Source organism: Elephas maximus, chromosome 1 (genome assembly GCF_024166365.1).
Source record: "Elephas maximus indicus isolate mEleMax1 chromosome 1, mEleMax1 primary haplotype, whole genome shotgun sequence".
NCBI lineage: Eukaryota > Metazoa > Chordata > Mammalia > Proboscidea > Elephantidae > Elephas > Elephas maximus.
Genome location: NC_064819.1, coordinates 157,959,619 through 158,031,707, shown reverse-complemented (window position 1 = coordinate 158,031,707; position 72,089 = coordinate 157,959,619).

Below are 72,089 nucleotides of genomic sequence, written 5' to 3'. Positions count from 1 at the left end.
GTCCAGGCATAAACAGTACATGGATTTGAATACCTTTCCCTACTGCATGGACCTGTGTGGGCCTATTTCAGGAGAATAGGCCCTCGTTGGCAGACTACAACTATTTCAGCTGTGCAGTGGAGATGTGGGTGTTTGATATTTGACACCATTTTGCCTATTAAACAGGGTCCTCACCTACCCGCATCAGGGGCCTAAGGACTGGTGGCTCCACTCAGACCACCCAGCCATCTGCAACAGGGGTCCAAGGATAACTGGTACCTCCCAGTCCTTACAACCAAAAACATTGGGTGCCCATGGTCCATCTGCAGAGCCCACCCACCTGTACGCTCCAGGCAATGAGGACACACTTTCCACAGAGACACTTGGGGGACAGTTCCCAATCCCCTGCCTTGTTCAGAGCATGACCCCCTGCTGCAACCAGATACCTGTACCTACACCAGTCACCCCTGCCCCTCTAAGACTGTAGGGCAGAGTATGTACCACATACTTGGCGATCAGCTACCTGGACACCTGAGATGAATTCATACAAGAAAAGTGAATGGACTCCTAGACTGATACACCTGATAACAGCTCTAGCCATCTGGGGACAGGATATCAGAGCTCCAAAGGCAAAAATCATCAAGCTAGCTCACTCAAGCAATGCATATCAAAACAAATGAAAGCAAGAAGCTACAATACAGTAAGCAAACATGAAATAAATTAACACAATAACTTATAGATAGCTCAGAGAAAACAGTCAATATCAGGTCACATAAAGAAACAGACCATGATTGCCTCAACAAGTTCTCAAAACAAAGAATCAAAGAATCTTCTGGATGAAGGTGCCTTCCTAGAATTACCAGATGCAGAATTCAGAAGACTAATATATAGAATTTTCAAGACATCAGGAAGGAAATTAGGAAGGAGATCAGGCAATACGCAGAACAAGCCAAGGAACACACAGATAAAGTAGTTGAAGAAATTAAAAATGTTATTCAAGAACATAAAGAAAAAATTAATAAGCTGGAAGAATTCATACAGAGACAGCAATCAGAAATTCAGAAGATTCACAATAAAATTACAGAAGTAGACAATTCAATAGAAAGTCAGGGGGGCAGAATTGAGAAAGTGGAAGGCAGAATTTCCAAACTTGAAGATAAAGCACTTGAAGAAAAATCAGATAAAAGAATTTCAAAAAATGAAGAAACCTTAAGAATCATGTGGGACTCTACAACAGGAATTAACCTCGAGTGACTGGAGTACCAGAAAAGAGAGGGATGACAGAAAATACAGGGAGAATTGTTGAAGATTTTTGGCAGAAAACTTCCCTGATGTCATGAAAGATGAGAAGATATCTATCCAAGATGCTCATTGAACTCCACATAAGGTAGATGTTAAAAGAAAGTCACAAAGACATATTATAATCAAACTTGCCAAAACCAAAGATAGAGAATTTTAAGAGCAGCTAGGGATAAACAAAAAGTCACCTACAAAGGAGAGTCAATATGAATAAGCTCGGACTACTTGGCAGAAGCCATGCAGGCACGAAGGCAATGGGATGACTTATACAAAGAATTGAAGGAAAATCATTACCAGCCAAGAATCATATATCTGCAAAACCGCCTCTCAAATATGAAGGTGAAATCAGGGCATTTCCAGATAAACAGAAGTTTAGGGAATTTGTCAAAAACAAACCAAAACTACAAGAAATACTAAAGGGAGTTCTCTGGTTAGAAAATCAATAATATCTCATGTCAACCCAAGACTAGAACACTGGACAAAGCAATCAGATGTCAACCCAGACCAGGAAATAACAAAAATAAAGCAAGATTAAAAAAAGGCTCAAAATAGGGAAACAGCAATTTTATTATATAAAACAACATTGAAAAAATAAAGAAGGAATAAGAAATGTAGTCATAGATCTTTCATATGGAGAGGAAGAAAGGTGATAAAAAGAAATAAAAGTTAGGTTTAAATATAGAAAAATATCCTACACATCAAAATAAAATACAAGAAAAAAATAGAGACTCAGCACAAACAAAATCAACAACAATGAATATGAGGAAAGGACAACATATGAACTACTCAGCACAAAAAATTAAGTGGGAAAAAGAAACTATCAACAACACACAAAAAAAGACATTAAAACGACAGCACTAAATTCATACCTATCCATAATTATGCTGAATGTAAATAGACTTAATACACCAGTAAAGAGACAGAGAGTGGTAGAATGGATTAAACAACATGATCCGTCTATATGCTGCCTATAAGAGACACACCTTAGACTTAGAGACACCAACTGAAACTCAAAGAGTGGAAAAAAATATATCAAGCCAGCAACAATCAAAAAAGAACAGGAGTGGCAATATTAATTTCTGACAAAATAGACTTCAAAGTTAAATCCACCACAAACTATAAGGAAGGACACTATATAATGATTAAAGGGACAATATTCCATGAGGATAAAATCATATTAAATATTTATGCACCTAATGAGAAGGCTGCAAGCAAACTCTAACAGCACTGAAAACTGATATAGACAGCTCCACAGTTATAGTAGGAGACTTCAACACACCACTTTCAGTAAAGGGCAGAACATCCAGAAAGAAGCTCAGATAAAGACACAGAAGATCTAAGTGCCGCAATCAACCAATTTGACCTTCTAGACATACACAGAACACCCCACCCAATGGCAGCCCAGTGTACTTTCTTTTCTAGTGCACATGGAACATTCTCTAGAATAGGCCACATATTAGGTCATAAAGCAAGCCTTAGCAGAATCCAAAACACTGCAATATTACAAAGCACCTTCTCTGACCATAAGCCCATAAAAGTAGAAATCAATAACAGAAAAAGCAGGGAAAAGAAATCAAACACTTGGAAACTGAACAACACCCTGCTCAAAACAGACTGGATTTAGAAGACATTAAGGATGGAATAAAGAAATTCATAGAATTCAATGAGAATGAAAACACTTCCTATCAGAACCTTTGGGACACAGCGAAAGCAACGCTCAGAGACCAATTTATATCAATAAATGCACACATCCAAAAAGAAGAAAGGGCCAAAATCAAAGAATTATCCCTACAATTTGGACAAATAAAAAGAGAGTGACGTAAGAAACCTTCTAGCACCAGAAGCAAGCAAATAATAAAAATTAGAGCAGAATTAAATGAAAAAGAAAACAGAAAAACAATTGAAAGAGTTAACAAGAGCAAAACCTTGTTCTCTGAAAAAATTAACAAAATTGATAAACCATTGGCCAAACTGAAAACATAAAAACAGGAGAGGAAGCAAATAACCTGAATAAGAAATGAGATGGGCAATATTACAACAGACCCAACTGAAATTAAAATAATCATAACAGATTACTATGAAAAATTCTACTCTAACAAATTTGAAAACCTAGAAGAAATGAATGAATTCCTAGAAACACACTACCTACCTGAACTAATACAAACAGAGGTAGAGCGACTAAATAGACCCATAACAAAAGAAGAGATTGAAAAGGTAATCAAAAAACTCCCGACAACAAAAGCCCCTGCCAGGACGCTTTCATTGCAGAGTTCTACCAAACTTTCAGAGAAGAGTTAACACCACGAACAGGAAGGATATTTCAGAGCATAGAAAACGACAGAATACTACCAAACTCATTCTATGAATCCAGCGTATTACAGACCTATATCCATTATGAACTTAGATGCAAAAATCCTGAACAAAGTTCTAGCCAATAGAATTCAACAACATATCAAAAAATAATTCACCATGACCAAGTGGGATTCATACCAGGTATGCAGGGATGGTTCAATATTAGAAAAACAATTAATGTAATCCACCACATAAATAAAACAAAAGACAAGAATCACATATTTTATCAATTGATGAAGAAAAGGCATTTGACAAAGTTCAACACTCATTCATGATAAAAACTCTCAGCAAAATAGGAATAGAAGGAAAATTCCTTAACATAACAAAAGGCATTCATACAAAGCTGCCATCCTAAGTGGAGAGAGACTGAAAGCATTCCCCTTGAGATCAGGAACCAGACAAGGATGTCCTTTATCACCACTCTTACTCAACATTGTGCTGGAGGTTCTAGCCAGAGCAATTGGGCTAGATAAAGAAATAAAGGGCATTCAGTTTGGCAAGGAAGAAGTAAAAGTATCTCTATTTGCAGATGGCATTATCTTATACACCAAAAACCCTAAGGAATCCTCAAGAAAACTACTAAATCTAATAGAAGAGTTCAGCAGAGTATCAGGATACAAGACAAACACAAAAATCAGTTGGATTCCTCTACACCAACAAAAAAGAACATCAAAGAGGAAATCCAAATCAATACCATTTATAGTAGCCCCCAAGAAGATAAAATAAAAAAAAAACTTAGGAATAAATCTTACCAGAGATGTGAAAGACTTATACAAATTAAACTACAAAACACTACTGCAAGAGGGCAAAAGAGATCTACATAAGTGGAAAAATATACCCTCCTCATGGATAGGAAGACTTAACATTGTAAAAATGTCTTTTCTACCAAAAGCGATCCATACATACAATGCAATTTCGATCCAAATTCCAGTGACAGTTTTTAATGAGATGGAGAAACAAATCTCCAACTTCATGTGGAAGGAAAAGAGGCCCAGATAAGTAAAGCATTACCGAAAAACAAGAGCAAAGTGGGAGGCCTCACTCATCCTGATTTTAGTACCTATAATATTGCCACGGTAGTCAAAACAGCCTGGTACTGGTACAACAACAGATACATAGATCAATGGATCAGAATTGAGAATTCAGACATAAATCCATCCACATATTAACAGTTGATATTTGACAAAGGCCCCAAAACAGTTAAAAGAGGAAAAGACAGTCTTTTTAACAAATGTTGCTAGCATAACTGGATATCCATCTGCAAAAAAATGAAAGAAGACCCATACCTCACATCATGCACAAAAAACGAACTCAAAATGGATCAAAGACCTAAATATAAAATCTAAAATGATAAAGACCATGGAAGGGAAAATGTTAGGAGCCCTAATACATGGCATAAACAGTATACAAAACATTACTAACAATGGAGAAGAGAAACTAGATAACTGGGAGCGCCTAAAAATCAAACACCTATGCTCATCCAAAGACTTCACCAAAAGAGTAAAAAGATTACCTACAGAGTAGGAAAAAGTTTTAGCTATGGCATTTCCGATCAGCGCCTGTCTCTAAAATCTACATGATACTGCAAAGATTCAACTACAAAAAGACAAATAACCGAATTTAAAAAATGTGCGAAAGATGTGAACAGGCACCTCACTAAAGAAGACATTCAGGTAGCTAACAGATACGTGAGGAAATGTTCACAATCTTTAGCAATTAGAGAAATGCAAATCAAAACTACAATGAGATTTAATCTCACTCCAACAAGGCTGGCATTAATCCAAAAAACACAAAATAATAAATGCTGGAGAGGCTGTGACGAGATTGGAACACTTATACACTGCTGGTGGGAATTTAAAATGGTACGACCACTTTGGGAATCGATTTGGCACTTCCTTAAAAAGCTAGAAATAGAACTATCATATGATCCAGCAATCCCACTCCTTGGAATATATCCTAGAGAAATAAGAGCCTTTGCACGAATAAATATATACACACCCATGTTCATTGCAGCACTGTTTACAATAGCAAAATGATGGAAGCAACCAAAGTGCCCATCAATGGATGAACGGATAAATAAATTATGGTATATTCACACAATGGAATACTACACATTGATAAAGAACAGTGATGAATCTGTGAAACATTTCATAACATGGAGGAACCTGGAAGGCATTATGCTGAGTGAAATTAGTCAGTTGCAAAAGGACAAATATTGTATAAGACCACTGTTATAAGAACTTGAGAAATAGTTTAAACAGAGAAGGAAATATTCTTTGATGGTTACGAGAGGCACAAGGGAGGGAGGGAGAGAGAGGGGTATTCACTAATTAGGTAGTAGATAAGAACTATTTTAGGTGAAGGGGAAGACAACACACAATACAAGAGAGGTCAGCACAACTGGACTAAACCAAAAGCAAAGAAGCTTCCTGAATAAACTGTATACTTTGAAGGCCAGCAAAGTAGGAGCAGGAGTTTGGGGACCATGGTTTCAGGGAACATCTAAGTCAATTGGCATAATAAAATCTATTAAGTAAACGTTCTACATCCCACTTGGAGAGTAGTGTCTGGGGTCTTAAAAGCTAGAAAGTGGCCATCTAAGTTGCATCAACTGGTCTCAACCCACCTGGTTCAAAGGAGAATTAAGAATACCAAGGACACAAAGTGATTATGAGCCCAAGAGACAGAAAGGGCCACATGAACCAGAGACTGCATCATCCTGAGACCAGAAGAACTAGATGGTGCCTGGCTACAACAGATGACTGCCCTGACAGGGATCTGTGCAGAGAACCCCTGAGGGAGCAGGAGAGCAGTGGAATGCAGACACCAAATTCTCATAAAAAAACCAGTCTTAATGGTGTGACTGAGACTAGAAGGACCCTGGAGGTCCTGGTCCCCAGACCTTCTGTTAGCCCAAGAAGGGAACCATTACCAAAGCCAACTCTTCAGACAGGGATTGGACTGGACAATGGGAGAGAAAATGATACTGGTGAAAAATGAGCTTCTTGGATCAAGTAGACACATGAGACGAAGTTGGCATCTCCTACCTGGAGGGGAGATGAGTAGAGCAGAGGGGGTCAGAAGCTGGTAGAACGAACACAAAAAGAGAGAGTGGAGGGAAGAAGTGTGCTGTCTCATTATGGGGAGAGCAATTAGGAGTATACAGCAAGGTATATATAAATTTTTGTATGAGAGACTGAATAGATTTGTAAACTTTCACTTAAAGCACAATAAAAATTTTAAAAATATAATCGGACAATGTTCCACTGCTATTCGTAAGGTTTTCACTGGTCAATTTTTTTCAGAAGTAGACTACCAGGTACTTCTTCCTAATCTGTCTTAGTCTGGAAGCTCCACTGAAACTTGTCCACCAAGCTTGGCCTGGCTGGTATTTGAAATAGTGGTAACAAAGTTTCCAGTATCAGCGTAACATGCAAGTCACCACAGTACAACAAACTGATGGACGCATGGTGGTAAAATATAATGAAAGGTCTGTGAATGAAAAATTCTATAAAAAAACAAGCAAAAAAAAGTTGCCAAATTGGTTCCAACTCATGGCAACCCCAAATGTTTCAAAGTAGAATTGCACTCCATAAGGTTTTAGTAACTGTGAGCTTTTTGAAGCTGATCACCAAGCCATTCTTCTGAGATGCCTCTGGATGGTTTCCAATAAAACTGTTTTGCTTATGTGAAAAAGTAAAGAAACATTGAGAGAGGCAAGATATATCTTCATACCTCCTCCTTTCATCCTCCCAAATAAAGAGAAAGATTAGCTCATCAGAAAACCAAAAACCCTTTGCTATCGAGTCAATTCTGACCCATAACAACCCTATAGGACAGAGAGGAACTGCCCCATAGCGTTTCCAAGGAGCAGCTGGTGAGTTTGAACCACCCACCTTTTGGTTAGCAGGTGAGCTCTTAACAACAGCACCACCAGGGGCAGAATCAAAATGACTTAAGAAAAGGGTATAGTAGTGCTGTTTTGAGCATTAAAAATCATGTTAATCATGTAATTAAATCTAAATAATTACAAATGTATACAAATTATACACTTATTTAAAAAACAAAACTATAATGTAAATAATAACAATTAAATTTTACTAAACTGAGTTTAAAAACTCAGACGTATGGGGTTATGGTTGGGGAGAAAGTTAAAATTTACCAATTAATTCTCTTAATAAAAGATCTCCACAGATGGTATTTCATTTTTCTAGCAAAGCCCTGATGTACACGTACATGTAATGCATGGGCAGAGGAGAAGGAATCAGTAAAGGAAACTGAGAAGAAGCAGACAGGCAGGGGGACAAAGCCAAAACCTGGGTGCCAAGAAGAGGAAGAATTTTTTTTAAAAGGAAAGGTTTGGCCGTGCCTTAACAAGTGCGAAAAAGAGCTCTGTGTAACGGTTAAGCACTCAGTTGCTAATGGAACTCACCGGTCGCTCTATAGCAGAAAGATGTGGCAGTCTGCTTCCAGAAAGATTACAGAAACCCTATGGGGCAGTTCTACTCTGCCCTGTAGGGTCGCCATGAGTCGGAATTGACTCAATGTAGATGGGTTTGGTTTTCTAACAGGTGAGAAATCAAATAAAAATGCTAAATACACTGGTTAAACATCACTAGTGACCTTGCCAGAGTAAAAATAGATGATAGATTGTAGTATCTGGGGAAAAAAAGAAAAATAGATAATACTTTTGAAAACTTAGCTATAAATAAAACCAAAAACACCAAACACATTGCCAATGAGTTAAACCCAACTCATAGCGACCCTCTAAGACAGAGGAGAACTGTTCCATAGGGTTCCCGAGGAGTAGCTGGTAGATTCAAACTGCCAACCTTTTTGATTCACAGCCATAGCACACCATGGCTCCTAACCACTGTGCCACAAGGATGCCTTAACTATGAGTAGGAAGAGGGGGAAAAAAAAAAGAAACCCAAACTCGTTGCCATCGACTCAGTTCTGACTTTTAACAACTCCATAGGACAGAGGAAGAGAAAGAGAATTCTGAAAACAGAATAAACAAAAACTTGGATTTGAGATGTTTTGTTTTCTTGTTTTGAAAATGAAACAAACAAATTTTCTATTCCTGTGTTAAACAATACTTGGACTGGGCTGTACCTACATAAAACAATACTGAGAATAGGCAGATAAGTTGATCATGTGTTCCTGTAAGATATAGCTCTGTACCAACTAAAATAGCTTACTTATTAAGACTGTCAGCTTGCTCAGGACATGCTTTAAGACTCGCCTTTCTGTGCTCACTAATACAAAGTTATAATGTCATGAACTCTGCTCATTTCCAACAGTTCTCTACCTTGAAAAATTCGCCGCAAAATCACTCAGCCTTCGATATGGATTATACCTCAACATAAAATAAAATCTTTACAACTGGACCAATAAGCAACATCTTGATAAACAGAGAAAATATTGAAGTTGTCAAGAATTTCATTTTACTTGGATCCACAATCAATGCCTATGGAAGCAGAAGTCAAGAAATCAAATGATGCAAAGCATCGGGCAAATCTGCTGCAAAAGACCTCTCTAAAGTGTTAAAAAGTAAAGATGTCACTTTGACAACTAAGGTGTACCTGACCCAAGCCATGGTATTTTCAGTCACCTCATATGCATGTGAAAGCTGGGCAATGAATAAGGAAGACTGAAGAAGAATTGATGCATTTGAACTGTAGTATTTGTGAAGAATATTGAATCGTTGGACTGCCAGAAGAGTGAACAAATCTGTCTTGGAAGAAGTACAGCCAGAATGCTCCTTAAAAGGGAGCATAGTGAGACTTCGTCTCACATATTTTGGACATGTTATCAGGAGGGATGAGTCCCTGGAGAAGGACATCATGCTTGGTAAAGTGGAGGGTAAGTGAGAAAGAGGAAGACCCTCAACAAGATGGATTGCCACGGTGGCTGCAAAAATGGGCTCAGTCATAACAAATACATTTATGAGGACCGCTCAGCATCAGGCAGTGTTTGGTTCTGTTGTACATAGGGTCACTATGTTGTTGCTGTTGTTAGGTGTGGTCGAGCTGGTTCCGACTCATAGAGACCCTATGCACAACAGGACAAAACACTGCCCGGTCCTGCACCATCCTCACAATCGTTGTTATGCTTGAGAGCATTGTTGGAGTCACTGTGTAAACCCACCTTGGTGAGGGTCTTCCTCTTTTCTGCTGACCCTCCACTTTACCAAGCATAGTGTCCTCCTGCAGGGACTGATCCCTCCTGACAACATGTCCAAAGTATGTAAGGCACAGTCTCGCCATCCTTGCTTCTAAGGAGCATTCTGGTTGTACTCCTTCCAAGACAGATTTGTTCTTTCTTTTGGCAGTCCATGGTATATTCAATATTCTTCGCCAAGACCACAATTCAAGGGCATCAATTCTTTTTCAGTCTTCCTTATTCATTGTCCAGCTTTCACATGCATCTGATGCGATTGACAATACCATGGCTTGGGTCAGGTGCACCTTAAACTTCAAGGTAACATCTTTGCTTTTCAACATTTTGAAGAGGTCCTTTGCAGAAGATTTGCCCAATACAATGCGTCTTTTGATTTCTTGATTGCAGCTTACACGGGTGTTGATTGTGGATCCAAGTAAAATGAAATCCTTGACAACTTCAATCTTTTCTCCATTTATCATGATGTTGCTTATTTGGTCCAGTTGTGAGGATTTTTGTTTCCTTTATGTTGAGGTGTAACCCATACTGAAGGCTGTGGTCTCCGAACTTCATTAGAAAGTGCTTCAAGTCCTATTTACTTTCAGCAAGCAAGGTTGTGTCATCTGCACAATGCAGGTTGTTAATGAGCCTTCCTCTAATCCTGATGCTCTGTTGTTCTTCATATAGTCCAGCTTCTCTGGTTATTTGCTCAACATATAGATTGAATAGTTATGGTGAAAGGATACAACTCTGACTTTAAACCACTCAGTATCCCCTTGTTCTATCTGAACAACTGCCTCTTGATCTATGTAAATGTTCCTCAAGAGCACAAATAAGTGTTCTGGAGTTCCCATTCTTTGCAATGTTGTCCATCATTTGTTATGATCCACACAGTCGAATGCCTTTGCATAGTCAGTAAAACACAGGTAAACATCCTTCTGGTATTCTCTTTTTCAGCCAGGATCTATCTGACATCAGCCATGATATTCCTGGTTCCACATCCTTTTCTGAATCTGGCCTGAATTCCTGGCAGTTCCCTGTTGCTATACTGCTGCAGCTGCTTTTGAATGATCTTCAGCAAAATTTTGCTTGCATGTGGTATTAATAATATTGTTCTATAATTTCCGCATTCCATTGGATCACCTTTCTTGGTAATAGGCATAAATATGGATCTCCTCTAGTCAATTGGCCTAGAAGCTGTCTTCCATATTTCTTGGCATAGATGAGTGAACACTTCCAGCTCTGCATCCTTTTGTTGAAACATCTCAGTTGATATTCCATCAATTCCTGGAACCTTCTTTTTCTGCCAGGGCCTTCAGTGCAGCTTGGACTGCTTCCTTCAGTTACTGATCATATGCCACCTCTTGAAATGGTTGAACATCTAGTAATTCATTTTGGTATAATGACTCTCTGTATTCCTTCCATCTTCTTTTGATGCTTCCTGCACAGTTTAATATTTTCCCCATAGAATTCTTCACTATTGCAACTCAAGGCTTGAATTTTTTCTTCAGTTCTTTCAGCTTGAGAAAGGCCAAGTGTGTTCTTCCCTTTTGGTTTTCTATCTCCAGCTCTTTGCACATGTCATTATAATATTTTACTTTGTCTTCTTGACCCACCCTTTGAAATCTTCTGTTCAGTTGTTTTATCTCATATGTATAGTCTCGATTTATGTTGGTGAAAAAAGATATTTGCAATGAAGAAGTTGTTGGTTTTGTAAAATTCTACCATTTGATCTCTGGCATTGTTTCTATCACCAAGGCCGTATTTTCCAACAATCAATCCTTCTTCTTTGTTTCCAACTTTCAATTACCACTAATTGTTAAGGCATCCTGTTTGCACATTTGATCAATCTCAAACTGCAGAGGCTCATAAAAATCTTCAATTTCTTCATCTTTGGCCTTAGTGGTTGGTGCATAAATTTGAGTAATAGTCATATTAACTTGTCTTCCTTGTAGCATATGGATATTATCCTATCACTGAAAGCATTGTACTTCAGGATAGGTCTTGAAATGTTCTTTTTGGCAATGAATACAACACCTTTCCTTTTCAAGTTGTCAATTCCGGCATAGTAGACTATATGATTGTCTGATTCAAAATGGCCAGTATCAATCCATCTCAGCTCACTAATGCCAAGGATATCGATGTTTATGTGTTTCATTTCATTTTTGATGATTTCCAGTTTTCCTAGATTTATACTTTGTACTTTCCGGGTTCTGATTATTAATGGATGTTTGCAGCTGTTTCTTCTCATTTTGAGTTGTGCCACATCAGCAAATGAAGGTCCTGAAAACTTTACTCCATCCACGTCATTAAGGTCAACTCTACTTAGAGAAGGCAGCTCTTCCCCAGTCGTCTTCCGACCTGTGGGGCTCATCTTCCAGCACTATATCAGACAGTGTTCTGCTGCTATTCATAAGGTTTTGCTGACTAATTCTTTTCAGAAGTAGACTGCTGGGTCCTTCTTCCTACTCTGTCTTAGTCTAGAAGCTCATCCGAAACCTGTACTTCGAGAGCGGCCCTGCTGGTATCTGAATACCGGTGGCATAGCTTCCAGCATCACAGCAACACACAAGCCCCGACAGTAACACAAACTGACAGACATGTACGGAGGGTTCACTATGGGTTGGAACCAACTCAGTGGCAGCTAACAACCACGTACTTACCTTTTATTATGTTTATTATAAGACCAAAGAAAATGGGTAAGTGAAACAGTTAGTTTGAGATTTGTCAGTAGTCTTCTAAGACTATGGGTTTAGGGCATTTGTTCTGAAAATGCTATAAACCCTCAAGTACTAACCTGTAAAATGTGGACTCAGTTTGACTAGGCATTCTGTGTTATCAATGTATCTACTACCATCTTATTGGCTCTCCACCCTTTTTTGTGTGTGTGTGTGTGAAAACCCTGAGAATCTAATTTGGAACTATATGGTGTTTCCTGAATGAAAATATTTGGCAATTTCATTTGGGAAATACTTTTATAATTTTACACTTTTATAAAAGTTATACTTTTATAAATTTATAATAATTAACCAATTTTCATATACAGTTTAATCTTTGTTTATATGCATGATAAAAATACATATCCAAATCAAGCATATTATGCATACACATTCACCTCTGTTGAACAGCTCAAAAATTCATGTGAAAAACCTCATTTCTTGGATTTTATTATGTTTGTGCATAAGGTGTGGGCACTTTATATATACATATATGTATAAAAACACACATGCACACCCATTGCAGTGAAGTCAATTTCAACTCATGCTGATCTTATAGAGCAGAGTAGAACTGCCCCATAGGGTTTCCAAGGAACGGCTGGTAGATTCAACCTGCTGACATTTTGGTTAGCAGCCATAGCTCTTAACCCCTTTGCCATCAGGGATCTATATGTGTGTGTGTGTGTATGTGTGTGTACATTTATCTATATATCTACGTATTTCTTTTTTTTGTTGATTTCTTACAAGATATTCGTATTTTCCTCTTCCTTCTATAATCAGAATTAAATCAAGTGAGAACTGTTAGCACATTTTTCCTTTTGCTCTTCCACAATGAACTTCTTAAATATAATAGAATTCTAAATTGCACCCAGCTTATTTTTATTTTATTTTTTATAGAAGATCCATTTGTATTAGTCAGTATTCCAGAACTCACATTAGAGGTCCATATATCCAGCAGCCTATCCAATACTTCCACTTAAATATTTCAAAAACAAGTCTTCTGCATAACATAGCTGAAAGGACACAATGCCCAAAACAATTCAAAAGCTGAACTTTGAATTTCTCTTCCATAAGCCTGATTCTTATGTTTACTGAGTAAACAGCACCACTGTCCATCTGGTCATATACTCCAGAAACTCAGAAGTAGTATCCAATCCAGTGTACCCTGGATGATTGATTTTCAGTCATCAATCCTTCACGATTGATTTCCAGTCATCAATCATTTTGTTCTGACTTTTTAACCTCTCTTATTTCACTATATTTATTTGCACTAAAATAACCTCATCTTCCAGGTGGACTGTGGATTTCTATTTGGACATTGCATTGGCCTTCTACCTAGCCTGCCTCTGTTCTTACCTACCTCTTTTCCAATCCATTCTCCACATAGCAACCAGAGAGGATCAAAAAATTAATATAAACCAGATCGTGCCAATCTCTGCTTAAAGACATTTGTTAGCTTTCTATCGCTCTTAGGTTAAAGAGTAAAACATTACCTTTCTTAAAAAACCTCATCTTACATCACCCTTCCTTCTCTGCTTACAACTCATTCCACTTTTCTTCCATGTGCTATAAGTTCTTGAGCTGTCATTGTAGGGCCTATAACGTTTCTTATTTTTAATAATATAATCAGTGTACTGTCTGCCCCCCACCCCACAATAGACTGTAAGCTCCATATGGGAAAAGTGTTCCTTCTCCTCACCATTGTCATTAACATCCAGTATAAGACCTGGGTTGCAGTTCATGCACACTTAATATTTATTGAATAAGAAAGGAATATTAGGATATCTTTTCAAGCAATGAAATAGTGATTGATTTATCCCATCAAAATTTTAATCAGAGTTCATCATAGTTGAAATATTTGAGCATAATTAAATGAGTTAATTGTTCAGCTTTCACCTGCATTTATCATATAGCTCATTTAAACATTTCAGTGAGTAAATCATTTTGTAAGATTTAAAAAATATTGTTTTTGATCAATATATATTGAACCTATAAGTATGACTGCACTGTACTTAGTGACATGCCTAAATATGGACTCTATGTTTAACTTTAAAACTTTTTAATATATTCCTTTGACTTAATTTTTTTTTTTTTATAATAAGCTATTTTTGAGATACACAGCTAGCATATTGGAGTTCCCATTGGGAATAAAATAATGGACACTGTGAGAGATGCTGGAAAAGCTGATGTTCACATTGTACCAATCACTACGACGCCAAGTCCCACTTGGAAGCAGTAGCTTATATTTCTGAGAAGTTACCCATGTTGGGTTTCAACTCTGTGACTCAGGCTTCTAGATGAAGATGGTTTTCCAAAGAGAAAAAACAACTGAGGATTTTTTTCTTTTTCTATAAATATGCTCCAAAAAAATTGAGTTAACTAAATTGCATGGCTCGTCTTTTATTTTCTAATCAATTTTAGATTTATTTATTTTCACAATCCTGAGCTGTGTTATTAGATGCTTCCCAAGGTCATGTATCAATCTTGATGAAGAACTTTGGGCCCAGGGTCAAAGAAAGCTTGGCCTAAGTCCTGAGTATATCCTTTAATAGGTTTATGAGTTCAGAAATGTTCCATAATCTTCAAACCTGAATTTTCTTATCTATGTAATAAAGATTATAGATAATATTACCTGCCTTTTTTTTTTTATAGAACTATGGTGATATTCAAATAAGAAATTTCATAAAAACTGTTTTTCTCATGCCTGATACACAGAAAAGAACTGAATAAAATTGGCTATTATACTATCATTGTCCCTGGGTGGTACAAACGGTTAATACGCACAGCTGCTAACTAAAATATGGAAGTTTAAGAGTTCACCCAGAGGTGATTTTTTAGAAAGCCTTGTCAGTCTATTTCCAGAAAATCAGCCATTGAAAACCCTATAGAGCACAGTTGTACTCTGACACACATGGAGTCAGCATAAGTTGAAAGCAACTGGTTTGGGTTTTTTGTTTTTTTTAATATTAACATTTATTTGATGATGTAACTTCCTCTAAGGGTTTCCACAGAGATATTTCAAATGAAATTAAACTGGACCCACGTTCGTGAAACAGAAAGTGAATTCCATCATATGCTCATGTCTGCACCTATCAACTGATAGAACTAGATTCTAAAGTTGCCATTTCAGTCAGAAGATCTGCTTTGTTATGTACATGCCAATGCAAGGTGTATCTTTTCAAAGTCCACCTTCCAAATGTGCTTAGCTTCTTCAGTACAGATTCAAATAAAATTAGATTGTGTTCTAAGATGGCCTGCAAAGCAGGTCTGAGGCATTTATCGTGGGTGGCTTCTGAGAAAACTAAGTTTAAATGAAAGGTATTTCTGTATGGTTTTATGCTTGAGATTCAAAATGCATCTTAGGAAAGAGTCTTAATGTAGTAACTTCTTCATTTGCCTCTTTTTATTCATAGTTTCAAAGCAGACCCAGATGGTAATATTAAAAATGCCCATCTGATCTGTACACCCTATATGAGACTCTTGACCACACAAAGATGCTTGTTCTTGAGAGTGTAATTAAACTGGCCTTACCCAATATGCCTTGCACATTACTCACATGCATTTTTAAAAAGGGAAAACAAAACTTGACAGCAAAGCATAATTATAAATGATAATACTTATATTTTCATCAAAATTATGCAATAAAAAAGTCTGTCAAAACAGGGTTTGGAATTTGTAGCATGCTTCCCTCTTGTACTGATATAATTTATTTTGCTCCTCTGCTAATGAGACTGGCTTTGGATAGCCAAGAGCATCAGTCTCAGATAAAAATTAAAAGCCAGTATGTTACATTTCCCCTTCTGTTCCTTCTGCATATTACATTGCTCCATAAGCTCATTGGTGCTGGAATTCTATCTCTCCTTTGGCACAATTTTCCTCCCTGGAAGGATGCTATGAATATTTATGGTACAATAAAAATAATATAATAATAGGCATTGCCTAAATTTGTGCTGCATATATCTTCAGATAGGAGCTGGTAGGGCTATATCTGTTACCTGCCACTAGAGCAGATCTTTAAGTCCTCTGAAATAGCTGGCTGTCCCAAAGACCTTCACTTACGCGTGAGTTAAATGGCTTCTGTACTGAAAAATTCTGAGATTTCTTTCTTCCTCCAAATATAGATTTGACTATCATCATCTCTGAAACATTGCCAGATTTTTCTTATATTGAGTAGGTTTCAATTGATATCCTTATTCATCTTTCCTATGTCAACTACTACAATTCATTCTTTTACAGCCACCTTAAATCTTTAGTCTCTAAAATTCCAGGGTCCAGAATACTATGAACAGACTATTATCTTGCTCAGTGAAGGGGGACTACTTTCTCTCACTCCTCCTCCAACACATTAACTGACTGGATTTCTTTTCATTTATAAATTTAACTCAAATTGTTTTCTTTTTTTTCAAATATTCTCCAAACTTTCTCATTCCAGCCCATTTCCTCAGTTTGATATCTGCTTAGCTCTTAACATAATGCTCTTAATTCTGTGACTTTCAATATCGACACATATCAGTCTCCCATTTATTCTCTACAGTCATTCTTCTTATCTATTTTATTAATATGGTTAGAATTCATTCCACTTCCCATTAATAATTACTGAAAGAGTAGGTTCTTTTTCTTTTTTTCTACCAACCATTAAAAAATTCTAAGGCTCACATAAAATGAGTGTTCTGATATTTTTTATCATAATATTTCTGGGAATTGTTTTAGAGGTGTAAAACACTGCAAGGCTCCTTCAATATTTGCTGTGTGTATATGTGTGTGTATGCATGTGTGAGAGAGAGAGGGAGAGACAAAGAGAGAGTACTTTAATATATTTTTACAAGGTATTATTGAATTGTTGTTGGGAGGTAATTCTCCATGAACCTGAAAAAACAAACAGCTTCAAGAGATAGAGATAGTGTCTCCCTCGAAGAAAAGGGGCATTTTTGTTTGTTTGTTTTTGTAATTGATTTTTTTAATAGTCCAGTATAATAAAATGTTCCCCTTTGACATAAAGATCAGGTAGACTCTATGCCAATTATAAAAGATTTGGTTTCCCCAACTCATGGTTCTTCTCCTGTAATATAACCCACTATGTATACAGGTTTTACCTGGATATCTTTGTGTACATGGTATTTATGGGAACAGGGGTTTGGGAAATCAGTGGAAATACTGGTATTCTGGCTATTACTATTCCTGGAAATAATAAAGTCCTTTGTCTCTTACTTAAGGATTTTTGTTTTGTTTTGTTTTGCAAGGGGTGGGGTGGTATTCTTTCAGTATCCATGAAAGGGTGGCAGGATAATCTGTTAGCCTGTAAGTAAGATAAAGTCCTAAACACTTCAGTTTTTTAATAGGGTTGAGATGATGACAGAAACATTATGGTTTTCTAGAAGGGGTTTTAATTGGCCTCATGGACAAATTATCAGGGGTAGCAGGAAATTCATGTATTTGTATCAGGGTAGTAAATGGTCCTCCACTTTATTGCCTGTGAATTCAGACGAATTGAGGATACAGCTTTAGGCTGAACACTGGGAAGAAGGCTCAAAGACAACTGCCCAAATGATGCCCTGGGTGGTGCTAATTTTTTTTTAAGAGGAAGAACGGACAGCCTTTGCTAATCTGGCAATCTTCCTCAGGTCCTTTGCTTTGCAATAACTAGTACTGAGGGTAGGAGTCCCTGGGTGGCACAGTCAAGTGCTCAACACTAACCAAAAAGTTGGCAGTTTGAGGCACATGAGAAGAAACATGTCCTCTTCTGAAACCGGCCTGAATTTCTGGCAGCTCCCTGTCGATATACTGCTGCAGCCATTTTTGAATGATCTTCAGCAAAATTTTGATTGCGTGTGATATTAAGAAGAGGACGTGAAGCCAGGGATATCATTGCTGATATCAGATGGACCCTGGCTGAAAGCAGAGAATACCAGAAGGATGTTTACCTGTGTTTTATTGACTATGCAAAGGCATTCGACTGTGTGGATCATAACAAATTATGGATAACATTGAGAAGAATGGGAATTCTGGAACACTTAATTGTGCTCATGAGGAACCTTTACATAGATCAAGAGGCAGTTGTTCAGACAGAACAAGGGGATACTGATTGGTTTAAAGTCAGGAAAGGTGTGCATCAGGATTGTATTCTTTCACCATACCTATTCAATCTGTATGCTGAGCAAATAATATGAGAAGCTGGATTATACAAAGAGGAACAGGACATTAGGATTAGAGGAAGACTTAACAACCTGCATTATGCAAATGACACAACCTGGCTTGCTGAAAGTGAAGAGGACTTGAAGCACTTACTAATGAAGATCAAAGACCACAGCCTTCAGTATGGATTGCACGTCAATAAAGACAACAAAAATCCTCACAACTGGACGTCAATAAAGACAACAAAAATCCTCACAACTGGACCAATGAGCAACATCATGATAAATGGAGAAAAGATTGAAGTTGTCAAGGATTTCATTTTACTTGGATCCACAATCATCAGCCATGGAAGTAGCAGTCAAGAAATCAAAAGACACGTTGCATTGGGTAAATCTGCTGCAAAGGGCATTTTTAAAGTGTTGAAGAGCAAAGACGTCACCTTGAAGACTAAGATGCGTCTGACCCAAGCCATGATATTTTCAATCACACCATATGCATGTGAAATCTGGACAATGAATAAGGAAGACCAAAGAAGAATTGATGCCTTTGAATTGTGGTGTTGGCAAAGAATGTTGAATATACCGTGAACTGCCAAAAGGAGGAACAAATCTGTCTTAGAAGAAGTATAACCAGAATGCTCCTTAGAAGCAAAGATGCTGAGACTGAGTCTTACATACTTTGGACATGTTGTCAGGAGGGATCAGTCCCTGCAGGAGGACACTATGCTTGGTAAAGTACAAGGTCAGCGGAAAAAAGGAAGACCCTCAATGAGGTGGATTGACACAGTGGCTGCAACAATGAGCTCAAGCATAACAACGATTATAAGGATGGCACAGGACTGGGCAGTGTTTCGTTCTGTTGTGCCTAGGGTCACTATGAGTTGGAACTGACTCGACGGCACATAACAACAACAACAACGAACTGGTGATCTGCTTCCTAAAGGTTAAGACTTGAAAACCCTATAGAGTGCATTTCTACTCTGCACACATGGGTTTGTCATGAGTCAGAATCAACTCTACAATAGCTGATTTATTTTCTGTTTTTGTTGTTGTTGTTTTAGTACTGGGGTTTGGTGGCAGAAAGTCTATCCTCTTTCAGTCAATTGTTGCTCCGAGAGAGAAATTCCTGACCACTCTGGGCAAATATCAGGAAAGCTGTTAGAACTTTGGCTAGTTCTCCCCTGGAGATGAGAGAGTGGGACCTGTATTGCTTGTTAAGGATGAAAACCAACAGATACTATCTTTTTGGCTCAGTCTGTCCTGTAGGCTGTCATGTTAACACTAGATTCTTTCAGAGACAAAGTATAAGGTCTCAGGATTTTTTTTTCTTGGGCCCTGGCTGCTATGAGGGAGCTTTCACCCTGGCAGGGAGATTTCTGTGAGAGAGACAAACCATAGATGAGGCATTGATTAGTATTTGGGCTCTTACTGCCTTGATGAGTTTTACAATGCTGATAAAAGTGACCCACTGATGAATGAGAAACAAACCCAAAGAAACCTAGATAAATTCTGTGGTAAGCCATGCCACTGTGGAAAACTCCCTTAGGCCTTTTGTTGAAAATGGGCAAGAACTTAATATGTATTATTTTGGTAATGGGTTAATAGATGATGTATATTAAAGTAGGCTCCTTAAAAAAGTTACCACTGTGTGTGTCAAGACCAAATCTACCAGAAGGAATAAGTTTCAGAGCCCAAGTCAGTTGTATATAGCCACCACTCTGTTTGAAGCTGGAAGTTAATGTGCTTTATCCTCTGATTTTCCAGGCCCTCTGATTCCTCCCTCCTGATCCCTCCTATCCTGATATAAGTGAGAAAAATGATTCGGGTAGAGTTCTAAGCATCACAGTCTCCAAGGAGAACCAAAGACCATACGTACCCATCCAAGTTTGCTGGGGAAACTGGGAAAAGGAAAAAACCTCAAACTTTTATGGCTTATTGGATAAAGGTGTTCAAGTCACCATCTTGAGTGGTTCTGTGGGGAGAGGGGTGCTCAGATTCATGTAATGAAACTTGTGGTAAGCACAAAGTGGGGAAGGGGAGTAACATGTCTTTGCAGATTGGACTCTTTGGGTCAATTCAATGTATTGTTATGGCTTCCATGATTGAATGTATAATTGTATTAATGTTTTGCAAGTGTGTACTATCAATACTTATAAAATGCAGAGGGTATTCTAATCAGGAAGTGCTGCATGTAGAAAAGATAGTGGGATACATAAATCACTCCTCAATTTGACTGCCTGTTTCCTCTGGGGCGATCTGTGTTGTTGTTGTTGTTAGGTGCCATCGAGTCAGTTCCGACTCATAGCGACCTATGCACAACAGAACAAAACACTGCCCGGTCCTGAGCCATCCTTACAATCGTTGTTATGCTTGAGAGCATTGTTGCAGTCGCTGCGTCAACCCACCTAGGTGATGGTCTTCCTCTTTTCTGCTGACCCTGTACTTTACCAAGCATAATGTCCTCCTGCAGGGACTGATCCCTCCGGAGAACATGTCTAAAGTATGTAAGACACAGTCTCACCATCCTTGCTTCTAAGGAGCATTCTGGTTGTACTCCTTCCAAGACAGATTTGTTCTTTCTTTTGGCAGTCCATGGTATATTCAATATTCTTCACCAAGACCACAATTCAAAGGCATCAATTCTTTTTCAGTCTTCCTTATTCATTGTCCAGCTTTCACATGCATATGATGTGACTGAAAATACCATGGCTTGGGTCAGGCCCACCTTAGTCTTCAGGGTGACGTCTTTACTCTTCAACACTTTGAAGAGGTTCTTTGCAGCAGATTTACCCAATGCAACGTGTCTTTTGATTTCTTGACTGCTGCTTCCGTGGCTGATGATTGTGGATCCAAGTAAAATGAAATCCTTGACAACTTCAATCTTTTCTCCATTTATCATGATGTTGCTCATTGGTCCAGTTGTGAGCATTTTCATTGTCTTTTACGTTTTTTTGAAATCCATACAGAAGGCTGTGGTCTTTGATCTTCATTAGTAAGTGCTTCAAGTCCTCTTCACTTTCAGCAAGCCAGGTTGTGCCATTTGCATAACGCAGGTTGTTATTGAGTCTTCCTCCAATCCTGATGCCCTGTCCTTCTTCATATAGTCCAGCTTCTCAGATTATTTGTTCAGCATACAGATTAAATAGGTATGGTGAAAGAATACAACCCTGACACACACCTTTCCTGACTTTAAACCAATCAGTATCCCCTTGTTCTGTCTGAACAACTGCCTCTTGATCTATGTAAAGGTTCCTCATGAGCACAATTAAGTGTTCTGGAATTCCCATTCTTCGCAGTGTTATCCATGGTTTGTTATGATCCACACAGTCCAATGCCTTTGCATAGTCAGTAAAACACAGGTAAACATCCTTCTGGTATTCTCTGCTTTCAGCCAGGATCCATCTGACATCAGCAATGATATCCCTGGTTCCACATCCTCTTCTGAAACCAGCCTGAATTTCTGGCAGTTCCCTGTCGATATACTGCTGCAGCTGTTTTTGAATCATCTTCAGCAAAATTTTGATTGCATGTGATATTAATGATATTGTTCTATAATTTCCACATTCAGTTGGATCACCTTTTTTGGGAATAGGCATAAATATGGATCTCTTCCAGTCAGTTGTCTGGGAAGTTGTCTTCCATATTTCTTGGCATAGACGAGTGAGCACCTCCAGCGCTGCATCGGTTTGTTGAAACATCTCAATTGATATTCCATCAATTCCTGGAGCCTTGTTTCTCGTCAATGCCTTCAGAGCAGCTTGGACTTCTTCCTTCAGTACCATTGGTTTCTGATCACATGCCACCTCTTGCAATGGTTGGATATCGACTAATTCTTTTTGGTATAATGACTCTGTGTATGCCTTCCATCTTCTTTTGATGCTTCCTGCGTTGTTTAATATTTTCCCCATGGAATCCTTCATTATTGCAACTCGAGGATTGAATTTGTTCTTCACTGCTTTCAGCTGGAGAAACGCTGAATGTGTTCTTCCCTTTTGGTTTTCCATCTCCAGCTCTTTGCACATGTCATTATAATACTTTACTTTGTCTTCTTGCAATGCCCTTTGAAATCTTCTGTTCAGTTCTTTTACTTCATCAATTCTTCCTTTTGCTTTAGCTGCTCAATGCTCAAGAGCAAGTTTCAGAGTCTCCTCTGACATCCATCTTGGTCTTTTCTTTCTTTCCTGTCTTTTCAGTGGCCTCTTGCTTTCTTCATGGATGATGTCCTTGATGTCATTCCATAACTTGTCTGGTCTTCGTTCACTAGTGTTCAGGGCATTCTGTAGAAACTATATATAGTCTAAGGAGAACAAATGAAAACCACACACTTAAGGTCTTAAAGGTATCAAGAGTAGCAAATGATGCAGTATTTCAATACAACAACCCTATATGGCCCATAAAAAAGGACAATGGAAGACGAAGACTTACAGTGGGTTATTGCCCACTGAATCCAGTTGTTGCTTCTATAACTCCATAACTAAAAACATTACACAGACTATGGAAATGTTGTATTAAACATTGCAAAAGCCTTTTTTTTTTTTCTATCCACTGGCAATTGAGGACCAAAACCAATGTGCCTTCATGCAGCAAGGCCACTAATATATGTTTGCAGTACCCCCCAGGGTTACCTAAGTTTCCCTGCCATTTTCTAATATGGGGTGGGCCAATATACAGAAGATAGCTTCTAAATTCTGATGTTTGAAGTTTTCATTAAACAGATGATATACTGTTAGTTGGCAATAACCCTGACTATGGTGTTGTTACACTTCCACTAGCAATGATGATTGGTAAGCACCAAGAAAATTTAGGGGCCGGCAAGATTTAGGGACTGGCTAGCCAAGAAGTTTCTTGGGCTTATGTGGGTATATATAAAAAGGCTTAATTCCTGTGGCAGTCCGGGAAACTACTGTCTCCTTACCACCCAAAAAGAGACCCAACAACTTATTGAACTTTTTGGTGAGCATTCAACTTGCAATTTTTTTTTTTTTTTTTTTGCTAACTCATACATAAGCATCCATTGAATGGGACCCAGACCAAAAGGATGTGTTACAAACTGTCTAATGAGCTTTGGCATGTTCTCTACACTAATGAACTCTTTGAGCTTCAGATCTCTGTGACTGATAACTTTGATGATTACAGTCTGGCAAAGGTAGGTACCCTGAACACAAAGGGCCTCCTTGATGCTTTAGATTTCTTGCCTTTCTGATGCAGATATGCAGTACACCCCTTTTGGAAAGCATCTATTACCTTGCTACAGGACACTAGTAGAAACTGAATGCCTGAGTTAGGAATGCCTTGTGAGTTTCCAGCCATTTGGTGTGGATCAACTCAGACTGAATAGCTAACAAGGATTCAATGACTAGCCATGATTAACAAGGAAAGGTCCAACAAGCCTCACTTGTTAAGTGGAAATGGTACACAGTGTTGGCCTGGCTTCTGTGGCATCTTTGCTTTACATAAAAAGTGGTTAACTACCTTTTTGAGGATATCATCATCCCTGTCTCTGTCAACTGAAGCAAAGCTTTTGGCACAAAAAAAAAAAAAAAAGAGGTCCTTAATTCACGGAGATTTTCCCAAATATCTGGGCCTAGTTCACGTAATGGTTCATTTAAACTAAAACCTGCTCGTTTCCGTTGGATCACCGTACCAGCTACGTACAAATAAAAATGGACACGGTTGCTCAATTCTGTAAATTAATACTCCCTTCATGAAACTTTTTATCCTTTTATTGTGTCTTGAGTTGTTGCCAATGGCCTAAATCATTTAGTCTGCCACTTGACAAGCTACAGACTGACAGATTAAAGACACCTCTTTGTAGGAGCACAAACTGTGGAAATGAGTCATGGTTGCTGATGGAATCATCTGAGTCACTCATGTAGATACAGTGAAAGCCTGTTCTCTGATGAGACCAACTGGAATAAATCCTCTGATCTAACCTGCACTTCAGTTTGCAACCATTGCTGCCTACGTCCATCTTCATACTGGGCATGGCAACATATCTATCATTATAGACTGGGCACAAAGTGAAGAACTCTATGCTTATGACTACCATTGCATAACAGACACGTGAATCCTGCCGAAAGTTGACCCATTTGTCTTATGATGGGGAAGGTCACATAACACTGGGCATAACATTCACATATTTTATGATGGTGGAAAAAAAGCAACAACCATGGCATTTGAGGAGGGAAAACCTTAAACCTCAGGAGACACAGACAAGGGAGGATCATTAATGATCTTTTTGTCTTCTAATCATCTCTAAAGCCTTTCTCAAGAAGAAAAATGTTCTTCTGTGATTCTTCCAAACAGTAGCAAAGACTTAAATTTAACATATTCCTAGATCTGTGATCATCACCAGACAGGTCTGGCCACAATTTAATTTCTTTTCTTCTTAATCTTACTCATAAGTCTATCAAAATGGCAGGCAATGTCCCTAGTTCCTACACGTCCCAGTACCTGACCTTTCAACACTTCTAGGTATCTGCTTCACCTCCATTTCTATAGCTATAGCTTAGTCATTCCATGGAGCAGATGAATGCCACCCAGCTGGTGGTATGGATAAATAGGACAGATTTGGACTTTCTATCCTCAGCATTATTTTCAAAACTAATGACCAGACTCAATTACTGTAACTACATTGGGAAACTGAACCATGGACTGTCAAAAGAATGAACAAATTAGTCTTAAAATAAATAAAACCAGATTGTTCCTTAGAAGCAAAGAGAGTGAGACTTCGACTCATTTACTTTGGACACATCATCAGGGAAACCAGTCTCTGGAAAAGAGACTGTGTTTGGTGGAGGGCCAACAAAAATGAGGGAAATCATCAATGGGATAAATTGACACAATAGCTGTAACAATAAACTCAAACATACCAACGATTGTGGCACAGGACAAGCAACATTTTGTTCTATTATGTATAAAGTCACCATAAGTGAGAGTCCACTCGACAGCAAAAACAACAACAAGGCCTACCAGCTGATCAGGAGGCCATGTTGGTACTGAAAGAGTAGAGTGCTGCTCTAACAGATACCTAAAATGTGGAAGCAGCTTTGAAACTGTAAATGGATAGAGAAGCGGCAGTGGCAGAGAAGTGGCAGCAGCAGAGAACTGGCAGCAGCAGAACCAGGAGACCAGTGTGAGACAGTGCTGGGGCAGACCCATGGATCGAGAGAGCTGAGTGTCTGTGTGCACAAGCTTCCTGGTGGAGTGGGGTGCCTCCAGGCGCTTATCAGTGGACCTAAGCTAGCCAACCCATGGAGCCAGAGAACAGAGTGCCTGTGTGCAGGAGGTTTCCTGGCAGAGTGGGGTACCTCCAGCACTTATGGGTGGAGCTACTGAGAATTAGAACACTTGCCCCAGCAGGGCAGGTGTAGGTGTGAGGACTGAGGAGCCTAGAGGCCAAGAAAAGAAGAAGCAGAAGCTGAAAAGATAAGGAACACAGGAAGCCAAGCAGCCTCAGTCTCAAAAGGTATGGCCAGGACCTCTGGGATTTCAAAGGGTGGAGCCATGGCCTCTGGAGTTTCTAAGGGTGCAGTCACCACTCAGATGGACTAGGAGAATGGTGAGTCTAAAGCCAAGGGAGCAGAGTTGCTGTCCCAGTGGGCCTGGAAGGTGGAGCTGAAACCCAGGGCCAGGGGCCTCCACTGAGAATCTGGAAAGTATGGCCGATACCTAGAGTCTGGAGGGTTAGGACCACTGTGTAAATTATCTCAAAGAGCAGAGGATTAATTTCAAAGCCTTGAGAGCTAATGTGTTCTATTGACTTGCTGGTTGCCTTCTTTTCCTCCAGTTTCTCCCATTTCTGATGGAAATGTCTAGTGGGTGCCTGTTCTGCCATTGAACTTTTGAAAGCAGATGACTTGTATTCTAGATTTCATAAATGAAGAGGAATTTTTGGATTTTGGACTTGGATGTCAGACTTTTGCTATGATACGATGGGGTGATCATGTTTTCCATGTTGCAAGGATGTGATTTTTTTTAATATAATTTTTATTGTGCTTTAAGTGAAAGTTTACAAATCAACTCAGTCTCTCACACAAAAACCCATATACACCTTGAGACCTACTCCCAATTACTCTCCCCCTAATGAGACAGCCCACTCTCTCCCTCCACTCTCTCTTTTCATGTCCATTTCGCCAGCTTCTAACACCCTCCACACTCTCATCTCCCCTCCAGGCAGGAGGTGCCAACATAGTCTCAAGTGTCCTCCTGATCCAAGAAGCTCAGTCCTCACCCGCATCCCTCTTCAACCCATTGTCCAGTCCAGTCCATGTTTGAAGAGTTGGCTTCGGGAATAGTTCCTGTCCTGGGCCAACAGAAGGTCAGGGGGCTATAACCACTGGGGTCCTTCCAGTCTCAGTCAGACCATTAAGTCTGGTCTTATGAGAATTTAGGGTCTGCATACCACCGCTCTCTTGCTCCCTCAGGGGTTCTCTGTTGTGTTCCCTGTCAGGGCAGTCATTGGTTGTAGCCGGGCACCATCGAGTTCTTCTGGTCTCAGGATGATGTAGTCTCTGGTTCATGTGGCCCTTTCTGTCTTTTGGGCTCGTAATCGCCTTGTGTCCTTGGTGTTCTTCATTCTCCTTTGATCCAGGTGGGTTGAGACCAATTGATGCATCTTAGATGGTTGCTTACTAGCGTTTAAGACCCCAGACGGCACTCTTCAAAGTGGGATGCAGAATGTTTTGTTAATAGATTTTATTATCCCAATTGACTTAGATGTCCCCTGAAACCATGGTCCCCAGACCCCTGCCCTTGCTACGCTGGCCTTCAAAACATTCAGTTTATTCAGGAAACTTCTTTGCTTTTGGTTTGGTCCAATTGTGCTGACCTCCCCTGTATTGTGTGTTGTCTTTCCCTTCACCTAAAGTAGTTCTTATCTACCAACTAGTTAGTGAATGTCCCCTCACACCCTCCCTCCCTCCCCCTCTCATAACCACAAAAGAATGTTTTCTTCTCAGTTTAAACTATTTCTCAAGTTCTTATAATACTGGTATTATACAACATTTGTCTTTTTGCAACTGACTAATTTCACTCAGCATAACGCCTTCCAGGTTCCTCCATGTTATAAAATGTTTCACAGATTCCTCATTGTTCGTTATTGATGCATAATATTCCATTCTGTGAATATACCATAATTTATTTATCCATTCATCCGTTGATTGACACCTTGGTTGCTTCCATCTTTTTGCTATTGTGAACAGTGCTGCAATAAATGTGGGTGTGCATATATCTGTTCATGTAAAGACTCTTATTTCTCTAGGATATATTCTGATAAGTGGGATTGCTGGATGTATGGTAGTTCTATTTCTAGCTTTTTAAGGAAGCACCAAGTCGATTTCCACAGTGATTGTACCATTTTACATTTCCACCAGCAGGGTATAAGTGTTCCAATCTCTCCAGAGCCCCTCCAACATTTATTTTTTGGATTAATGCCAGACTTGCTGGAGTGAGATGAAATCTCATTGTGGTTTTGATCTACACTACTCTAATTGCTAAAGATTGTGAACATTTCCTCATGTATCTGTTAGCTACCTGAATGTCTTCTTTAGTGAAGGGTCTGTTCACATCTTTTGCCCATTTTTTAACTGGGTTATTTGTCTTTTTGCAGTTGAATTTTTGCAGTAACATGTAGATTTTAGACAGCAGGTGCTGATCAGAAATGTCATAGCTAAAAACTTTTTCCCAGTCTGTAGGTAGTCTTTTTACTCTTTTGGTGAAGTCTTTGGATGAGCATAGGTGTTTGATTTTTAGGAGCTACCAGTTATGTAGTTTTTCTTCTGCATTGTTGGTAATGTTTTGTATACTGTTTAGGCCATGTGTTAGGGCTCCCGACATTGTCCATATTTTTTCTTCCATGATCTTTATCATTTTAGATTTTATATTTAGGTCTTTGATCCATTTTGAGTTAGTTTTTGTGCATGGAGTGAGGTATGGGTCTTGTTTCATTTTTTTTGCAGATGGATATCCAGCTATGCCAGCACCATTTGTTGAAAAGACTGTCTTTTCCCCATTTAACTGTTTTGGGGCCTTTGTCAAATATCAACTGTACATATGTGGATGGATTTATGTCTGGATTCTCAGTTCTGTTGCATTGGTCCATGTATCTGTTGTTGTACCAGTACCAGGCTGTTTTGACTAATGTGGTGGTAAAATATGTTCTAAAATCAGGTAAAGTAAGGCCTCCCACTTTGTTCTTCTTTTTCAGTAATGCCTTATTTATCCGGGGCCTCTTTCCCTTCTATGTGAAGTTATTGATTTGCTTCTCCATCTCATTAAAGAACTTCATTGGGATTTGGATCAGAATTGCATTAAATGTATAGATCACTTTTGGTAGAATAGACATTTTTATAATGTTAAGTCTTCCTATCCACGAGCAAGGTATGTTTTTCCACTTATGTAGGTCTCTTTTGGTTTTCTGCAGAAGTATACTGTAGTTTTCTTTGTATAAGTCTTTTACATCTCTGGTAAGATTTATTCCTAAGTATTTTATCTTCTTGGGGACTAGTGTAAATATCATTGATTTTGTGATTTCCTCTTCGATGTTCTTCTTGTTGGTGTAGAGGAATCCAGGTGATTTTTGTATGTTTATCTTGTATCCCGATACTCTGCTGAACTCTTCTATTAGTTTCAGTAGTTTTCTGGAGGAATCCTTAGGGTTTTCTGTGTATAAGATCATGTCATCTGCAAATAGAAATACTTTTACTTCTTCCTTGCCAGTCTGAATGCCGTTTATTTCTTTATCTAGCCCAATTGCTCTGGTTAGGATCTCCAAAACAATGTCGAGTAAGAGTGGTGATAAAGGGCATCCTTGTGTGGTTACTGATCTCAGTGGGAATGCTTTCAGGCTCTCTCCATTTAGGGTGATATTGGCTGTTGGCTTTGTATAAATGCCCTTTATTATGTTGAGGAATTTTCCTTCTATTCCTATTTTGCTGAGAGTTTTTATCATGAGTGAGTGTTGAACTTTGTCAAATGCCTTTTCTGCATCAATTGATAAAATCATGTGATTCTTGTCTTCTAGTTTATTTATGTGATGCATTACTTTAATTTTTTTTCTAATGTTGAATCATCCCTGCATACCTAGTATGACTCCCACTTGGTCATGGTGAATTATTTTTTTGATATGTTGTTGAATTCTATTGGCTAGAATTTTGTTGAGGATTTTTGCATCTACATTCATGAGGGATATAAGTGTATAATTTTCTTTTTTTGTGGTGTCTTTACCTGGTTTTGGTATGAGGGATATGGTGGCTTCATAAAATGAGTTTGGTAGTATTCCATCCTTTTCTATGCTCTGAAATACCTTTAGTAGCAGTGGTGTTAACTCTTCTCTGAAAGTTCGGTAGAACTCTGCAGTGAAGCCATCCAGATCAGGGCTTTTTTTTTGTTGGCAGTTTTTTGATTACCTTTTCAATCTCTTCTTATGTTATGGGTCGACTTGGTTGTTCTACCTCTGTTTGTGTTAGTTTAAGTAGATAGTGTGTTTCTAGGGGTACGTCCATTTCTTCTAGGTTTTCAAATTTGTTAGAGTACAATTTTTCATAGTAACCTGATATGATTGTTTTAATTTCAGTTGGGTCTGTTGTAATATCACCCACCTTATTTCTTATTTGTGTTATTTGCTTCCTCTACTGTTTTTCTTTTTTCAGTTTGGCAGATGTTTTATCAATTTTGTATATTTTTTCAATTTTTTTTTTCTGTTTTTTATTTCATTTAGTTCAGCTCTAATTTTTATTATTTGTTTCCTTCTGGTGCACAAGGATGTGATTTTTTGTGGGCCAAAGGGTGGAATTTCATGGATCGAATGATGTCCTCAAAAAAATGTGTGTATCAATTTGGCTGGGCTGTGATTGTGTCATTTTCCCATTGGTTGTAAATTCTGCCTCTATGATGTTAATGACAGAGGATGGGCGGCAGTTGTGTTAGTAAGGCAGGACTGAATCAACAAAATTGGATTGTGTCTTGAGGCAATCTTTTGAGATATAAAAGAGAGAAGGGAGCAGAGGGACGGGGGAACCTCATACCACCAAGAAGGCAGTGCCCGGAGCAGAGCACATCCTTTGGCCCTGGGGTTCCTGAACAGAGAAGCTTCTAGTCCAGGGGAAGTTTGATGAGAAGGCTGTCAGGGAGAGAAAGCCTTCCGCTGGAGCTGACACCCTGAATTTGGACTTCTAGCCTATTTCATTGTGGAGAAATAAATTTCTCTTTGTTAAAGCCATCCACCTGTGGTGTTTCTGTCATAGCAGCGCTAGTTGACTAAGACAAGCTGTAATAATAGACTCAAACATACTGACGATCATGGGACAGGACAGGAAACATTTTGTTCTGATGTATATACAGTCACCACAAGTCAGAGTCCACTCAACAGCGAAAACAACAACAAGGTCTATCAGGTGATCAGGAAGCCACATTGGAGTAATGTCAACTTGTGCCCCTGTCTCATGCAAATCCCACTTTGACACCCTAAATAATTGTAAGCAATACTTCTTTTAATGACACCATGTATATACTCAGGACTGTATTTCTTGTGTAGAAGCCCAGCTATAATTCATTTCTATAACCCCAAAATGGTTACTTATACCTTAAGCGTTGCTGTAAGGGACCTTTGTCTTGGATTGAATTATGCCCCCACAAAAATGTGTGTATTAACTTTGTTAGATCATGATTCCCTTGTATGATTGCATGATAGTCTACAATTATATCTTCTGATGTGATTTTCCTATATGTTATAAATTCTATCACTATGATGCAATAAAATGGATAAGCAGCAATTATACTGATGAAGCCTACAAGATTAGGTAGTGTCTTAAGCCAATCTTTTTTGAGATATAAAAGAGAGAAGTGAGCAGAGAGACATGGGGACCTCATACCACCAAGAAAAGAAGTGCTGGGAGAAAAGCACGTCCTTTGGACCTGAGGTTCCTGTGCTGAGATGCTGCCAGACCAAGGAAAGACTGATGACAAGGAACTTCCTCAAGATCTGACAGAGATAGAAAGCCTTCCCCTTCAGCCGGAGCCCTGAATTTGGACTTGTAGCCTACTGGCCTGTAAGAGAATAAACTTCTCTTTGTTAAGGCCATCCACTTGTATTTCTGTTATAGCAGCACTAGATCTAAGACAACCTTCAAATTTTTAAGGAAACATCCCCTGTAGATCATGCAGCTGTTACATAACTACAATATCTCTCCAACACAAGGCTCCACTTGGTTGTGTACAGTTCTCTCAAAAATATGGCTACACTTGGTTACTTGATGAAGCTTCCCAGAGGGAATAACTTACTTGTTATTTATACATAACCTGTGGACAGTTTTTCCTACAATGTGAAGTATCCAATTAGAAAAAGTGGTATAAAACTTGCCTCTGATGTAAGCTGAAGTGATCAATGGCACAATTTTGGTCCTGGGATGTATTCAGGTCAGCCTTAACTCAGTGTCCAGGATTGTCACGAATGATACATTGGTTGCAGATTTCTTCCTTGAGGGTCAAGGTAGAGTCTGTGCAATCTCTAATACATCTTGCTATACCTGAATTAATGCCTCCGGCCAAGTGGAAAGGTCAATATGGAAACTTAAGGAGAAAGTTACCAGGATTTCTAAGGTAAATCTTTATGGTTTATGAGATTTCCTCAGCTGGTTGGGTCCAGGACACTGTGGGGCACAGCTGATGTCAATACTGCAGGTCACCTCATCCTGTTGTTCAGAGTTGTGTTGGTAGTTAAATTAAATGTTGTATAAGAAGACAAATTAAACAGATTTGGTTCCAAGGCCTACCAATCAGATTAGTTAGTGCACCTGACAGTGTCATACTCCTAGAAAAATTTTCCAGAAAGAAAGTCAGTATTGAATCAAGGAGTAGATATTATGATTGGAATATAAACCTCCATGTATCTTTTATGTCTCAACATATCTTGAGAGCAGAGGCACTGGCAGCTATTGCTCTGGACTACCATTTCAAGAGTGTTTGTACAGCAACTGTTTTGGAAAATAAAGATAGTGTCTCCCTACAAAGTAAAGGAACAGGTTTGTTTATTATCCAATATAATAAAGATAATGGTTTCTTTTAGGGGAATATCAGTAAGGTTTACTGCCCATTATGAAAGATTCAGTTTCCCTAAGCTTGAAGTTCCTCTCTTGTAGTGCAAACCGCTGTGTGAGCAAACACTCGGCCCCTTTAACATCACTCTGTGGGACATCTGCACAAATGCTGATACCCTGACTACAGTTATTGCTGTGACTAACAAAGTTCTTTGTCTCTGATCCAGAAGTCTTGTGTCTTCTGCTTACATTCATGAAACTGCGGGAAACTAACTTGACACACAGGTAAGATAAAATCATAGACCCATCTAGGTTCTTTAATGGCATATTTGTAACTAATGTTACTAATCATGATTTCAATTTCCTTAAGGAGAATAAAAACAAAATAGAACAAAATTTTCATCTATTGATCTTATAGATCCTAATTCCAAGGGATACCGGACTTTAAAATAATTAAGTTAATAAATTAATGTGATTGTATAAAAAGTAATTCAGAACTGTCCTAAAGAGAACTCCTAGTCATCACTAAGGGGATTTATTTTAATATTTTGGAGAAATTGATGAAAGTTGTAGAAAATATTCAACCACACAAACTGTGCCTGTGACGTTTGTAGATGATCTGAAGTCTGTGGATTATTAAATGAAAAACAATTTTCCCTAAGTGAGTTTATTCTTTCTCCGGCATGGCAGAGCAAAGTGTAAGTGAGAGATCCCTAGGCCACTCTTTTAGTCTGTACTGGAAATAATCTAGATAGGTTACAACATTCTACCATTCAACTCTAGAAACTGCAATCCATTGAAAATCATAATATTAGAAGATCTATGGCTGTATTGATAGGCATACATTGGTATATTGTAGATATAAAGTCACACAACTCAGATATATCCTTAAACTGATTTTGACTTCATATGTTGGAAATAAGCGAAAAAAATGGTTATTTCAAAGTTTAAAATGTGCACAAGCTCTGACTAATAAAATTGCTAGTAGTTGTTCTCTGTTTCTGGGCATTAATAGTTTTCCTCTTTTTGCATTTTTTTTTATTGTGGTAAATATATATGTAACAAAACTTTTGCCATTTCAACATTCTTCAAAGGTACAGTTCATTGACACTAAATTACATTCATCATGTTGTTGAATTGTCACCCTTATCTATTCTCAAATTTATATATGTCACTTCACATAAAGTTTCAAATGTCAGATAGCCAAGAAATAGAAAAGCATTGTCCATTTGGAGTAAGTTTACAGAAATATTTCTAGCATGAGTTATTTAATGAAAACCAGCATAGAACGGTTGATCAGACTTCAAGTACACAGATCTTTCTATAATGCCTTACTTTTTCACAGACAAATGGATCAACATTTGTTGTAGTTCTAAAGTTCTGTTCATAACTGTGTGGAGTAAAAAGTGCTCAGAGAAAAAAATGTTCAAAATTTTCTTCTTTGCTAATTTTAGAAAAAGAACTGAGGGTAGAGAAAGGTCATTAGTTCACTTTTACTCAACCCCTGCTGAGCACAGAAGAACAGAAAATAGGAATAAAGAAAGGAAGTTAGCTCTCCAATCCCAGCTGCAGGCTGATGAATCAGTCAGTCATTGTTATTACTAGTAATTGAAATAACCATTTTTCAAAGAGATAGGAAAAAAAGCATTTGGTATCTAAAATGTATTTGCCTAAATATGTAATTGCTGCAATATTACTGGACTTTTTAAAAGGAAGTAATAAGATTTTAATATAAAACTAAAAAGAATATGATTCTCAAAATTAAACCAACATCTGGAGTTAAATCTTGAAAACATTCCTCTGGCTGTCAAAATCAGTAGTCCCTTTTCATAAGCCTTCTTATTTTCTTATTGATTTTTCTTTAGAGTTGCTTTGTATAGAAGCCAGCATAGTGTGGAATGCAAAACAATGACAAAAAAATTATTTAATATGCATTACCTCATTTTCAATAAATCCAATGAGTTCCCATTTATTGTTGTTGTAAACTGACATTGTCAGCCCTGACTCATGCTGACTCCCTGTCTTACAGATTAGAACTGCTCCCTATGGTTTTCCTGGCTATAATCTTTATGAAAGCATTTCACCATGCCTTTCTTCTGCAGAGCTGCTGGGTGGGTTTGAACCACCAACCTTTGGTGGCACTTCTTGTGCCACCTATTTACTCCTCTCAAAATAATGCATGTAACTTTTAAATTAATCTTAATGTGAGTCTATCAATAGAATTTATCATATTCTATGCCGAGAATTTTGGAAGTATTTACCCTCAAAGAGTTTACTTTCTTGTTGTAGAGACAAAACATATACATAAAATATGAAGAATAATACATGGAGCACATTAGTTCTACAGAACGACTTCATGCAGGCAGCGCCAAGATGGCGAAGTAGTCAGATGCTTCCTCTGGTCCCTCTTACAACAAAGACCTGAAGACACAAGTGAATCGATTATATATGACTATCTAGGAGCCCTGAACATCAAAGACAAAGTTGAGGAGTCAGACTGAGTGTCAGGGGGAGAGAGACAGTTCAGAAGCACAAAGCCAGACCTAACCTGGCCAGCACCCTGCAGACTGGATAATCCAGTGGGCACAGGCTGAGGCAAGAAGTAGTGCTCAGGACCCGTTTTCCACATTGGGAGAAATTGAGTGGCAGAGAGTCTGCACAAGCCTATAAAGCCAGGAGGAAGTGGCATTAGATCAGCGAAAGTTAAGTGTAAGCATCTAATCTACCAAAAAAAAAAAAAAAAAAAATTCATCTACCAGGCAGGATCAAAATAACCCATCCCCCTCAGGGAAGTACCTCTCTCTCCTTTACCCAGCCCCCTCCCCTCCCTACTGCAGTCCTGATCTGGCTTCAGTGATTACTGTACCCCCTAGGCCAGAAGTAGGGCACATTGTGCACCCAGAGCCATTCTTCTGGCTCTGAAGAGGGAATAAACTAACAAACAAATAAAAAACAGGAAAAAACAATCTGCCAGCTCCCCTAAGGCAGGACCTCAGGGCAGGCACAGGCCCTTTGCCTAAGCACAGGCATAAGGGGCCCACGGACTCTGAATGCCATTCACCCCTGCCTAGATGTGTGTGGGCCCCTTTCAACAGCATAGGTCCTCATCAGCATAGTGTAACAGGGTACATACCTGAAGCCTATTTTCAACCACAGCAGGTAATGGGGAGTGGCAGATTCCAGGCATTTGACACCACCCTGCCCATTAAGCAGGGTCCTCACCTACCCACATCAGGGGCCTGAGGAATGGTGGCTCCACCCACTCCACCTAGCCATCCATGACAGGGGTCTGAGAATAAATGGTACCTTCCAGTTCTTACACCCAAGAGCACTGGGAGCCCGAAGTCCAGCTGCAAAACCCACCCACCTACGAGCTCTAGAGAACAGGGACACATCTTCCACCCAAGCACTCCGGGGCTGCCATCAGCCCCCTACTTGCTCAGCACATAGCCCTCTACTGCAGCCAGATACCTGTGCTTGCTCCAATCACCCCTATGTAACCCTGCCCGTATGGGATTGTAGGTGAGAGCCTGCACCACACACTCCATGACCAATGACCTGGACACATGGGTTGAATCCACAAAAGAAAAGTAAAGGGACTCCTGGGCTCCCATACCTATAGAAACTCTAACTCCCTGGTGACAGGATGTGAGAGCTTCAAAGATGCCAACACTCAAAGTGGCTCCCATGACCAGCCTATTTGGGCATATTAAAACAAAACAAGAACCTAGGACACAATAAGCAAACAAAATAAATAAACACAATAATTTATTGATGGCTTGGAGATAACAGTCAATATCAAATCAGGTAAAGAGGTAGAGCATGATGGATTCAGCAAGTAACAAAAACAAGGAAACCAGAGGAAGAGAAGGTCTTAGAATTACCAAAGGTAGAATTCAAAAGATTAATATACAGAACTCTTCAAGAGATCAGGAAGGGATCAGGCCAAACACAGACCAAGCCAAGAAACACAGAGACAAAGCAACAGAGGACTTTGAGAAGGTTATATGAGGGCCAAATGACAAATTTAACAAGCTGCAAGAATCCGTAGAGTGACAGCAAACAGAAATTCAAAAGATTAACAGTAAAACTTCAGAATTAGACAACTCAATAGAAATTCTTAGGAACAGAATTGAGGCAATGGATGTCAGAATTCGTGATGCTGAGATAAAGCACTTGACATCAATTTATGTGAGCAAAAATCAGGTAAAAGAATTAAAAAAAAAAAGGAAGAAACACTAGGAATTATGTGGGGCTCCATCAAGAGGAATAACCTATGGGTGATTGGCATACCAGAATCGGGGGGATAACAGAAAATGCAAAAAGAATTGTTTGAGTTGTTGGCAGAAAACTTCCCTGATATTGTGAAAGATGAGAAGATATCTATCCAAGAAGCTCATCAAACCCTACACAAGGTAGGTTCCCAAAAGAAAGTCACCAAGACATATTATAATCAAACTTTCCAAAACCAAAGATAAAGCAAGGGTATTAAGAGCAGCTAGAGATACATGAAACATCATCTACAAAAGAGAGTCAATAAGACTAAGCTTTGGACTACTCAGCAGAAACCAGCAGGCAGAAAGGCAATGGGATAACATATATAAAGCCTTGAATGAAAAAAAAATTGCCAGCCAAGAATTATATATCCAGCAAAGCTGTCTCTCAAATATGACGGCGAAATTAGGGCATTTCCAGATAAACAGAAGTTAAGGGAATTTGTAAAAACTGAACCAAAATTACAAGAAATACTAAAAGAAATCCCTCAGGTAGAGACTGAATAATATCAAATAGCAACCCAACACTAAACACAAGACAGAACAACCAGATATCACATAGATAAAGAGGTAATTAAAAATACTCCCAACACACACACACACACACAAAAAACCCTGGCCCTGGCAGCTTCACTGGAGAGTTCTACCAAACATTCAGAGAAGAGTTAACACCACTACTACTAAAGGTATTTCAGAACAAAAAAAGGATGAAATACTCCCAAATTCATTCTATGAAGCCAGCATAGGGAAGTCACAAAAATAGGTCAAAGCTAAAAGACTGAAAATAGGGAAACACAGAAGTCAACATGTAAAAGATGACAATATTAAAACAAAAAAGAGGGACTAAATAAAGTAGTCATAGAACTTTCATATGGAGAGGAAGTCGAGGCAATATCAAGAAATAAAAGATTGATTTAAACTTAGAAAAATAAAGATAAACTTTAAGGTAATCACAAAGGAAACTAACAATCCTACACATCAAAATAAAAAAGACGAAAAACATGAAGACTCAGCAAACACAAAATCAACAACAATGAAAAAGAGGAAAAGAAGATGCTTAAAGAAAAATGACTCAGCACAGAAAATTAAGCAGAACAAAGAATCTGTCAATAGCACACACAAAAAAAAATGACATCAAAATGGCACAACTAAACTCAGACCTATCAATAATTACACTGAATGTAAATGGGCTAAATGTACCATTAAAGAGACAAAGAGTGGCGGAATGGATTAAAAACCACAATCCTTCCATGTGCTGCTCACAAGATATGCACCTTAGACTCAAAGACACGAACAAACTAAAACTCAAAGGATGGAAAAAATATATCAAGCAAACAACAACCAAAAGAGAGCAGAAGTGGCAATATTAATCTCTGACAAAACAGACTTCAAAGTAAAATCCACCACAAAGCATAAGTAAGGACACTATAATGATTAAAGGGTCAATACACCAGGAAGACATAATATAATAAATATTTATGCACCCAATAACAAGGCTCCAAAATACATAAAACAAACTCTAACAGCACGGAAAAGAGAAATAGACAGCTCCACAATGATAGTAGGAGACTGCAACTCACCACCTTTGGTAAAGAACAGAACATCCAGAAAGTAGTTCCATAAAGACATGGAAGATCTAAACGCCAACTTGATCTCATAGACATGTACTGAACACTCCACCCAACAACAGCCAAGTAAACATTCTTTTCCAACATACATGAAACATCCTCTAGAATAGGCCACATATTAGACCACAAAGCAAGCCTTAACAGAACCAAAACACCAAAATGTTACAAAGCATCTTCTCTAACCATAAAGCTGTAAAAGTAGAAATCGAGAGAAAAAGCAAGGAAAAAAAAATCAAATACACGGGAACTAAGCAACACCTTGCTCAAAATCTAGTGGATTAAAGCAGAAATCAAGGACAGAATAAAGAAATTCATAGAATCAAATGAGAATGAAAACACATCCTACCAGAACCATTGGGACATAGCAAAAGCAATGCTCAGAGGTCAATTTATACCAATAAATGCACACGTCCTCAAAGGAGAAAAGACCAAAATCAAAACATTAACCCTACATCTCAAACAGAAAGAGAACAGCAAAAGGGACACTTGGACACGAGAAGAAAGGAAATAATAAAAATTAGAGCAGAAATAAATGAAATAGAGAAAAGAAAAACAATTGTAAGAGTTAACAAGGCCTAAAGCTAGTTCTTTGAAAAGGTCAACAAAATTGATAATCCTTTGTCCAAACTGACAAAAGAAAAAAAAGAAACGAAGCAAATAAACAGAATAAGAAATGAGATGAGTGTTATCAAAACAGACCCAACTGAATTTAAAAGAGTCATAACAGAATATTGTGAAATATTGTACTTCAACAAATTTGAAAACTTAGAGGAAATGGACACATTTCTAGAAACACACTACCTACCAAAACTAACACAAACTGAGATAGAAAAACTAAATAAACTTAAATTAAAAAAAAACTCCCAACAAAAAAAAGCTTCACTGGAGAATTCTACCAAAGTTTCAGAGAAGAGTTAACACCACTAGTACTAAAGTTATTTCAGAGTTAAAAAAGGATAGGATACTCCCAACTCATTCTATGAAGTCAGCATTTCCCTGATACCAAAACCAGGTAAAGACACAACAAAAAAGAGAAAATAACAGACCAATATCCATCATGAACGTAGACACAAAATCCTCAACAAAATTCTGGCCAACAGAAGTCAACAATATATTAATAATAATAATTCACCATGACCAAGTGGGATTCATACCACATATGTAGGGATGGTTCAGTATAAGAAAAATAATCAATGTAATCTATCACATAAATAAAAAAAAGGGTAAAAACCTCACGATATTATCAACCAATGCAGAAAAGGCATTTGACAAAGTCCAACACCCATTCATGATAAAAACTCTCAGCAAAATAGGAATAGAAGGGAAATTCCTCAACACGATAAAGGGCATTTATACAAAGCCAACAGCCAACATCATCCTAAATGGAGAAAGTCTGAAAGCATTCCCCTTGAAAATGGGAACCAGACAAGGATGCCCTTTATTACCATTCTTATTCAACATTTTGCTGGAGGTCCTACCCAGAGCAATAAGGCAAGAAAAAGAAATACAGGGCATCCAAGTTTGTAAGAAAGATGATATTGGTCTTTGCAGATGATATGATCTTATACACAGAAAACCCCAAAGAATCCACAGGAAAGCATCAGGAAACAAGACAAGCATACAAAAATTAGTCAGATTCTTCTACACCAATGAAGAGAACTTCAAAGAGGAAGTCACCAAATCAATACCATTTACAATAGCCCCCCAAAGGTAAAATATTTAGGAATAAGTCTAACCAAAGACGTAAATGACCTATACAAAGAAAACTACAAGACATTACTGCAAGTAACCAAAAGGACCTACATAAGTGGAAAAACATACCTTGATCATGGATAGGAAGACTCAACATTGTCAAAATGTCAATTCTACCCGAAGTGATACAATGCAGTTCATTTCTACAGATGCAATGCAGTCAGGATCCAAATTCCAAGGGCAGTTTTTAATGAGGTAGAGAAACAAATCACCAACTTCACATGGAAAGGGAAGAGGCCCCAAATAAGTAAAGCATTACTGAAAAAGAACGAAGTGGGAGGCCTCGCACTACCTGATTTTAGAACATATTATACCGCCACTGTAGTCAAAACAGCCTGGTACTGCTACAACAACAGATACGCCACCCAGTGGAGCAGAATTGAGAATCCAGACATATTCATCCACCTATGAGCAGCTGATATTTGACAAAAGCCCAAAGTCTGTTAATTTGGGGAAAAGACAGTCTCTTTAACAAATGGTGCTGGCATAACTGGATATTCATCTGCAAAAAAAAGAAACAAGACCCATAATTCACACCATGCACAAAAACTAACTCGAAATAGATAAAAGACCTAAATATAAAATCTAAAATGATAAAGATCTTAAGAAAAAATAGGGACAACACTAGGAGCCCTAATACATAGCATAAATAGAATGCAAAACTTACTAACAATGTGCAAATACCAGAAGAGAAACTAGATAACTTGGAACTCGTAAAAATCAAACACTTATGCTCTTCCAAAGACTTCACCAAAAGAGTAAAAAGACAACCTACAGACTGGAAAAAAATTCTGGCTACAACAAATATGATCAGCATCTAATCTCTAAAATCTATAAGATTCTGCAACACTTCAACAATGAAAAGAAAAAATAGCCCAATTTAAAAACGGGCAAAGGATATGCACAGGCACTTCACCAAAAAAGACATTCAGGCAGCTAACAAGATACATGAGAAAATGCTCAGGATAATTAGCCATTCGAGAAATGCAAATCAAAACTTCAATCAGATACCATCTCACCCCAACAAGGGTAGCACTAATCAAAAAAACACAGATTAACAGACTTTAGAGAGGTCAAGGAGAGACTGGAATACTTAAACATTACTAGCGGGAGTGTAAAATGGTACAACCACTTTGGAAATTGATTTGGCGCTTCCTTAAAAAGCTAGAAATAGAAGTACTATATGATCCAGCAATCGCACTCCTTGGAATTTATCCTAGAGAAGTAAGAGCCATCTCATGAATAGATATGTACACACTCATGTTCACTGCAGCACTGTTCACAACAACAAAAAGATGGAAACAACCTAGGTGCCCATCAACAGACGAATGGATAAACAAATTATGATACATACACACAATGGAATACTACACAATGATAAAGAACAGCATGAATGAATCTAGAAGACATCATGCTGAGTGAAATTAGTCACAAAAAGACAATTTTGTGTGAGACCACTATTATAAGAACTCAAGAAAAGCTTTAAACACAGAAGAAAATATTCTTTGATAATAAAAGAATGGGGATGGAGGAAGCAGGGAATTCACTAACTAGATAATAGACAAGAATTATCTTAGGTGAAGGGAAGGACAACACATAATACAGGTGAAGTCAGAACAACTGGACTAAAACCAAAAACTAAGAAGTTTCCTGAAAACAGCCAAACATATTGAGGGACAGAGTAGCAGGGGCTGGGGTCTGGTGACAATGATTTCAGGGACATATAGGTCAATTGGCATAAAAAAGCTTATTAAGAAAATGTTCGGCAACCCACTTTGGTGAGTGGTGTCTGGGGTCCTAAAAGCTTGGGAGCGGCCATCTAGATGAATCAATTGGTCCCAACTCATCTGAAGCAAAGGAGAATGAAGAACACCTAAGACACCAGACCAGTATTAGCACAAGAGGCGAAAGAGCCACATAAACCAGAGACTCCATCAGCCTGAGGTCAGAAGAACTAGATGGACCCTGGCTACCGCCAATAACCTCCCTGACAGGGAACACAACAGAGAGTCGAAAAAAGTGTGGTACAGAACTCAAATTAACGTAAAAAGACTAGACTTAATCATCTAAGAGTAGAGGAACCCCCAAAGACATGGCCCCAGACTCTTTGTTAACCCAGAACTAAAACAGTTCCTGAAGCCAACTCTTCAGACAAAAATTAGACTGGACTATAAAACATAAAATAATTCTCATGAAGAGTGTTTTTCTTGGTTCAAGCAGATACATGAGACTAAATGGGCAGCTCCGGTCCAGAGGCAGAATGAGAAGACAGAAAGGGACAGAAGCTGGCTGGATGGACACATGAAACCCAGGGTGGAAAAGAAGAGTGTGCTGATATTATAGGGATTGCAAGTAGTGTTATGTTATACACATAACAATATGTGTATAAATTTTTGTATGAGAAATTGAGCTGTAAACTTTCACCTAAAGCACAATAAAAAGAAAAAAAAAGACTTCATGGAGTTGAAATTTGCATTTAGTGAGTGTTTAACATGTGTTTGTCCTTCTACTAGGTTTTCTTTCCATAATTAATCTCTACAACCATGAAATTAGGGTATTATATCAATTTTAAATGAGGGGTAAATAGTATCAGAAACTTCAAATTATTTATTCAATTCCATATTGCCAGTACATTTTGTTGTTGTGTGTCCTAGAGCCAATTCCAACTCATAGTGACCATATAGGACAGAGTAGAACTGTGCCATAGGGTTTCCTAGACTGAAATCTTTATGAGAAATAGATTGCTAGGTCTTTTCTCCCTAGAAGCAGCTGGAGGGTTCAACCCACCGACCTTTCGTTTAGCAGTGAAGCAAGTAACCATTGAACCACCAGGGCTTCTTTGCCAGTATTTAGTAAAGGCAATTTTCAAATATGATTCTGGTTTCATCAGATTTCAAAAAGAGGAGAGAAAGGTAATTACACATTTGAAATCCTGGGTGATAGCAAAAGTTGAAGATAAGAGAATTTATGGAATAGAAAATTATGAGAAAGAATTGGCATGGGTGAGAGATGAGTTTATTTGTGATACATTGTTTCTGAAGTAACATTTGGACATATAAGAACGGATGTCCAAAAAGCACACAGAGATAAAATATTACAGTTAAAAGAAGAAGTCAGGATTGGAGATATAGTTATGGTGCTCAACAATCCTTCATTTCAGCCACAACGACAAAATAATAAATAAGTGTCTTAGGCTGGGTTCTCTAGAGAAGCAAAACCAGTAAAGTGTATATATAGAGAGAGACAGATATATATATATCCCAGTCCCAACCCAGTGCCGTCGAGTCGATTCCGACTCATAGTGACCCTATAGGACAGAGTATATACATACATAGAGAGAGAGAGAGATTTATCTCAATGACTTTAATTGTCATACTTGTGCCTAACATGATACAACTAACATGCGTACAACTGAAAATGCATTAGCCCTATTTATGTCTTGTATTTTGTAAGTGAAGAAAACAAATATATTTGACGTACATGTTATGATGTACTCATAACAAAGGCCTTGTTTCTGCAACTGGTCACATGGTCATAACTGGTATTTAGAACTACCTTCTTGGACCACCCATTCCATATTCCCTTTGCCCTCAACAAGCACCTCAGGTGGTCATGGTTCTTTGCCCAGTGGGGTGACCTAAACCTTCATTCTCAAAGTGTCTGGGTCATTAGTAGTCATGTCAGGATTGGGTTGCTGTAGTTTTCCATTGATTTTAATCACAGGGCATGGTAGCACTGAGAGACATCCTAAGAGATGTATTACAGACATACTCATCTTTACCTCCATCATGTAATATCAATCCAATTTCCCCTTGGCAATCAGGATGGCTCACACCAGCCAATATAGTAATTCCCTTCTTTATCTGTTGATCTAGAGGCATGAGAAGCCCAAAGCATTTTGTTCCAAAATACTAAAGGTCTGTTCCATGAGTCGCCAATAGAGGCCTGCCAAAGACTCCAAACAGCATCTCTATCTGCCACTAACACTTCAAGCACTATTGAAATCAGTGTTGTGTCTCCCAGTGGGAGCAGTCCTCCCTTTGGAACTAAGAAGTCTAGACCTGCAGAGCATAGAGTCACAGGTACAGGAAGCAAAAATGTTGTGTGGGTCACCAGAGGTAATAGTGAGTGTTGCCACTCCCACTTCTGCTCCTAGATTCCTGGACCCATGAATCCTGGCTAAGGGAGAAACAGCATCATATATTGGATGCTGGTTTAGAGCGTATACAGTTTCCTGGAGAACATTGCCCCAACCCTACATGGTATGACCACCTAGCTGCCACTGCAATTGTGTCTTTAGAAGGCCATTCCATCGTTCTATCAAGCCAGCTGCTTCAGGATAATGGAGAACATGGTAAGATCAGTGAATTCCCTGGCATGGGTTTATTGCTGTAATTCATGTGCTGTGAAATGAGTCCCTTTATCCAAGGCGATGCTGCATGGAATGCCATGGTGGTGGATAAGGCATTCTGTAAGTCCACGGATGGTAATTTTGGCAGAAGCATTGTGTGCATTGAAGACAAGTCTGTATCCAGAGTAAGTGCCTATTCCAGTAAGAAAAAAACACTGATCAACCTGTCACCAAGTTGCTGGTGGATCACTTTGAGGAATGGTGCCATATCGGGTATTCAGTGTTTGTTAGTCTCTGCTGCTGGCAGATTGGGCACTTAGCCATGGCTATAACCAAGTCAGCCTTGGTGAATGGAAGTCCATGTAGAACCTGCATCCCTGCCACTATGGCCACTTTGGTCATGAACCCATTGGACAATGATGGGAGTGGCTAGGAAAAGAGGATGGCTGGTTTCCACAGAAAACGTCATCCTATCCACTTGATTGTTAAAATTTTCCTCTGCTGAGATCCCCATTTGATGAGCATTCACATGAAATACAAATATCTTCACTCCTTTGGCCTATTCAGAGAGATCTATCTATGTACCTCTTCCCCATACCTCCTTGTCTCCAATTTTCTATCTATCTTCCTTTCAAGTCCCTGACCATCCAGCCAAACCACTGGCCACAGCCCATGAATCAACATACAATTGCACATCTAGTCATATCTCCTTTCAAACAAAGTGAACAACCAGGTGAACTGCTTGATGTCCTGCCCATTTGGGAGTATTTCCCTTCACTATTGTCTTTCAGGAAGGTCCCCAAAAAGCTGTGTTGCTGTCGCTGTCTACTTTCAAGTGGTGCCTGCATATCATGCAGAACCATCTGTAAACCAGGCACAAGCTTCTCTTCTTCAGTCAGCTGATCATAAGGAACTCCCCGTGAGGCCAAAGGTACAGACTGGGAGACGTAAGGTAATGTAACAGCAGTGGAGACCATGGGCATTTGGGCCACTTCCTCATGCAACTTACTTGTGCCTTCAGGTCTGGCTCAGGCCCAATCTCATATATATCACTTCTATTTAATGATGGTGTGCTGCTGAGTATGTCAAACTTTATGGTTCTGTTGGTTAGACAACACCCAGTTCATGGTGGGCCACTCGGTCTACATGGTGAGATGGTGGCCCATAGTTTAGTGTTTACTAAGGCTAGTAACAAGCCCAAAGCTGTTTCTCAAAAGGAAAGTAGTTATCTGCAGAAGATGGCAAGGCTTTGCTCCAAAGTACTAAGAGTCTGCATTATGACTCACCAATAGGGGCCTGCCAAAGACTCTAAACAACATCTCTATCTGCCGATTCAAGCACCATTGGCTCAACTGGATCATATGGCCCAAGTGGCAGAGTGGCTTGCATGGTAGCCTGACTTTGTTGCAGAGTCTTCTCTTGTTCTAGGCCCCACTCAAAACTAGCAACTTTCTGAGTCACTTGATAAATAGTCTGGAGCAGCAAACCCAAATGAAGAATATGTTGCCTCCAAAATCCAAAGAGGCCCACCAGGCATGTGTCTCCTTTTTCATTGCAGGAGGGGCCAGATGCAATAACTTACTCTTTAGTAGGAATATCTTGACCTGCTTCACATCACTGGATCCCCAGAAATTTCACTGAGGTGGAAGGTGCCTGAATTCTCGTAGAATTAATTTCCCACACTCTAGCATGCAAATGTTTTACCAATAAGTCCAGAGTCTTTGACACTCCTTACTTATGAGGTTCAATCAGCATAATGTCATCAATGTAATGGACCAGTCACCAGTGTGACATCTATTGAAGGAAAAGGCAATAAAGATTCCTACAGACTAAATTACAACATAGGGCTGGCAAGTTAATATCTCCCTGAGGTAGGACAGTGAAGGTGTAATACTGGCCTTGCTAGCTGAAGGAAAACTGCTTCTGGTGTTCCTTCAAAACCAGAATCATGAAAAAGACATTGGTCAGATCAATAGCTGCATACCAGGTACCAGGAGATGTATTAATTTGTTCAAGAAATAAAACCACATCTGGAGCAGCTGCATTTGGAGTCATCACCTGGTTAAGCTTACTATATTCTACTGTCCTTCTCCACGATCCACGTTTTTTGCATAGGCCAAATAGATGAAATGAATGGAGATGTAGAAATCACCATCCCTGCATCCTTCAAGTCCTTGATTGTGACACTAATCTCTGCAATCCCTCGGGGAATGCAGAATTGCTTTGGGGGCAGTTCTAATGGCTTCCACTCAGCTTTTCCTATCTTAATAGCCCTTCCTCTGCCCCTGTAGGAATCCAACGTGGGGGTTCTGCCAGTTGCTGAGTATATGTATTTCAATTATGCATTCTGGAACTGGATAAATCACTGCAGGACAGGTTCAGGGACCCACCGGACCTACTGTGTGATTAACCTAAGCTAAGACTACATTAATAACCTGATTTCCATACTCCCCAACTCTGATTGACAGGCCACGGTGATGTTTTGGGTCTCCTGGAATTAGTGTCAGTTCAGAGCCAGTATCCAGTACTTCCTGAAAAGTTTGATTATTTTCTGTTCTCAAAAAAAAAAAAAAAAAAAATTTTTTTTTTTTTTTTTTTTTTTAAATGAACAAGTCATTCTCATAAAAGGCCATAGATTCCTTTGGGGAAGACTGGGAGAAAGAGCAATGGTATAAATTTTTGTCAATGTAGTGGAGTTCTTTGAGGGGACCTGGCTTCCCCTTCATTCTAGGGGTTGTAGGTCTAATAACTAAGAACATGAGCAACTGTATTCTTGCTCTGACATAATTAAATGAAGCTATCTGAGAGCTTGCATTCTAGAGGATGTGATGAATAGGTGGAATATACCACAATTCCTTCCTTGCCTATATGTGTGTGTTACTCCCTACCTTGAAAAGTGAAATCTATTTCTTCTCCTTTGAATCTGGGCTGACTTTAGATTTTATTTGATCAATAGAATGTGGTAGATGTCTTAGGACGTACTATACAGTAACGGTAGTCAAAACAGCCTGATACTGGTAAAATGACAGATACATTGGCCATCTTAGAACCTAGATGTAAATCCATCCACCTACAGTCACCTGGTTTTCAACACGGGCCCAAAGTCCATCAGCGGGGGAAAAGACAGTCTTTAAGAAATGTTGCTGGCAAAACTGGATGCCCTTCTGCAAAAAAATCAAGCAAGACCTATATACCTCACACCATATACAAAAACTAATTCAAAATGGATCAAAGACCTAAATATAAAGCCAAAAACTGTAAAGTTCATAGAAGAAAAAATAGGATCAACACTAGAGGCCCTAATACATGGCATTAACAGGAAACACTTGTGCTTATCAAAAGACCTCACCAAAAGATTAAAAAGAGAACCTACCGACTGGGAAAAAATTCTTGGCTATTACAAATCAGACAAAAGTCTGATCTCTAAAATCTACAAGAAAATTCAACACCTCTACAACAAAAAGACAAACAACCCCATTAAAATATGGGCAAAGGAAATGAACAGATACTTCACCAAAGAAGACACATGAGGAAATGCTCGTGATCATTGCCATTAGAGAAACCCAAATTAAAACCACAATGAGATGCCATCTCACCCCGGCATTACTGGCACGAATCAAAAAAATAGTAAATAACATGTTGGAGAGGCTGTGGGGAGATTGGAACTCTTACTTACTACTCATGGGAATGCAAAATGATACAACCATTTTGGAAAATGATATGGCATTTCCTTAGAAAGGTAGAAATAGAAATACCATATGATCTAGCAATCCCACTCCTAGGAATATATCCTAGAGAAATGAGTCGTCACACAAATAGACATGCACACCCATGTTCACTGCAGCATTGTTCACAATAGCAAAAAGATGGAAACAGCCTAGATGTCGATTAACAGACGAATGGATAAACAAACTATGGTACATACACACAATTGAGTATTACGCAACGATAAAGAACCATGATGAATTTGTGAAGCATCTGGTAACATAGATGAATCTGGAGGATATTATGCTGAGTGAAATAAGTCAATCACAAAAAAACAAATATTGTATGAGATCACTATTGTAAACACTCATGAAAAGGTTTAACACAAAAAGAAACAACCTTAGATGGTTACGAGGGAGGGGAGGGGTGGAGATGGAAAAACACTAAATAGACAATAGATAAGTGGAAACTTTGGTGAAGGGTAAGACGGTACACAATACTGGGGAAGCCAGCACAACTTCTGCAAGGCAAGGTCATGGAAGCTCCATAGACACATCCAAACTCCCTGAGGGACTGAATTGCAGGGTTGAGGGCTGTGGAGACCATGGTCTTAGGGAACACCCAGCTCAATTGGCATAACATAGTTTATTTAAAAAATGTTCTACATTTTACTTTGATGAGTAGCGTCTGGAGTCTTAAAGTCTATGAATGGTCATCTAAGATACTCTACTGGTCTCATCCGTTCGAGAGCAAGGAAGAATGAAGAAAACTAAAGATACAAGGGAAATATTAGTCCAGAGGACTAATGGACCACAACTACTACAGCTTCCACCAGACTGAGTCCAGTACAGCTAGATGGTGCCCAGCTCCCACCACTGACTGCTCTCACAGGGATCACAATAGAGGGTCCCAGACAGAGCTGGAGGAAAATGTAGAGCAAAATTCTAACTCACAAAAAAAGACCAGGCTTACTGGTCTGACAGAAACTGTAGAAACCCTAAGAGTACAGCCCCCAGACACCCTGTAGCTCAGTAATGAAGTCACTCCTGAGGCTCACTCCTCAGCCAAGGATTAGACAAGGGCATAAAATAAAACTAAAAGGGCACACCAGCCCAGGGGAAGGACTATAAGACGGGGGGAACAGGAAAACTGGTAAGAAGGAACCCAAGGTCGAGAAGGGAGAGTATTAACATGTCGTGGGGTTGTTAACCAACGTCATAAAACAATATGTGTACTAACTGTTCAATGAGAAACTAGTTTGTTCTGTAAGCCTGCATTTAAAGTATAATAAAAAAAAAATACGGTAGATGTGATGCTATGCTAGTGCTGATCCTAGGCCTTAAGAGTTGTGGCAGCTGCTGCTTTGATTCTTTGCTACTGGGGCTCCTGGTAAAGAAGTCATACTATCTCTCTGGAGAAGGAAGTCATGTGGAAGAGAATTAAGGTGCCCCAGCCAACAGCCCAGCACTAAGGCCCTAGACATGGGAGTGAGGCCATCCTTGATCTTTCAGCCCAGCCCAGACACCAGCTGAAAGCAGCATCATGAGTGAGCCAAGCTGACACCACATGGAGCATAAATGGCACAGATTTTCCCTTCTCTTAGCTGACCATGTAGTTGCAGATAGGCTGTTCTTCCTCAAGTCTTAAACATATGGGGAAAAGAAAAAAAATCTATGACATCTGGTAATATTCTCTCTATGCACTGCTATTGGAGGGAAAATTATTTTTTTTTTTTAAAGAAAGGTTCCATCTTATGTTCTCATAACCACTTGTTACTCAGTCGAACTCTCCTCAAATTTCTGAACCACAGAAATATGATTTAAAAAATGGTTGCATTTTAAGCCACTAAGTGTTAGGGTAGTGTTTTGCACAATAATCCACTCCCAGCAGTTGATGTCCAGGTTGGTTCTGACCGATGGCAACCCCACATGTGTCAGAGTAGAACTGTGGGCTCTGTAGGGTTCTCAGTGCCTGATATTTCAGAAGTAGATCGGAAGGTCTTTCTCCCAAGGTAGCTTTGGGTGGACTCAAACCTGCCACCTTTCAGTTAGCAGTCAAGTACATTAACCATCTGCACAGTAATAAATAGCTAAAAAAGAAGAGACTGCTAATAAGTAATTAAGGACTTATTTGCTTTTCCTTCCTGACAAGTAATGAAACATGCTACAGGCAGTCCCTGGGTTATTAAAGTTCAACTTAAGGACCACTCCTACTTGCCCTTTAATGTTATGCACATTCACCCTCACTTTGAAACCTTTGTACCAACCCCTACTTGCAACAAATTCTTCATCACAATCACCCTCACTTGCTGCATGTACAGCTTTTAAATAATTGAGAAGTCTTCAAACCTTAATTTTTTTTTTTTTCTTTAAAGTAGGGCTAAATAAAAACCGTATGCACTTGGTCCTATTTTCCTACAAATTTGACTTAAAGACACAGCTAGGAATGAATCTTATTCCTAACCTGCAGAATGCCTATATTAAGAAACATAAAACAATACTTGAAGATAGAGAGCTACCAAGCTGGTGATCAATTTATATTGGGTAGTCAAAGAAGACTTCCAAGGAGTTGACATTTGAGCAGAAAAGGACATTAGAGAACTGAATGGATAACAGTCATGTGCCCTGAACAGCAGGAAGATGTTTGCATGATATATCACAAGCAAAGTGTCCAAAACCAAAATCACTAACCTCCCTATGTTGCATCCCTATGGAAGGCCCTCTGCCATCTCTCCCCTTGTGTATAATACCAGTTATCTTTAAAAATCATTTCTGATGTCATCTTCTTTAAAAAGGCCTGCCTAACTTCCCTAATCTGGGTTAGTGCTCTCCCCAGTGTTATTATAGCACCCTGTGTTTACTTCTATGGCAATGAAGACCTAATATGCTGCCTTTATTCTTTTTAACCTCACAGTGTTGAACTTAAAGCTCTTTTACCACAATGACTGTAATTATAAGCTTGATATCCCCTGCAGGATGCATCGAGTAGATGAAATGGCAGTACTTTCTTGCCTCTATTTTCATTGTATTCACTATCCTTATTTATTTATTTATTTCTGTATTATCTCCCACTGGACCTCAGCTTAAGCACTTCTCCAAAATTTAGATCTAATCAAGAAAAAAAGTTTTTGACCAATGGCTGCTTACTCTGTCACTGAAAATCAGCAACAAAACAAAGCTTTTATCAACCAGGAAACGTATTGTGCTTCCTTTGGGGAGGTAAACAAGACAGCAGACCCAGAAGTTTCACACAAAGCGAGAAAAAGAAACTGAAGGATTTTGAGAGTAACACCTGTCAAGTGGAGCAGCAATGTGTACTGTTTGACAAAATAGGCTGGTGACTGTCAAAATAAATAATAAACCTTCCAGCTCTGACTAATGACTGAACTACATGGGAAGACTTGAAGGAAGCATCCAGCAAAACGCAAAATTGAAAGGAAAATTGGAAGGGTCGGCACAGCCTCCCAGCAGCTAAATTTCAAGCAATTTTGGAAAAATTCAAACCATTCACCAGGTTCCATGGCAGAGGGAAAAGTTCCAAAAACTCTCGTGAGTGAGCATTTCGCTTTAGTTAGGAAATCACATCTCTTCTGATGGAGTGCCAAGAAGTGGGTTTCTGCTTTTTCAACACAGAAAAAAAAATCCCGCCGTGACTGTGACAGTGTCAGTGTAGACGTTCTGCCGGCTGCCAACAATATCATCAGGGAAGTGGGGCTCAAGCTGGATCCATTTGTACGTTGAATGGAGCCAACTGCAGAAAGCGCATGAACCCCGGGAAAGTCCACTTTGGGCCCATTCCTACTTCCATTTCTCCTTAGTTTAGCCACCTAATTTTCCTTTTACCATAACTCCTCAAATCAATTTATTTTCCCTTTCCAGCAAGCACAGCTTTTCTGACAGTAGTATAAAAAAGACTACCAAGCATTAGCTGATAATGTTATGACCCTTCCCAGGGGCCCTTTTATTTAAATAAATTGTCTTTAGAAGGCCCCAAAAGCCTGGATAAATCCCCACTTTAAAATTCAATAATACATCACTAGTGGAAGAACATATTGTTTGTTGGAGAATTTTAAGCATCTCAAAAAAACACAGCTCTGCAAAAACCATCTTGTTTGAGAAACTGTCCATTTATCCCTCAAGCTCAAAGTAGCAGAGGTGAGTACTTCTTTGTCCCTCTGCCTGACTCTTTTAATTGTGCCTTTGCTCCCAGGCTGAATTATGCTCTGGGCTCCCTCAGTCATAGTGAAAGAGAGAGGATGAGAAACACTAAACAGAATATCTGTTCCTAAGAAAGAGCCGTATCTAGAAATTATTTAGCCTCCAGCGATATGACTTGCTTTCTCATTTAATTTTATTTATTTATGTTGCTCCATTATTTATTCCTCCTTCATCTGTTTTATGTATTACATTACACTGACTCTACTTCTAAATACGACTCTAGTTCCAAATAAGGATTTGATTAGGGTTATAAGTAAACAATTTTGAGATATGAAATCAGCAAAATATTTGTTCTTTTTAACCAAATCTATTTTCCAAAATCTGCAATTACAAAAAAAATCCTGACCATTTTGTTTGTTTATTTTAAGCATAATCTTGGAGAGTTATGCTGAGTTAAAAACTCTTTCTGTATGATTTTGATAACTATATTGAATGAAGCAAAAATAAAGATTCATATTCTGACTACAGAATGCATCTCTGAATTCAGGACCATCCCAGAAATTTAGATAGTAAGTGATTGTCCACATGTGTCATAAGTAAAGTGAATTTTTTATTCCCTTGAATATCCATGACTCATTAATGGGCAAGAATCAGGGTACATTTGCTCCCTACCCAGGTATTTCAGCATTCTAGGATGATTTGGTTCACCATCCCATTTAGTTGATCCACCCTAGTCTGGTAGAGGGTGAGCCCACCCAGTCACCACCATGTCCAAGGAATTCTGCACTCCCTGGAGCAATTATTCTGCTTGGCAGAACTCTCTTCTCTGAAGGCTCCTCTGCTCATTATTCTTGCTGCCTCTGCAGGGTCAGTAATGTGTCTGCCAGTAAAGTGTTGTCTCCTTCCATTTCCTATTCCCATAACCACAAGGAGCAGAAGCAGTTCCCCGGTTGAGGAAAGAGCATTTGTCCATTAATAACCACACTGGTCTAGCAGCCAAATCCCTTGTTGATGCTCTGGTCATTTTTAACTTGGACTACTACAACCACATTCTGTGTTGTCTCCAAGGCTTTCTTCTTCTTTCCAGTTTAAAATGATCTGCATTCTGCAGATCAAATCATTTCTAGATGAGTTTAAGCTATGCTCATGGGAGGAAAGAACCTGGGCTTGGCAACACTGCACATAGGGAGTGTGGTGTGGAATGGGGAGACATGTGTCTATAAGAGACATTTAAATACACTATATGATGACAGAGACCCAGCTTATTAGGGTTTTTTTTTTTTTTTTTTTTTGCATTCCAGGAATCAGGAAATCTCAAGATCTTACTGCAAATTTAATGACTGCATTTGACAAATTATGGGAATTTGGCCTGCCTGTATCCCACCTTATTATAAAATACTTCAAAAATATTTTGTGCAATTTTTGCAAGCTAAAAAAGTCACCAAGGAGTACTGTCATGCAGTTGTTTACTAACTTCTACTTTGATGTAGCCAAATCAGCAGAAAGAATTTTTAAGGAGTTCCTGGAGCAATAAGTATGAGGTACGAGGAAAAGGTAAGAGGAATGTGAGAATGTTAGAAAAAGAGAAATTATTTGCCACCCTTGGAAACTGCTTAATTTTCTGGCACCTTAGAAGTTTTTGCAGCTCATTTTTTAGGATTATTATAGCCCTTGTTTTGGTGTGAAAGAGTTAATTTATTACCAAAAGGTGAGCCATTTCCTGTCTACTCAATTGTAAAATCAGGCTAAGTACTATTTTATTGAAAGAACATTGGCTATCACCCAGCATTAATCATTTTCAGAACAATTAGGATTTACTTTAGACATAAGGCTGATAGATCTCAATTTCCAGGTTCTGTTTTGGCAACTTTGAGCCTTACCTCATATGTAAGACTATTGCTGAAAACTGTGCTTCTCCAAATTGTCTTCCTTCATTGTTTTTGTCTATACCTAAAAAAGGGTAATTAATTATATTCAAACTGGTGAGTTTATGTGACTGCCAATGCTAACTCAAATGTTGTTTACATACAATCCTACACAGATGTGGAGCCAATAGGGAGCTGGATGATTGTGTGCTTTTACACATCTTTTAGCTAAATTAAAAATCCAAAACCTAAATCTTGTGTGCTGGGACAGCCTGTGAATTTGACATTTCCTGGAGGCTATTAGAACCATAAACCAATAAATAGAGTATATTCGTCCTTTTAAGTGGTTTGTGACTGTAAAAGACTAAATATTTACAATGTCTTTTATCTTTGAATACAGTATAATGATTTCATCATTTTAATAGCCCTTTACTCAAATGTGGTTGCATCCCAGTTAGATTTAGAGACATGCATTTCAAATAGTTTGGGTTTCTTTAACCATTTCAGTAAGGCCCAAGCATGAAATAAAATCTACAGTAACAGTTCAAGGCTTTGAAATCATGATTTTCGTTTTGATTTATGTCCTTCCTCCTGAATTTTGTGCTATTTACCAAACTTTAAAAGTACAGATAAGAAGAGAGATTTGTACACACCAAATGGGTCAGAGGAAGGTCACTAAGAGATCCCAGGCGTCTGCTTATAAACGCAAAGCTAAAAACACAAATAGGGACTGAGCAACTGCCTGTGAGTACACCAGGACAAAACCACTGCAGCCACTATAGAAGCAATTGAAACAATATGGCCCACTGAAAGCTGTGGGAACAGCTTTGTTGTGCATATGAAAACACAGTATTATTCCATAAAAGCCATTATCTAGTCATTTGCTTTTCCTTTTAGTGAGTTCTAAAAATGCTTAAATGCTCTCCCTCTCATTATTTTCCCTATTCATGTCCTTAAATATTGCTGTTTTTTGGAAAGAAAGACAAGTTGGTATATTTAGCTAATGTTATTCCTCCCCCTCCCCTAGGTAATCCCACACAGAATGGAAATTGAATTAGGTTTATTTTCAACATACAAATGTAAAGACAACATTTACTAGATTAACAGATTTTTATTTACATTAATACTCATTCTATTGCATAGAAGAAAAATAAAGCATACTGACTGACATGGATATTAACAAAATAAATTTATGGTGACCTCCCCAAAGGTGCATAAAAGATATGATCTATTAGAACTTTTGTGCTAAAACTTCTGGAATTCTCAATTTGTAGTAGTTGACCACAATGATTACTTCATAAATCCTTATCCTAAAGCACCTATCTAAAATATTTTATAATTCCTTGTTCGGGTTAGCTCTGAAGTCATGGTTTATGTCATGATGAGGTTAGAGTCAAAAATGAAAGAAATAAAGCTAAGGGATTTTTTGGCTTGTAATATACTGATCCTTAATGGATATTCAATAAAGGACATGTACACAAAGGGTTTTGTTTTATTTTTTAAAATAAGGTTGAAATATATATAGGGTGTTAGATGTACTGTTGATAATGAAGACTATGGTGTACTGTGAAGACTGAGAGCTAGAAGTAAAATAAAATAAAGCAAATACTTTAAAACTATTAAAATTTGCTGGATTTAAGACTCAATTTCTTTACGTGCTTTATGGGAGCAGTATATGTTCTTCAATACCTAAGAAAGTTGTTGGAAGCATAAAATGAAACAATGTGCTTAACAAGCTATGAAAGTCAAAATCAGCATACAACTAGAAGACAGTATTAACTCACTGGCTATGCTGGCAAATGAGCAAATGTGAACAAGACCCTATATCTGCCTTTCAGAATATTGGAAATATCAGACACATAAATTGTCATGGAAAAAAATAGGAAGGGGTGTTGGCTGCCTTGGAAAGTATCAGAAAACTACACAGAGGGAACAACTATTGGACTTGGTGTTGGAGGTAAAGTTAGGACTCTCAAGTAGTCAAGAAAGAAAACAGTATTACAAACAGAAGGAACAATACATACACATGCAAATAAGCATTAAAAAATCACAGTGAATTCATCAAAATTATAGCTCAGATGAGGTTGGTGGGCAGTGAATGAAAAGCAGCTTAAGGAAACTTTGGCAGACTGCAGTAGTTTATGTGCTAATCTGATGAGTGAAGATTTCATTGCCTAAGGGATGGAAAACTCTTGGATATTTTTAAAGTGAACAATATATGATGTATATTTTTGAAAAAAAAAAATTCTGGTCAGCAGTGTGGACTTATTGCCCACAGGTAGTAGGCAAGGAGCCTAGAAATGAAGGCAAATGGATAGGAGGTTATTACAATATCCAGAAAGATTAGATGTATCACAATCAAAGTTAACTGGGGTACCTTGATAAAGGTCAAGAAAGGATGAGTGTTACAGAGAGAAGTGTGGTAGAATTAATAGGATCTGGTAACGAGTTAGAGATGGAGAGTAAAAGAAGAGGTACTGATATGTCAGTGATTTGAAAAACCAAAAAACCTGTTGCCATTGAGTCAATTCCAACACATGGTGACCTTGTGTGTTACATAATAGAACTGCTCCATGGGATTTTCTTAGCTGTAATCTTTATGGGAGCTATCTTAGTTGTCTAGTGTTGCTATAGCAGAAATACCACAAGTGGGTGGCTTTAACAAATAGAAATTTGTTTCTCACAGTTTAGGAAGCTAGAATTCAGGGTGCCAGCTCTAGGAGAAGGCTTTCCCTCTCTGTTGGGGAAGGTCCTTGTTCCTAGGCTCCTCGGTGATCTTTACATGGCATAGCATCTATCTTCCTTCATCTCTGCTTGCTTCTCTATGCCTAATCTGTCTTTTTTTATATCCCAGGAGAGATTGATTTAAGACATGCCCTACAGTAATACTGTCTAATCACAAATATAGGAGTTAGGGTTTACAACACATTTTGGGGGGACACAATTCAATCCATAACAGGAGCAGATCAACAGGCCTTCGAGTCTTTCTTCCTCAACACTGCTAGGCAGTTTCAAACTGCCAACCTTTAGTTTAGTAGTCAAGCACAACCCTTTTACACCACCCAGGGACCTTTAGTGGTATTAGGTAAGCCACTAAAAAAAAAAAAAAGAAAGCCACTAAATATATATAATTCTTCTTTTTGGAGCCTTTGAATTATGGTGTTGGTGAAGAATATTGAATACACCATGCACTGCCAAAAGAACCAACAAATCTGTCTTGGAAGAAGTGCAGCCAGGATGTTCCTTAGAAGTGAAGATGGCAACACTTTGTCTCATGTACTTTGGACATGTTATCAGGAGGGATCAGTCTCTGAAGAGGGTCAGTGAAAAAGAGGAAGATCCTCAACGAGGTGGATTGACACAGTAGCTACAACTGTGGGCTCATGCATAACCGTGATGGCGAGAATGGCACAGGACCATGCAGTGCTTGATTCTGTTGTGCTTAAGGTCACTATGTGTCGGAACCGACTCAATGGCACCTAACAACAACAACAATATATAAAATGGGGTCCCTGGGTGGCACAAATGGTTAAGGTCACAACTACTACCAGAAAGATTTTAACTCATCCAGAGGTGCCTCGGAAGGAAAGCCTGACCATTTGCTTCCATAAGATCACAGCCATGAAAATCCAATGGCGAGCAGTTCTACTCTGATATACATGGACTTACCATGAGTCAGAATCAATTCGAGGGTGAGGGCAACTGGTTAGTATATAAAATGGATATAATTCCCTAAGCATATGCTGAAATCTCTAGTAGTATCACTAGTCTATGGGGGTTCTCTGATGTTCACCAAAATATTCATATTTGACCTATTTTTTCACAGCATATGAAGCATTTATGATGTAGAGCAGTTATAAACCAGCAATCCTTTCTCTTTAGTAATTTCTGAGGTGAGAAATAGAAGATTTAGTAAAAATTCCACTGTGCCTGCCCCTTACATCATGCTTTTGTTTGAACAGCACTGGGTCAAGTCCTGGGATTTCTGCAGGGGTCTTTCCTATATGATTGGGGAGTGGTAGTCATTCACCATGAAATGCATCTCCTGAGGGTCTCTTTTTTCATCTAGTTCACTGATACACTTTGCTCCAGGGTACAAATATTCATGGTAAAATCTTACTTAAATCATCTCTTCCCAGTGTTTAATGCATGACCCTAAAATGCCTGCATTACTGCTGTCTGGATATCTCATACAGTAACCTCCAATGAGACAGAAATTGAGCCTGATCAATTCCCGTTTACAGCACTCAGTGCTGCCTCCTACAAATATGGACATTTAATAAGTGTTTAGGTGATAACGGAAAAATTTATCTTTCCTAGGGTGCATCCTTTTCAAGTGAACCAAGAAAAGCATACATTGTACTGATTTAGAGAGGATAAATATAATTCCATGACAATTAAAAATGATAGAAGTAAGAACTCATCCATCTACCTAATGATGAAATTTCAGTGCAGAAGATTTGATGATTCTAGTGGAATTTGTTAGTGGAAGAGCCTTTAAATACATTTTAAAAATTTAAGGTAGTCTGAGTACCTCTGCTAACTCACTAGTGTAAAACCATTTGAGGTATCTACAGTGAGTTGAAGAAAGGACAGGGTCTGTATTTTCACTTCAGAGCAGAAGTGTTTTCTTTTTTACCCCTGTTTAAATTAGGTCAAACTTTGTACTGTTTCCAATATGCTTCAAAAATCATAAAATTCAAGTTTTATAAATATATATATTATATATATCTTCCCTTTGAAAAATAATCATTATTACTTACAGGTTATTATTGAAAATATTATATTCATCTTTCTGAATCAAAAAGCTGCTAAAAACTGAAGTTGATATACAGCTTAACTAAAAGAAGTTTTTACTGGTGAAAACTTAAAAGGTTATATTATTCAGGGTGTCATAGCTTGTGTGTGGGTTTGTGTTTTATTTCAATACCCACACAAATCAAACCATACCGTTCCTAGAAATTGCTTGCTAGAAACTGGGCTGATTGGTTATGGCTTCTTCTGACGGTCTCGTAATCAGGACTATGAACTCTGAATAAGGAAAGGAAAATCTCAAAATGAAGCAAAATGGAATTTCTCATTCTTACTAGAACACATTTCACACACCTGTTATATCTAGATTAGCATGTCTTGTCAAACAATGAGCAAATTAAAAGTACAGTGTAACTCTATTGAATAACTAGTCTAGTCCTAAGGCTATCGAATAACTCCTTTAGTTCCCAGAGCAGAGGAAGTTACGTTGCTTATTTCAGTGGCTTAGAAAAAAAAATCACCTGCATATTTTAAATCAAGCTTTTAAAGCACATTTTTTCAAAGCAAAACTGTTATAGCTACCATTGTGATTGCTCTGTATTTGTTACTAACATTTAATACAAATTCACTTTAATGTTTTTTTGCTGTAGCTATTGCTGTGGTAGATAGTGAGCTCTAATAAACAAAGTCACAAGTTTCTAGTATATATCAGAAATAATACTTTTAGAATTTCATTCATAGAATTTAAAATAATGGAGCTGACTTTGCAGACACCAGTGGAATATTTATTGGAAAAAAAAAAAAAGAAGGGACTATAAATTCTTATTTTAGGAAAAATGTAGTTCTCATTTTATTATTTATATTTATGTTCCAGTAAACTTGCTTTCTCCTTTGATTTAATTTAAGCCACTAAAAACAATTGCCTCAGATGTAGTTTGCATTTCCCTCCCCCTCCAGATCTGTCCTTACATGTCCAACAGCTAGCAGATTTACTCTGGTGCTCTTAGCAATTTCCGCCACCAGCAAAAGTTATGTTTTATTTTGTGGCTGCCTTGCAAAGGTTTAAGAGAAACTGAGCTACATTTCAATTCAAACTGACATTTCTGTTCAGTTAAGCTAGTTTTTTATTTCTTTTCCATTTTAATATTTGTAACTAAAAGTAAATAACTGTTGTTAGTTTACATTGACATTTTGAGACAAATTTTATTAATCCTAATAGCATTTTACATGAGTTAACATTTTTATTTATATACATGATTTTTAAAGGTTTTCTGCATTCATAATTAGATTTATTATGTCTTAGAGCCAAATGGCTTCAAAAAATATATGTGTTCAGTTTTGTATTGCTAGTGAGTAGAAAACCAGCATTGAAAATGTAAAGTTTAATTTTCTCACCGGGAGAAACTCTTTGGATCCTAGTGCTGCCACTCTGCTACCTCTGACAGGTAATTTGAATTACTTGGACTTTAGCTTTTCCATCTGTGAAACCAGGATCAAAAGACATATAGTTTAATGCCTTAAAACACGTGCTTATCCAAGAGAAAGGTATTGACTTCCTATGCTATTTCCACATTGGTATGACAAATAGTACTTATAAGAACATTAGTTCTAATAATGTTGACAGCAACAATGATAATAAAATTTATTGAGTGCTTTCTCAATGCCAGGCATTGTGATAATGCTGGCATTAGTAAGGATGGGGTAGGTTATGCTACAGAAAAAAGTCTCCGAATCTCGAGTTGACGTTCAGGGCAACTCAGCTCCAGTTGCTGAAGGAGGCCCCATCTCCAAAATGCTTCCATAATAATTCCAACAGGTGAAAGGGTTGTGGCAAATCTTAAACTGGTTCTTCTTAAAACTAGCGCACACAGTTCCCTTTTATCCAGCTTTCACAGGTCATAGCAAGTCTGAAGGCCACGCCTAACTCCAAAGAGGGTAGGAAGCACAATTACCACGTATCAAGAAGAAGAAACAGAATATTTGTGCACAGACCTAATGATTTGAGAGTCTTCAGTCCTCGAATCAGCTTCTCTAATAAACATAGGGACTCCCTGCCAAGTCAATCAGGCACTATTCCTTTATTTTGCTTTATTTTCTTTGCTGTACTTATGAAGCTATGAAATTATATTATTTTTTTCTGTTCATGATCAGACTCCATTTATACAATATAAACTTGATGAGGGCAAGGACTTTTTCTTTTTTTCTCTTCTCTTAATTCTATTGCTAACACCTACAGTAGCATCCTGCACATATTACGTGCATAATAAATTTTTCTGCATGAATGAATTAACTTTGTCCATTTTACAAATAAACTGAATCTTAAGGATTTAGTTTAACCAAAATGACATAGCTATGAAGTAACAGAGCTAGGATTCAAAACTTGAGGTTTAAACACTTAGCTATATAGCTACTGTGCTTAATAATTACATAGGCTAATGGTAAAGACATGTCATTACGAGGTTATGCGGTAGCATGAAAAATACAATAAGAGAAAATATACAAATTACTGTGGAATCACAGGGAGAGTAAAAACTAACTACCAGGTATGGCATGTTTGGAGGTCATGAAGATTGGTGGGAAGGAAAGGTTTTATGGAGAAGTAATGTACAGAATTTTGAGTGAAGTCTTAAACATATGTTTACTTGCAATTATTACCAATTGTTTACTTGACTTTCTGCTCTGTGCCAGATATGTACTAGCTGTTAAAGATGCAAAAATATTCCCAACAGGGACATTCTAGTGCCTTTAAACTCATGAAATATGTGCCAGCCGACATACCCAGAAAAAAATGATTCCCTAATGAGAAGCTAACAGTGTTATCTACAGTTTTAGAGGGGATAGTTAAAAGCAAAGGAGGGAGAAGAGCTTTCACTTGGGTCAAGTAAACTGATGTTGAGAGGAAAACACCAGGCAGAAAGGTCTTCAGGGGTTATTGACTGCAGAAGAACTACCCCAGCACAAAACCATTGATGGGGCAGGGCCTGGGAAAAGAACTTCATCATATCCCTTCTATTTCTTTGCTACAGCATTCCCCAATTATATTCTCCCACATTGCTTTTCAAACAGAATCAGGAAAGGGGAAAAAAAATCATCTAGTCATAAGACAGAATTATGACAAGAATTCAGAAAAAACACTTAACTATCACAGCCTTCTACATTTAGGAGGCTGTGAAGTGTGACTCTCCATAAATAAATGGAGAAAGCACCATTCTTATGAATAACATATATTGCTTATCTACTGAGTTCATAACATGTCTGCTACATTTTGGGTGAGGCACAAAAGATGGTATGTAAATGTTAGACGGTGATACAATTAGACATTCTGAGGCACTAAGTCTATGGGACATTCAGAGGAAGGGGAGAGACCCATGGAATCCGGTGGATGGTGGGCTGAGTCAAAAAGAAAGAAATAAGGAGCAGCACTTTCCAGACAAATGGGAGGAGCTGTTATCAAAGTAAGAAATTCTATTTTTGAGGTTTATGCTTGGCTGCTTATAATAGAAAACTCCAAAGTTACAGTGCTATTAAAAGAGTTTATTTCTCTCTTACTAAAAAGTCCATAAATATGCAGTACAGTGTGGTGTGGTAGCTTCCCCAAGTCCTCTTTTTGCTCTGTCATGCTTTGTCATTTAGTCTGACAAAAACAAAAAATGACCAAAAAGATTGCATACTCAAAAGGATAATTGAGAATTTAATAAAGTAACTATTTATAAAAGTGTGGAAAAGGTTAAAAGCAACAACAGAGAATGGTGAAGAACCAAAGAACCAGCAACAGCAGGAAGCCAATATTATCTTTAGGGCTAAACGGCCAAGAGGAACATACTATTACAGGAACTTAAAGCCATAGTGTAGTTTAAATTCAGGAAAGGTGTGCATCAGGGTTGTATCCTTTCAGCATACTTATTCAATCAGTATGCTGAGCAAATTATCTGAGAAGCTGGGCATCAGGATTGGAGAAAGATTCATTAACAGTCTGCAATGTACAGATGTTACAACTTTGCTTGCTGAAAGCAAAGAGGAGTTGAAGCACTTACTGAGGAAGATCGAAGACTACAATATTGAGTATGGATTACACCTCAACATAAAGGGAACAAAATTCCTCACAACTGGACCAATCAGCAACATCATGATAAATACAGAAAATACTACAGTTGTCAAGAATTTCATTTTACTTGGATCCACAATCACTGCCCATGGAAGCAGCGGTTAAGAAATCAAATTATGTATTCCATTGAGCAAATCTGCTCCAAAAGATCTCTTTACCAAACCAAACCCAACCCAACCCACTGCCATCGAGTCGATTCTGACTCATAGCGACCCTATAGGACAGAGTAGAACTGCTCCATAGAGTTTTGAAGGAGCACCTGGCTGATTTGAACTGCCAACCTCTTGGTTAGCAGCCATAGCATTTAACCACTACGCCACCAGGGTTTCCAAAGACCTCTTTAAGTGTTAAAAAAAAAAAAAAAAAAGTGTCACTTTGGGGACTAAGGTACACCTGACCCAAGCTCCTGCATTTTCAATCACCTCATATGCATGCAAATATGGACAATGAATAAGGAGAACCAAAGAAGAATTGATGCTTTTGAATTATAGTGTTAGCAAAGAATATCATGGGCTACCAGAAGAATGTACAAAAATCTGTCTAGAAGAGTTACAGACAGAAAGCTTCTTAGAAGCAAGGATGGCAAGACTTGGTCTCATGTATTTTGGACATGTTATCAGGAAGGACCAGTCCCTGGAGAAGGACATCCTGCTTGGTAGAGGGTCACCAAAAGGGAGATGAGATGGAGTGACACACTGGTTGCAACACTAGCCTCAAACACAGCAACGATTGCGAGGATGGCTCAGGACCGGGCAATGTTTCTTTCTGATGTACATAGGTTTCTATGAGTCAGCAGCAACTCGATGGCACCTAACAACAACAACAACAGGAGCTGTGGCCTTAGTTAGAGGAAGACAACCACTGTTAAACCTCATCCCTGAAGGAGAAAATATAGAGTATGAATAAATAATCAATTACCTACCATTGGCTGATATAACTAGAAGCCAGAGGGTAAGAGAATCTGGGTGATACATTTAGCCTTGTAGGACCCAGAGCCTGCAAGAGTACAGCATTGAACTGAAAGAGCAAACATAGAATAACCAGCACATTTCACCCTGTTACCCCTCAGCACTCGTACTTGTCTTTCTTTCATTACGGGCAGCTTGAGTCACAAAATCACTCAGTATCCCATTCAGAGTCTACCAGGACCCACTCATTCACTAGGAGCTGCTTTTGAAATGTTGAATAGTTTTTGGCAGAGTGGGGTGTGAATTTACTCCAAAACCCAACGGGTCTGTGCTGTTATTCTCATTTTGGAACTTGCCAGGGGATTGATGCAGTATTTCTACTATTATTCTTGCTGGATCATAAGACCCGTATTTCTGGAAAATTTGTACTGTAGCATAGCCTTCCCCACTTTGGGCCCCACAAAAAACTGGCAGCCTTAAGTAAATCAAAAACGAAACCCACTGCTGTGGAGTCAATTCCTACTCCTAGAGACCTTATAGGACAGAATAGAATTGCCGCATAGGGTTTCTAAGGCTGTAAATGTTTACGGGAGCAGACTGCCACATCTTTCTCCCATAGAGCGGTTGCTGAGTTTGAACCATCAACCTTTCAGTTAGCAGCCAAGTGCTTTAATCACTGCACCACCACAGAGCCTTCCAGCCTTTAATACTACCTGATAAATATATCCAAACAGCATGCCCAAATGTTTTGTTTATTGGCTCTAAAAACCTAAAGATCTAAATCTAAAGATCAAGCTTTGTCCCTGTTTCTTCTAGGTCATTACTAAAAGATGTAGTAACTTGTCCTTCAGTTTAAGGGTTTATCTCTAGATGTGTCCCAGCTCATAGACCCCTAGAAACTTCATGGATTTTATAGGACTGCATGTATCTTACTAGAGCAACTATGGTGCTTGCTACTTCCTTCTAACTTGCTTCAATTTGCATAAGGTAATGGAATGGATCCGCATGTAGTCTATGAAATGCCAAAAAACAAACAAACAAGGTTTCTCCCTACTAGATTGTGACAGAGAGCTAAGAATTGACATACAACTGACATGAAATTATAAATAGTACTTCTTTGCCTGCTACATAAAACAGATTGTTTCTGATAATGTTAACTGACTAATAGTTAAAGACAGTGTTTTCTATGACAGTTAGATGCATCTCAGGGACCTGGGCTTCTGTTTATTTGCTCCAGTAAAGATACCGTGTCCAAAACAGCAGAAACAGTTGTGGTATCAGCTAAGGGTGTTATAACCTACTGTCATTCTCCTAGATCCCTCTAACTTCTGCACTGCTCAAACAGAAAAAATGAAGTGGGGATAAAATACAAATAACCTATCCATTATGTCTTAAGTCCTTGATGGTAGCACTTATCTCTACAACATATCCCACCCCAAGAATGTGGTATGGCTTTTGATTTAGTATTTTTTTTTTTTTTTAGAATCTTAAGAGTAAGGACAGTCTTAGCCTGTGTTCTCTAGAGGATCAAAACCAGTGAAAAATACACAGATAAGTAGAGAGAGATTTCTTCCCAATCAATGCCCTCCCTTTAACTTCAGACACCATTCAAGGTTAATAATTTAACTGGCATTATAATTCAGTCAGTCTTTAGGATGAGACTCTGAGTTTGGTGTTCTGCAATATCAGCTCTGTTATTACAACAAATAAGGCTTTCTTTCAGAGTACAAGTGGTAACTTTCAAGTCTTTTATGCAGCACTTAATCTGTGACTCTGAAGCCCTAAGCTACTAGTCTAGCGAAAGTAGGACCAACCAACCAGGCTCCCTATAATTCTTGGTTGGACAGAAATGGTACCGAAAGTGGTTCTAGAGAAACAAAATTGTAAGGATGAGTTTTCTAAATTGGTTCTCAAGTCTAGTGAGTCTTAAAGATGTTGATGATTCTGCTTCTAGTAGTAAAGAAGGCACTGCTAATCTATGGTGTGAGGTGGCAATTCAAATATGCAAAACATCACCACCAAAAGATCAGGTATTGGTGAAAGGCAACACTCTAAGTAATTGCATGTGTGATACCTTTCTAAATTTTGTCATAATGGGAAGTATGAGGAAGCTGGTAGGTTGGTCCTACTTTTGCTAGACAAACTGGGAAAACAAAGAAATGTGCTCAGGGCTTCAGAGTCAAAGCTTAAGTGCTGCATAAATGACCTCAAAGTTTCCACTTGTGCCTAGAAAGCAAGCCTTATTTTTGTAGTAACAGAGCTGATATTGCCAAAAACAAACCTAGAGTCTTATTGTAAAAGTGGGTGAATTACAAAGCCAGCTCAACTGCCAACCTCCCCAGGTGTTTAAAGTTAAAGTGAGGGAATTGATTGTGAAGAAATGGGATCCTGAAACTCGAGATGGGGACAAAGGGGGCAGATTATCATGAAGCTGGAGACACTAAGCCCCTAAATTCCATTGCATACCTCCTGCCAAAAGAACTGGTTCTCTCACTCCCATCTGAAGAGATTAATCCATGATTGTCTGCTAAACCACCTTGCCCAGTAAAACCATTAACCCCTCCACTCTGATCTAATGAGATTAACCCAGTGGCATCTAAAGTGCCTTTGTCTGAGTCATTTCCCCATGTATTTTGGCTTCTAGGCCTATAAAATAGACTTAATTTCCAGCAAGTCCCAAAAGGTAAATTACAAAGTGTGACCCAGGAGGAGGTATACTACAGTGCAAAAGAACTAGTTGACTTTTCTAACATGTACAAACAGAAACACGGAGAATACTGTGGGAATGGCTATTAAGGGTGTGGAACAATAGTGCAAGGAACAGAAAGATGGCTCAGTCTGAGTTTATTGATATGGACCCATTAAGCACAGATTCTTCATTCAATGTTTCAGTTCCCAAAGTTAGGAAAGGATCTAATAGTTTATTTCATTGGATTGCTGAAGCATGGATTATGTGGTGGCCTACACTACATCAAGTTGAAGTACCAGACTGCCTTGGTATACCGTAGAAGAAAGTATCCAAAGGCTAAGGGAAAATGGTATGTTAGAGTGGATTTATCAGCTTAGACCCACAGAACCACACATAGAGTACCTAGAGGAGGACACACGCTTTACTACAATGGTGAGGAACAAATTTGTGAAGGGAGCCCCAGCATCCTTGGAGACTGCTGTAGTTGCTATTTTATGTAAGTCAAATTTGGCAGTGGGAACTGTTCTAACTGAATTGAGACACCTAACTACAATGGGGCTGATTGAGCCCTGTGGTGGTAGGGAACAAGGGGTGGCACTCAATTGACAAAGAAAAAGTAGGCATGGTTACCATAATGAACAACAGAGTCAAAGCAGTAATCAGAATAGTCAGACTCATATGTACTTATGGCATTGGTTACTTAGTCATGCTGTCCCTAGGAGTGAAATAGATAGGAAATCTATTAAACGTTTACTTCATCTGTACAAGTGAATGAATTCTAGGTCAAGTGAACAGCAGTCTAACTCCAATTGCCAGAATAGTCATGGCCCATCAATCAATTCCCAAACTTGAAAGAGTTTAAAGACCCACAACACTTTGATTGAAGGGGAGGCTGTGTTCCCTTGAGGAAGGACTCCAGTACACAGCCAAAGAATTACACTGCTAATCTTTCTTCCAGCCTTCCCCAAAGGGATCTAAGGCCTTTTAGGAGAGTGACTGCTCATTGGGGAAAAGAAAATAATCAGATTATTTGAGGATTCCTGGATACTGGCTCTGAAATGACACTAATTCTAGGAGACCCAAAACATCACTGTGGCCCACCAGTCAGAGTGGGAGAGCATAGAGGTCAAGTTATGAATGGAGTCTTAGCTCATGTCCATCTCACAGTATGTCCAGGGGTCCATAACCTTATCCCGTAGTGATTTCCCCAGTCCCAGAATGCATAATTGGAATAGAAATACTCAGCAACAGGCAGAACCCCCACATTGAATCCCTGACAAATGGAGTAAGGGCTATTATGGTAGGAAAAGCCAAGTGGAAGCCATTAGAACTGCCCCTACCTAGGAAAATAGTAAACCAAAAGCAATACCTCATTCCTGGAAAGATTGCAGAGATCACTGTTATCATCAAGGACTTGAAGGATGCAGGGGTGGGATTACCACCACATCTCCATTCAACTTGTCTATCTGGCCTGTGCAAAAAACAGATGTATCTTGGAGAATGACAGTGGATTATCGAAAATTTAACCAGATGATGACCCCAATTGCTGCTGCTGTTCCAGATGTAGTTTCATTGCTTAAGCAAATTAATACATCTAGGGATATCATACCACCAAGAAAGCAGTGCCAGAAGCAGAGTACATCATTTGGACCTAAGGTTCCTGTGTGGAGAGGCTCCTAGACCAAGAAAAGGTTGATGACAAATACCTTCCGCTACAACCTACAGAGAGAAAAAGCCTTCCCTTAAAGCTGGCACTCTGAATTTGAAATTCTAGCCTCCCAGACTGTGAAAGAATAAATTTCTCTTTGTTAAAGCCATCCACTTGATGTGGGGCCAAGTTGGCAGAGTAGTCAGAGGCTTCCCATGGTCCCTCTTACAACAAAGACCTAAAAAAAAAAAAAAAAAGTGAATCCATTATATATGTGACAAGCTAGTAGCCCTGAACATCAAATGCAAAGTTAAGAAATCAGACTGAGCAGCAGGGGAAGTGAGAGACAGCTCAGAAGCAGTGAGGAGCTGCTGGATGTGACTCGGTGGTAACCAGCATCCCTCAGCCCCGATTCCCTGGTGCAACTGTGGTAGGGCTCATGGTAGCATACTGGATACGGTTTTCCCACACAAAGAGAGCAAGTGGCAGAGTCTATTCACACCTCTGGAATCAGCGAAGAACAGCACTCTCAGTAAAAGTTAAGTGCTTGTGTCTAATTTACCACATGGATCTAAAAGCACCCCTTTCAAAAGAACTCTTTCCCATTTATCTGATCCCTCCTTCTGCCCCAGGCCCCGAGCCAGATTCAGTGGCAGTTGATTTTCATGGGCCTGAGATAGGTTCTGATGCACATCCTGAGCCATTTTCCTGGGCTTGGAGAAGGAGCAAATTAACAAATGGGGAGAAAAATAATCTGACGGCTCCCTTAAGCTAAGAGCTCAGGGCACAAGAGGCTCCTGTACAGGCACAAGCGAGCCACAGACTTTTTTATGCCTTTCACCCCTGCATGGACTTGTGTGGGCCCATTTCAGCAGCTAGGCCCTTGCTGGCACAGTGTGAGGGTATATGCGCCTGAGGTCTGAATTTAACTGTTTCATCTGTGCTGACGAGAGGTGGGTTTTTGACATATGACACCACTATGCTTATTAAGCAGGGTCCTCACCCACCCACATCAGGAGCCTGAGGACTGGTGGCTTCACCCATGCAACAAAGCTTCCCATAACAGGGGTCCAAGGACAAGTGGTGCCTCCCAGTCCTTACAGTTAAAATCTTTGGGTGTCCATAGTCCCTCTGCAGAACACACCCACCTGTATTTACGCTTTAGGGAACAAGGACATGGATTCCTCGCAGACACTCAGGGATGGTTATCAGTGCCCTAACTTGATCGGAGTGTGACCCCCTATTGCAACCAGATACCTGTGCGTACACCAATCACCACTGCTCCTCTAAGATCATAGATGAGAGCCTGCACCACTCACTTGGTGACTGAGAGCCTGGACACCTGAACTGAATCCTTTCAAGAAAAGTGCATGGACTCTTAGGCTCATATACCTGGTAGCAGCTCTAGTCATCTGGTGACAGGACATTAGTGCTTCAAAGGTGCTAATAAGCTAGCTCACTCAAGCAGCATATTTGGGTACATCCAAAAAAAAAGAAGCTAGGGTACAGTAAGCAAACATAAAATAAATTAATACTATAGCTTATAGATGGCTGAGACAACAGTCAGTATCAAATCACATAAAAAAGCAGACCATGATCACTTCAACAAGCTCCTAAAACAAATAATCAAGGAATCTTTCAGACAAAGAGATATTCCTGGAATTACCAGACATAGAACACAAAAGATAAATATACAGAGCTCTAGGAGATCAGGAAAATGCAGAGTAAGCCAAGGAACACACGATAAAGCAGTCGAGGAAATTAAGAAGGTTATTCAAGAGCATAAAGAAAAATTCAATAAGCTGCAAGAATCCATAGAGAGAAGCAATCGGAAATTCAGAAGATTAACTATAAAATTTCACAATTAGACGACTCAATAGAATGTCTGAAGAGCAGCATTGAGAAAATTGGAGGAAGAATTAGTGAGACAGAAGATAAAACATCTGGCACCAATATATTTGAAGAAAAATCAGAAAAAAGATTTCTAAAAATCAAGAAACCCTAAGACTCATGTGGGACTCTATCAAGAGAAATAACCTACGAGTGATTGGAGAACCAGAACAGGGAAGGATAACAGAAAATACAGAGAGAATTGTCGAAGATTTGTTGGCAGATAACTTCCCTGATATCATGAAAGATGAGACAATATCTATCCAAGATGCTCATCGAACTCCACATAAGTTAGATCTCAAAAGAAAATCACCAAGACATATTATAATCAAACTTGCTAAAACCAAAGATAAAAAGAGAATTTTAAGAGCGGCTAGGGATAAACAAAAAGCCACCTACAAAGGACAGTCAATAAGAATATGCTCAGACTACTCTGCAGAAACCATGCAGGCAAGAAGGCAATGGGATGGTATACATAAAGTAAGTCTTGAAGGAAAAAAAATTGCCAACGAAGAATCATAAATCCAGCAAAACTGTCTCTCAAATATGAAGGTGAAATTAGGACATTTCCAGGTAAACAGAAGTTTAGGAAATGTGCAAAAAACCAAACCAAAATTACAAGAAACACTAAGGGAGTCCTCTGTTTAGAAGACCAATAACATCAGGTAACAACCCAAGACTAGACCACAGGACAGAACAACCAGATATCAACCTAGGTAGGGAAATCACAAAAACAAATCAAGATTAAAAAAAAAAAAAAAAACTATACTAAAACAGGGAAACAGTGATGTCATTACGTAAAAGATGACAAAATTAAGTCATAAAGAGGGACTAAAAACTGTAGTCATAGAATATTGTATACGACCACTATTATAAGAACTCGGGAAATAGTTTAAACTGAGAAGAAAATATTCTTTGATGGTTACGAGAAGGGAGACGGAGGGAGGGAAGAAGAGAGGTTTTCGCTAATTAGATAGTAGCTAAGAACTGTTTTAGGCAAAGGGAAAGACAACAATACAGGAAAGGCCAGCACAACTGGGCTAAACAAAAAGCAAAGAAGTTTCCCGAATAAACTGAATGGTTCGAAGGCCAGCAGAGCAGGGACAGGGATTTGGGGACCATGGCTTCAGGGGACATATAAGTCAATTGGCATAATAAAATCTACTAAGAAAATATTCTGCATCCCACTTTGGAGAGTGGATTCTGGGGTCTTAAATGCTAGCAAGCAGCCATCTAATATGCATCAATTGGTCTTGACCCACCTGGATCCAAGGAGAATGAAGAACACCAAGGACACAAGGTAATTATGACCCAGGAAACAGAAAGGGCCACATAAGCCACAGGCTACTTCAGCCTGAGACCAGAAGAACTAGATGCTGCCTGGCTACAAGTGATGACTGCCCTGACAGGGAACACAACAGAGAACCCCTGAGGGAGCAGGAGAGCAGTGGGATGCAGACCCCAAATTCTCATAAAAAGACCAAACTTAATGGTCTGACTGAGACTGGAAGGGCCCTGGTGGTCATGGCCCCCAGACCTTCTGTTGGCCAAGAAAGGAAACTTTCCCAAAGCCAACTCTTCAGAGAGGTATTGGACTGGACAATGGGATATAAAAAGATGCATGTGAAGAATGAGCTTCTTGAATTAAATAGACACTTGAGTCTATGTTGGCATCTCCTATCTGTAGGA